This window comes from Lactuca saligna, chromosome 2, assembly GCF_052625555.1.
Source record: "Lactuca saligna cultivar CGN05327 chromosome 2, ASM5262555v1, whole genome shotgun sequence".
NCBI lineage: Eukaryota > Viridiplantae > Streptophyta > Magnoliopsida > Asterales > Asteraceae > Lactuca > Lactuca saligna.
In genome coordinates, this window is record NC_136418.1 from 33,007,029 (window position 1) to 33,079,117 (window position 72,089).

General features: G+C 38.7%; 1 protein-coding gene and 1 non-coding gene across 2 annotated transcripts; one reads left to right on the plus strand and one right to left on the minus strand.

Annotated features, from left to right (window-relative positions):
* The first annotated feature begins 14,760 nt into the window (after positions 1 to 14,760).
* On the plus strand, positions 14,761 to 14,868 carry LOC145033185 (small nucleolar RNA R71). The gene has a single exon (XR_013677422.1). It is a non-coding gene; the product is annotated as a small nucleolar RNA R71 (small nucleolar RNA).
* Positions 14,869 to 30,650: 15,782 nt separating this feature from the next.
* LOC145030844 (protein NUCLEAR FUSION DEFECTIVE 4-like) lies at positions 30,651 to 32,678 on the minus strand. Its single transcript, XM_078979276.1, has one exon. The coding sequence runs from the start codon at positions 32,591 to 32,593 to the stop codon at positions 30,764 to 30,766; it is 1,830 nt and encodes a 609-aa protein (XP_078835402.1). The 5' UTR covers positions 32,594 to 32,678; the 3' UTR covers positions 30,651 to 30,763.
* Positions 32,679 to 72,089: the final 39,411 nt, after the last annotated feature.

Genomic DNA, 72,089 nt, shown 5'->3' on the forward strand with positions numbered 1-72,089 from the left:
AGACAGCATTTAGGACGCGATATGGGCATTATGAGTTCGTGGTGATGCCTTTCGGGCTCACCAATGCCCCGGCAGTGTTCATGGACCTCATGAACAGGGTATGCAGGCCGATGCTGGATCGGTCTGTGATTGTATTTATCGACGACATCCTGGTGTATTCGCGATCTAGAGAGCAGCATGAGGGACATTTGAGGGAGGTCCTTGGGGTACTGAGGTCGGAGAAGCTATATGCAAAATTCTCCAAATGTGACTTCTGGTTGCGGGAGGTCCAATTTCTTGGACATGTTGTTAATCAGGCAGGGATATTGGTCGATCCGGCCAAGGTCGCGGCAGTGATGAGTTGGGAGGTACCGAAGTCACCTTCCGAGATCAGGAGTTTCATTGGGTTGGCGGGGTACTATCGGAGGTTTATTAGAGACTTCTCCAAGATCGTAGTACCGCTCACCAGACTAACCCGGAAGGGTGTTGCATTCTCATGGGGACCCGAGCAACAGACTTCTTTCGAGACACTTCGCCAGAGATTGTGCGAAGCCCCGGTATTAGCTCTCCCGGAAGGGATGGAAGATTTTGTCGTATATTGCGACGCATCGATTTCAGGACTGGGTGCAGTGTTGATGCAGAGAGGTCATGTGATAGCTTATGCATCGAGGCAGCTAAAGCCTCACGAGGCGAGATATCCCACGCATGACTTAGAGTTGGGGGCAGTAGTGTTCGCTCTCAAGATTTGGCATCACTATCTGTATGGGGTTCGATGTACGATATACACGGACCATAAGAGTTTGAAGTATTTGATGGATCAACCCAACCTAAATATGCGTCAGAGGAGATGGTTGGATGTGGTCAAGGATTATGACTGCGAAATCCTATACCACCCGGGAAAGGCTAATGTGGTAGCCGATGCATTGAGCCGCAGGGCGGAGAGCACTCCATTGTGAGATGTATGTCTGAGATTGACGGTGATGACTCCGGTATTAGATGCTATTAGTGGGGCACAGGCCGAGGCTGTGAGATCCGAGATGCAGAGGAAAGAACGGGTCGTTGGGTTAATTTCAGAGTTCGTTAAGGATGGACGAGGACTTCTGACGTTTCAGGGTCGGATTTGGGTACCGTTCGTGGGCGGTACGCGTGTTACTTTGATGGAGGAGGCTCACAGATCGAAATTCTCGATCCATCCCGGTGCTACGAAGATGTATTTGGACTTGAGGAAGGAATACTGGTGGCCCTGTATGAAGAGAGACGTCGCCTGGTTCGTTGAGAGGTGTTTGACCTGCCGTAGTGTTAAGGCCAAGCACCAGAGACCGCATGGTAAGTTGCAGCCTTTGGAGATTCCTGAGTGGAAGTGGGAACAGATTACTATGGATTTCATCACCAAATTGCCGAGAACTGCCAGAGGAGTCGATGCAATTTGGGTGATTGTGGATAGATTGACGAAGAGTGCACACTTTCTTGCTATCAGCAAGAGTTCATCGGCGGAGAAGTTGGCGGAGTTATATGTGAGGGAGGTGGTATCTCGGCATGGAGTGCCGATCTCGATTGTTTCGGACCGTGATGTACGCTTCACTTCCAGGTTCTGGAAGAAATTCCATGAGGAGCTGGGTACTAAACTACATTTTAGTACCGCATACCATCCCCAGACAGACGGTCAGAGCGAGCGGACGATTCAGACACTGGAGGACATGCTTCGAGCGTGTGTGTTAGACTTCGGGGGTAGCTGGGATGCGCATTTACCTTTGGCAGAGTTTTCCTACAACAACAGCCATCATTCGAGCATTGGTATGCCACCTTTTGAGTTGTTGTATGGTAGGAGGTGTCGGACCCCCATTTGCTGGGGAGAGGTGGGACAGAGAGTGATGGGCAGTACAGAGATCGTACTCCAGACGACAGAGCAGATTCAGCAGGTTAGACAGAGGTTATTGACCGCCCAGAGCCGACAGAAGAGTTATGCGGACAGACGACGGTCCGAGCTTGAATTTCAGGTTGGCGACTTCGTCCTCTTGAAGGTTTCTCCTTGGAAAGGAGTGATCCGGTTCAGGAAGAGGGGCAAGTTGGGGCCCCGGTTCATAGGTCCATTTCGTGTGATTGCAAGGGTAGGCCGGGTAGCTTATCGGTTGGAGTTGCCAGCAGAGTTGGGACAGATCCACAATACCTTTCACGTATCGCAGTTGAGGAAGTGTATAGCCGATGAATCGACAGTGGTTCCACTAGAGGATATTCAGGTGGATGCGAGCCTGAATTACGCCGAGAGACCAGTAGCTATCAGGGATCAGAAGATCAAGGTTCTGAGGAACAAGGAGGTACCTCTGGTGTTGGTTCAGTGGCAACACCGGAAAGGATCGGAGATGACTTGGGAGCCGGAGCGTGAGATGCGGGAGCAACATCCGGAGTTATTTGCAGAGTGAGACTTCGAGGGCGAAGTCTAGTCCTAGTGGGGGAGAGTTGTAACAGCCCGGAATTTCAAGTATTTTTATAATATTGTTTTTGGGGGTGTTTTAGGAGGGGACTCGGCGAGTTGGAGCCAAACTCGCCGAGTAGGACCATAGACTGGGTCGCGGGTTCGCGACTGGACTCGACGAGTCCATTATGGACTCGGCGAGTCTGCGCTGTTCAGCGGAAACCCTAGCCGTTTGGTTTTGGAACGTATATAATGCAATTATAGGCCGTCATTGTTCATCTTTTGTCGACTGAGAAGAACCCTAAACGGCTGTGGGCATCTAGAGCAAGATTGAAGGATATTAGGACCTTGAAGAAATTGTGGTGCAAGGAGGAGAAGAGTTTTGGCTAAAGGAACAGCAAGGGATTCAAGTTCTGAGGTTTGGGGACACAGAGAGTGCGTTATTCAGGTAATATTTCGGATCTTTTCTATTATGTTGATGTGTGCATGGATTTAGGGTTTATGGAACCCATTTGGTGATTAGATGGATTATTACCTTGTTACCCAAACGACTATAACCCTGTATTAGGACCTTTAGAGGTCCAGAAGGTCCCATGCTTGTGTATTTCGGGACAATACTTATCTCAGGAAGCAGTTTGATCGACTGCATGGCATGGACTCGCCGAGTCCGATGAACAGACTCGGCGAGTAGCTTGGAGATTGACTGGAACTCGTCGAGCTGTTCTTCAGACTCGGCGAGTGGAGTCGGGGTGGCCCCGCGATTCTTCCACGAGGATCTCGTCGAGCCAAGAGGGATACTCGACGAGTAGAAAGGGAACATCAGGGAAAGTTGGGGAGGACGTCTAGACTCGCCGAGTCGCCTTTGCACTCGCCGAGTCCGGTCAAGTTGACCGTTGACCGTTGACCGTTGACCAGAGTTGACCTACATGTAATTTCTTAGGGTCAGTTGTCTTGAAAGATAAAAGTATTAATAAGGGATATATGATATTATAGGGAGTCTGTAGCTCGGCGGATCGAGTGCGAGTGATTTCAGGAGTCGCTAGCTTTCATTACCCGCGAGGTGAGTCTTCTCACTATACTGCACCCGGAAGGGTTTGACTGTGTGACCGGAAGGTCGGATATGATTTGTGTTATACGTGCTATAAATGGTAAGGTATTTGCTATGCGTGCTATGTATGTTCATACGGGCCGGAAGGCAATATGTTATGTGACTGAAAGGTCGGATATGATATATGATATATGTGCTATATATGTTAAGATTAAAGTATTAATTGCTGTGTATGTTTATGGGCCGGAAGGCAATATGTTATGGGCCGGAAGGCAATATGTTATGGGTCGGAAGGCAATATGTTATGGGCCGGAAGGCATTATGTTATGGGCCGGAAGGCAATGTGTTATGGGCCGGAAGGCGATTATCTCAAGGCCTGGAAAGGCGTATATGCGTAAGTAGTATACTGGGGAACTCACTAAGCATTTATGCTTACAGTTGTCATGTATGTGTTTCAGGTACTAGCGAGGACCGTGGGAAGGCGCCGGCATGACGCGTACACACTGTTGATGTTTTGAGATCTTGGGGATTTTATGATTGTATTTTGATATGAAATTTGGAATAATTATATTTGGTTGAAATAATTCACTTTATTTTAAATGAAAATTTTGTTTGAAAATTTGCGTTGTTACACACAATATACCACGAAATCCTCTACGCCCTCGTGTAGGGCTAAGATTGGTGCCTCGCACAATCTACGCCTCAGAATCTCGAATGTTGTCTACTGATCGGGCCCCCATCGAAAGACCACGTCCTTCCTAGTCAACCGTGTCAGGGGCACGACTATCTTGGAGAAATCCTGAATGAATCTCCGATAATAGCCTGCTAATCCTAGGAAACTCCGAATCTCGGATGGACACTTCGGAACCTCCCATCTCATCACGACCTCCACCTTGGCCGGGTCTACTGAAATCCCGTACTGGTTGATGAGGCGCCCAAGAAACTGCACCTCGTGCAACCAAAACTCACATTTGGAGAACTTGGCGTACAAGCTCTCCCTCCTCAGAGTCTCAAAAACCTCTCTTAGATGCTCCTCGTGCCCCTCCCGCGTCTTGGAATAAACCATGATATCATCAATGAAAACTATCACATATCGATCCAGCATCTGTCTGCATACATGCTTCATGAGGTCCATGAACACGGCAGGAGCATTGGTGAGCCCGAACGGCATCACCACGAACTCATAATGGCCATAACGCGTCCGAAACGCGGTCTTCTGCACATCCTCCTCTCTGACCCTCATCTGATGATAACCTGAACCCAAATAGATCTTGGAGAACCAAGATGCTCCCTGTAGCTGATCAAAGAGGTCATCAATCCTCGGAAGCGGGTAATGGTTTTTCACCGTTACCTTATTTAGCTCCCGGTAATCTATACACATCTGATGCGACCCGCCCTTCTATTTCACAAACAGGATCGGGGCTCCCCAGGGTGAACTTCTCGGTCTAATGAATCCCTTGTCTAACAGCTCCTGTAGCTATGTAGACCACTCCTGCATCTCAAGAGGAGCCAACCGATACGGTGCCTTGGCTATCGGAGCCGCACCAGGGACTAAGTCGATCCTGAACTCTACCTGTCGCTCCGGAGGTATTCCAAGAAGCTCCTCCGGGAACACATCAGCGTAGTCTCGCACCACTGGAACCTAGTGTTGGGATTAAAACCCTAATTGTGATTTGATGAACAAGATACGAAAAATAAGAACAAACACAAATATGAAGATTAGGTCGAATGATCACTCGATTAATTTAAATATGAGGAATAAATTACACTTTCAACATAGACTAAAGAATCTAACACTACATAAGAAACCTCACGTGGCGGCTACATTTTGCCTCACTCTTAACCCTAATAATGAATAATACATGACTATTTATAAGGAAAAGACAAGTCTTGGGCTTTTAACCTACACTTCATCAAGGGGCCCATTGTCATCATCCATGGAGTGCTTTGAAACCCTACAATCTCCCCCTCAATGTATGGAATGGATGACAATGTTTTAACTTCCAAAAGAAGCATCTAGCAAATAAAAAGATCTTTTAACGAGGAATAGATGACTCAATCCACGAATCTTGATACTTTAATAGTCTTCAAACACAGGCTCTAGGATATATAAATCAAGCACTGGAGTAATGTCTTTAAACTTCATTTTCAAATGTAATCCCAAAAAAAAGATCTTCACAATAACCAAACCCGCCATAAAAACCCATTTCAGAACAAAGAAACCAAATCACTTCTTGTCTTTGAAGAACTCCCCCTCCAAGTCACAATGATCTTCAAATAAGCTAATGACATAAGCCACCAAAAATTATCATGTAACAACCCAAATTTTAAGATTCATAACGCCACTTGATCGAGAAAATACTAGAAGCCGGATATATAACAAGTCCTTAGTCGAGCTCGATGAAGAACTTCTACTGTAAAGGATACTTCTCTGTAAAAGCTTTAGCAGAGCTCGATGAAGAACTTCCACTGTAAAAGCTACCTTCATAATTCTACCACAAGCTTTATCAAAAATCTTCAAATTTGGAAAGTCACAAATGCAATTTCGAATAGCCATACCAAATTCTCCCCAGATTTATAATTGAAAACGTGATTATAAAGCCTTCAAATGGTCATGAGAATGATCTTGAATGGATAAAAAGTTAACGTGCTCCCCCGCGACAAAATGATATATACAATGAAGTATAAAATCCGAAAATGTCGTGAAATTTTGACATTATCACGAAAAACGACTTTCCGAACCGCCAAGACTTGATGGAATCTTTAATTTATCTATTCACGAAAAGATATGTGCGTTAAAAAATCCAAAACTGTTCACCAGCCCTTAAAATTGCAAACTTTTTCGAAAAAATGGGCTGAAAATGTCACTTGCTGAAATTCAGGGGCTAGAATGGTAATTCTGCATAAATATACCGCTTTATTTGTTACAAAATCTGGAAATGGTCCAAAACTGCCAAGGCATGAAAGGCATAGGGACCAAAAGAGTCAATTCGCTGAAGTTGCAGGGACCATTAATGTAACATAAGCTTTCTTCTCCACTTTGCCCCTGATTATAAGAACGCATCGATTGATTAAACGAGCAAACAGTGACTGGAATGGCGACTTCAAACGGATGTTCGCATATGAGACCACAAATCCAAATAATCAACACCCACGCATTACACTTTCGTTCCGAGAATGAAGATGCGAATCCGAGCATTTCGTAGTCGATTCCAAGCCGGATCACCACAAAGAAGAGGTGCCAAATTGTTATAGTCTCGGTGCGAAACCCATTCAATAGGTTCGCTTTTGGTCCTCCCCTCTTTCGTTCCAAGCTCAAGAATAATTCAACTGAAGCGAACCCAACCGAAGGTCAGTTCCTTTCGTTTCTATTTCCATTTCAAGCACCTTCAGGCGAATCACCCATTCGCTTTTGGTTCATCCTTCGTTCGCTCCAACCATTAACAAGCGAAACCAAGTTCATTGATACAAAAGCGAAACCGAGCATCACGATGAGAATAAGGAGCGAAACCTTACCAAGCCGAACCATAGGGTCGCTTTCGGTCCTCCCCTCTTTTGTTCCAAGTGCTTTTGTTTAAATGTTCACAGTCAGTTTTAACTTTTCGTTTTGACCCTTGTTCATCCTAGTTGAGATACGATTTCATTTGTTCGCAGGTAATGGCTTTCACAACAATTTTGACTTTTCTTGTTTGACAATTCAAATCGAGATATGGAAAATGTATCTATTTTGATTCCTTCATTTTGATTTTGTTCATAATCCATTCCTTCCAATCACAGATAGACACCCTTCGTTGAGATCGCCCGCATTCCAATTGCAAGCATTCAATTTCATTATCGTTGCGAATTCAAACAACATTTTCACCATTTCGATTTAGTCAAATCAGATTCCTTTATTGAATCAGATTGCTTTATTGAATCTAGAAAAACGTTGGCCATCGGAACCCAATACTTGATAAACACCAAATTGATTTTCACAAATATATTTAAAGATCAAACATCACTTCAATCGAATTTATCAACATCTTCATCTGTTCTTGATAGTACTTCATTGTTCTTTAAACTCAAAAACATCGGATGACAATTCTGGACCCCAAAATCACAATCTATCTTAACAATAACAAGAGATGATTCACGTTTAATAACATCCAGAAAAATCATTATCAATTAGAAAACAAAATCGATGTTAAGATAGGGTTGATTGAATCAGATCTAAAATCTCGAATGTGAACAATTCATTATCAGATAAATACATGAAACCAGAATTAAGAACAAATCAATTGGTCAATCGAACAAGATTCGTGAACATGTTATCAAGTAGAAGAATCGCTTGATTTGAATAAAAGGATTTTGAGATGTCTTGACTTGCGTGATTCGGAACTAACGATTTCAAAGAACAATAGATGGGCTTAAACATATGAACAGTACAACGACAATACTGGGCTCATGAATCAATATAGGATCGGCTAAAATGTGAATAAAAAATTGGGCTAGATGATTTGGTTTAGGGTACGAATTCAGATTAGATCCAAAGACAAATGAAAAATAACAAGAGAATTGGATCAAAATTATACCCAGATGAACTGTAGATGAACAGCATAAATCCCCATGAAGAGTAAGTTGAATAGAAATCTTGATTCCAAACAGCCAAAACACCAAAAATCTTCAATAACTTGTGCAGAAAATCATCAAATCAAGAACCGATACTTCAAAAATCAATAGATCTTCAAAGACCCGCTCTGATACCACTTGAGTAGCGAGAGTAATAGATTTGGTGAAGACAGGGTCTTCACAGTAGCAAAGGAAATAGATGGTTATGGAGCATTGCCTTGGGAAGGCAAGGAAATCGCGCAAGGAAAGAAGGGGTGAACCCCTATGGGTTCAGTTGCAGTACTCATAGAGTACAAGAAGGATTGTCGGTTGATTATTTTGGGTTTCCAGAATGTTCAGGGTCAGGGTTGACCCAAGATTATTATCCGCAAGGATTGACGTTAGTCTGAATGAGTGAGCGGAGGTAGGCAACTGGTGTTAGAATAATTGGTGGGGTATTGGAGGCAGACCGCAGGCGGTGGAACATAGCAAACTTTGAGGACAAAGTTTAGTTTAAGTGGGGGAGAGTTGTAATACCCAAAGTTTGGAAGGCCAAGAAAGGAAAGAAAACCTTAATTTTAAAGGTCGACTCGGTGAGTCCAAGGAGGAACTAGGCGAGTCTGAGTGGGATCTGGGTCGAGGAGTAAGTAACCGACTCGACGAGTCGGCCAAGGGGACTCGACAAGTCTGGTCTGTGCAAGGAAAACCCTAAATTCAGGACTTGGAGCCTATTTAAACGTCTCATTCTCTCCCCTAGGGTTCGTTTACTGCCTCTTTCACTTAGGACATCGAACCCTAAGCCCCATTGTTGCTCATTTAAGCTTCCAAGCCATTTTGGGGTGATTTGAAGGAAAAAAGAAGAAGGGGGATCATTGAAGCTTCAAGGATTGGCCTTAGAGCTAAAGATTGGGGAAACTTTCTGAGTTATTGAAGCTATTAAGTCGTTCCCTCCTTTAGATCTATTATGGTTGTGAGTTTTGGGGGTTTTCTAGACATGATTAGCTACCCCTTTTTAGTTAGAACCTAGATCTGAAGTTGCTACTTCGGATCTAAGCATATTATGGTCTTGAGCAACATAAAGTATCTTCCCTTGAGTTGATTATGGAGCCTCTTTGCCTTAAACCCTAGTTTATGGTGTATTTTTCTTAGATCTCCTTTTCTACATGTAAAGTTTGCAAATTTACATGAGGAATAGGCTTAGGAAGGTTAGATCTACAGTTTGGACTCCATGCATGAATCAAAAGTCCTCTGCATGTAAAGAGATCTGAATGGACTCGGCGAGTCCTTTGAGTGGACTCGGCGAGTAGCATGAAGAGTAGGAGCAACTCGATGAGTGCGATGAACAGCTCGTCGAGTCAGATGAAGATTGCCTTGTACTCGGCGAGTCTGTTCTTGGACTCAGCGAGTCAGGTTGCGAAACCCCAAACCCTTCGAGTTGAGACTCGAATCAGTGAGTCGAGTGGAGACTCGGTGAGTTGTATAGGTCAGGACTCAGAAATCGGTGGACTCGGTGAGTCATGGACTGACTCGGCGAGTCGAGACGCGAAAGGAAGGACTCTGAATATATGAACTCGGCGAGTCAGTAGGTTGAATCGGCGAGTAGGGTTGACTTGGGAGGTTGACCTTGATGAGGACTTTGACTTTGGATAGAGTTGACTTGGTTGTCTCTCGGGGGTCAGTTAGACTCAGTGTTACTTTGATATTGGTAGTTCGAGGAGCAAGGGGAGCAGGAGTTTAGAGAGTTGCCGGGCAGCAGCTAGTGAGATCATCAGCAAGTTCAGCCAGTGCAGGTGAGTTTCCCTTTGTGTGAATGGGTCTAAGGCCACAATGCGGCCTAGTAGTTATGAGTAGAAGGTCCGGGGGGTTAGCCCTAGGCACAGTATACTATTATGATATTCAGGACGAGGTCCATTAATAGTGGGCGGGTGCCCAAGGATTTGTTTATATGATAGATTATATTTGTTGTCTGTGTGATACATGTATGTGCCTGGTAGGGAGGTGAGTGTGGTCGAGGTCCCGTAGCTCACCAATAGCAGAGTGTGGATGGGGTTCCACATGTCATTAGTAGCAGAACAGGGGCGAGGCCCAAGTTAGGGAAGGAGTGAGAGTGGGCTGGGCCTGTATCTCACTACCAGTAGGAGTATGGACGGGGTTCCATGACTCATCAGTAGCAGGACAAGGGCGAGTCCTTAGGACAGGATCAGTCATATGAGTTTAGCTTATGTGTTGTGATATGTTTATGTGTTATTATTTGCTGGCGGGCGAGGCCCTGAGATATGTTTATGTCTTATTATTTGTTGGCGGGCGAGGCCCTGTGACAGGTGAGGCCTAAGTGAAACAGATCTGTATCCGAGCGGGGCTCGAAACGAGGCATGGCCTTGAGCGGCGGGGCTGTTGTAGCAGGTGAGGCCCGAGGCAGGGGGCGAGGCCCAAGATAGCGGGCGTGGCCCAGTATGTGCAGTATGTGTTTATGCATGGTATGTGGTAGGGTGGGGAACTCACTAAGCATCGTGCTTACAGTTTTCAGTTTTGGTTTCAGGTACTTCCGGTAGCAGAAGGAAGAGCTCGGGGTGATCGCATGGCACACATCATTGATTAGACAGTCTGGGAATGTTTTACTCTAATAACGAACATGTGTCTTGGAAAATAATACTCTGTTTATGTTTTGGATTGATGATTTTGCTTTAAGTAATGTTTTATTAAAAGAAATTTTTGGTCTTGAATTTTGGGTCGTTACACATGCATTCCTTGCACACATCGCCGATACGTGCCGAGAAGTGAAGGACATTCAGAACATCCCAAAAGTACACGAGTTTCCCAACACCTTTCCAGGAGAACTACCAAGATTACCACCACAACGTCAATTCGAGTTTAGAATCGACTTAGTTACAAGGGCTACCCCAGTAGCCAAATCACCTTATCGTCTAGCTCGAACTAAGATACTGGAACTTCCTAGACAGCTTAACGAACTCCTCAGAAGAGGATTCTTTATGCCAAGTTTCTCACTTGGAGGAGCACCAGACTTGTTTGTAAACAAGAAAGAGCATTCCAAACGCTAAAGTAAGCCTGGTGTACCGCACCGATATTATCCGTCTCAAAGGGGATAAAATATTTCGTGGTGAAAGGCCATGCATCCAACCAAGGGCTTGGTTGCATTCTTATACAAGAGGAAAGGCCACTGCCTATACCTTAAGACAGCTTAAGACGCAAGAAGTTAACTATACAATACATGATCATGAGTCAGGAGCAATGGTAATTGCTCTGAAGATCTGGAGACACTACTTGTAGGGTACAAGGTGTAATACTCTCACAGACCACAAAAACACTCAACGCACATTCGACAAAGAGAAGTTATCATACCAGTGAAGTCAAACGAAAAAAAAAGCAAAGTCGTATCCCGGTAGTGAAAGGTTCGTTGGTATGCCAAGCGAGGACCTGAGTTCACTTAAGAACACGAGGAGCAAAAAAAACTTCTATCTGTAGCATGATTATCAATTCTACTTAAACTCTAATTTCGGGATGAAATTCTTTCTAACGGGGGGATGATGTGACAACTCAATATTTAGAGAGAATGTAACATAAAACCAGTTAAATTTAGGTCAAAATATAACTTTCCTAAAATCTTATTTGGGTTAAATCAAGTAGTAGGAATCGTAACAAGGTTTTCATATATATAAAGAACACAAAAATCCGAGTTATAACGAAGAAGTTATAACCATTTTAAAATTCCTGACAAAACCGGCAACACCGATTAAACTAAAAACGCAAAGTTTCAATACAATAGTTTTTAGCCTTAAATATCTAAATGAAAGTTGTAGATAACATCAAACCGCGAGCGTACATAAAAAGAACGTCCAAATCTGACTTCGTATGAAGAAGTTATGATTTTTCCAAGATCCGGATAACAGCTAAAAACTCGAAATAGAGATCGAGAGTCTTTTGGCCAAAACAACCTAAATGAGAATAGAAGGTCTCAACAATAGTAGTGCAACGATGAAAAGTATGACGAAAACAGACATCGGATGAAGAAGTTATGGATTTTTAACGGAATTTTCGTGTCCCGGCCCGTTAAAAATAAATTCAAAATTTGCCGATGAATTCTAAACGAGAATTGTATAGAGTATTTTCAGCTACACGTTCATATAAAGAACGTCGAAAATGGAGCTCGTATGCGAAAGTTACGAAATTTTACAAGTTCGAAGCCCGAAATCTGAGGCTGTCAGGTTTTCCATGATGTGGCACAGTATGCCGCAACCCGGCAAGTGACTGAGGGCATCCAATCAATGGAAGAGGATAAGGTTGACTCCCCACGACGTGGCCAACCTTAGCCAGGACGTGGCACAACAGAAATACCCCTATAAATAAATTTTAAGGGCTCCGGGTTTCATTGCTGAGTTCCCTTCTTTCTCGCGCCGAAACTCTGGGTTTAAGCCCCCGAGACCCTCCCAAAGCCCCGGTTTTCACCTTCAAGTCCTGAAGGAAGGTTTTGTGTTCCCGAGATTCCCGAGATTCCCGAGTATCCTGAGATTTTCCTGCGTTTTCAACTCTTCCTATCGAAGTTCTGCTCGATTCTCCTCTCAACTACTTCAAATCAACCACTTCAATCAAATGAGTTCATACCCCTTTAATCTACACTTTCAAATGCTTTATAAATGCTTTTTATACACTTTTAAGGGGGATAATACAAGTAAACACACAGTTATCCCCATGTAAAACACATAGATCTTTGTTATACTTTTTGGTTATGAAATCAGTCACATGTAATTTACAACTAACATACAATTGGACTTACTACACTTTTAGCCGTTTCACCAAATAGAGTACTTTAAATAGATTTCTCAGACATTTTTACATGTTAAAACACTTTTAGAAAGTGTCTTTTAAACTGTATATTTCCTTTTTGAATCTGTTATAGTTGTGCTTCAAACAAAGGTTCCTTTATACTTAAACTGTTTTTGTCAAACAAATACTTCCAAACCGTTTTATAAATAGACATCAACTCGATCTTTTCTTAAGTATTAATCTTTTTCGGAGGTTTTATAAAACACCTTATATGCTTTTATATTGTCAATTGCAGGCATTTATAGCTATAGTTATATAAATAATGTTTAAAAGACTTAGGAAGGCTAACCCTCTTTATTTCCTTTTCCTCGTTGGGATGCAGTTTGGTAGGGTATTGGGTATCCGTCCGAAGGTCATTTAACTATCAGTTATATATCATGTATACATATAGAGACATAAAAGTTTTCCTCAGTCAGTTTAGTACCTTTGGGTAGCAAAGGCATAATTCGGGTTATACACGTACATGTTAGTAACTATTATAGGTATAGTTAGGAGATACCACTTACTATTCCAAGTATAGGGAAATCACACAAGAGTCAGTTCATTCATGAGTCTATACTAGTACATTACATGATACATGAGTACATTACATGATACATGAGTACATTTACATAGATACCCTTATATGAGTACGTTTACATGAATACCTTTACATAAATACTTTTACATAGATACTATATGATAAGATACTATTACATATTATTAGTGTAGATTTTATTAGATTAGATCTGTCTATCCTAGTACCAAAGGATACTATAAGGGGTTAACCACTCCTAATCCCTCTGTTAGCTACAGAGGTAAATGCACATCTACGAATGTCTACGGTTGATACTATTATAGGTATACTTAAGGCACTAACTATTCCTACACCCGATTGTTAGCAACAAAGGTAAATGCACATCTACGAATGTCTACGGTTGATCCATTTATGGTGAGTTTCCACGCCGTGTTTATTCTAGTACCAAAGGATAATACTTAAGTTATTAGCTCATTACCTTTATTTTGTGATACATTCACATAATGACGGGGTAGACTAATACCTATATAATTATATTGTTACCTTTATTTGGTGTTACGTTCACCTAACTGACGAGGTAGATCATACCGGAATATCTTAGTACCAAAGGATACAACATAAGTTATTATATTATTACTTTTATAGTTTTATAATAATAGTTAAACAGGGAAAAAAACATCACATTTACAGTGATGCGTACTTTCAAACCAATCAGGTATTGGTAGAAGACTACTTTCAAAACGGTCAGGTCTTGGTAGAAGACTACTTTTAATACTAGTAGGAAATATGGGATTTTCTAGGGTCTTCATACTTATACTAAATGTTTCATCAAACATTCACCAGTCTTTCATAACAACTTTTCCAAGCAATAACATTAAAATACTTATGAATTCACCAGCTTTATTGCTGACACTCGCTTTCAAAATACCTTGTATTCTCAGGTTACAAACAAGACAGGTACCGATGAAAGGTTTAAAGAAGACAGAGCAGTCAAGACTAGTCTTTTATTTTGAGTATTCATTATTTTGTTTTATACTATGAAAGAACACACTTGTAATTAAATTTATACTATTAATTCAAATGGATGATGTTGTTGCTTGTTTACTACTTTACATTGTTGTGATACATAAATACCGTCCTCTACCCTAGAACGTTTCCGCCATTCTCGGTTTTGGGGTGTGACAAGCACCCCCACTGCCTTTTGCTCCATCTTGTCTTGGGTTGTGGTACTCACGAGAGTGTCTTGTGAATTCTTCAACTAACTCTTTGACCTTCCTTGGATTTTTCTTTGTCAACGGCCCTTGAGAATCAAGGATTTGTGTTGTCATTACATTGACCCCATCATAGAAAATAGACACATCTTGTTGAACATTTAGATCATGTTGAGGGAAATTCCCTAACAACCCCCTTGTAACGCTCCCAAGCTTCGTATAAGGACTTCCCCAGTTATTGCTGAAAGTTGGCTATTGCCTTCTTGAGTTTAGCTATATTGGATGGTGGGAAAAACTAATCTAGAAATTGCTCACGTATTTATGTAACACCCTGTATATTTATTAAATAAATAAACAAATTAATGAATCAATAATAGCCCTAAAATGAATAATTATATATCAAAGGAAGGCATCGAGGGGCTAATTGTCATAAAATTAGAAGTTGAGGGATGAAGGGTAAATTATAGACTTAATATGAAAGGATTTTATGGTGTTAGGGGCTAAAGGGTAAGTTTTGGGTTTGATTTGAAAAGAATTTCAGAGGGCAGGGTTGAAAAGTTAAATTATGGGCTTTGTTTGAAAGAATATTATGGGGAGGGACTATAGTTGCTATTGTGGCAAACTTTCTTATGAAGCGGGTATTTAAGGTTCCCGTAACCCTAACCCTAGGGACCATATATGCAGCCACCATACCCCCTTCCTCATTGTCGGCAGCCACCTCCACCACCTCTTTCGCCGTTATTGGCATCGTTGGGTCCAACCGCCGACACACCACCTTGCTGTTGTCGTTGACGTCATTTCCGACGAGTAGAGAAGTTGAGAAGTACTGGAGCGTCCAGCACCGTTGCTGATACACCACCAAGAACCACCAAAAAACGCCGCAGATGCATTCCTTCCTTCGCTGACGAAGACTGCTCCTTGGTCGTTGGGGCCATGAGCAATTCGGGGGACGTGAGTTGTTGCTATTTCCGTTCACCAGTAGGAGTCGTGACGCCCTTTCCTTCCCTGTTCTTCTTCTGTTACAGAGTCGCAGGTCTACCACCACCACCTTTGCAACGCGTTGCTGCTCTAGTCACCGTTTTCCACCCAAGAGGAAGCCGAGTTCATGTCTCACGTGGGTTTAAGGGCGCTGTTGTTTCAGATTTGTGTGGTGTGGCTGTTTGACTGGGAACCACCAAAAACCACCACCACCACCGGAAGGTGGTGGCTACCATCGCAAAACCGTTGTAGATGTTGCCTCCCTATTCTTTCGAAGCCAACCACCGCTGTTAGGCATGGTGTTATTTGGCCGGAAAACCAAGAATGGCCACCACCACCACCGTGAGGTGGTGGCTGCCACCATGTGTCGCCGTGTATGTGTACTTTAGTGCGTGTGTGAGTGTGTGAATTTGGTATTTTTCATTGTAACTTTGTAAACGGTGATTAGAATAATGAAAAGAAACACTAACCACCACTGTGAGGTGGTAGCTACCGCCTCCTGCCACCACCAGCCGTTGTGTCGGGTGTCGGTGTGTTTTTCCTCGTTGTGATCGATTCGTTTGGGGTGCTTGAAACCCTATTAGGCCTTGTAAGCCCTAATGGGCCCAATAAAGTTTAATTGACCATGATTGACCCAGTAAAACCCTAATGGGCTTAATGATATTCTAGTGGGCCTAATAGGCCCAATAAAGCCCTAATTGACATAAAGCCCGACAAATTGATAAATAGGCTAGTATTTGGGTTGGAAAAACCATAATGCCAATAAAATCTTAATTTGGGGAATTAATCGGGACACACGGAAATTATTTAATAACTAGAGATATTAAATAACAACCATTGGCAAAAACTAATCTAAGCAATATTAGACTTAATGGATTAAGTCCTCAGTGGATTAAGTCCTTAATGGGTTAAGTAGGACACCTAACCCTAATCATTATTTAATGACAAACCCTAATTTCACTTGGGCCTTGAGTTGGGCCTTTTTATTAGGCTTTGATGATTGGGCTATTAAATGAGTCATCCAAGAGCAAGCAAATGGACTAGATTAATTAATGGTCCTTTGGGTAAGACCCATATGAGGGGTCGGGCCCAATTTGAAAAGTTAGGCCATAGTTGGGCATAGATGATTATGAGACATTGGGCCATTGAAATGCCAATTTTTTGGACTAGAATTAATGGTTGGGCCTTAGGGTAAGACCTTTTAAAGGTTGGGCCCAATTTGGAAAATTAAGCCATATGTTGGGCCTTGATTCCTAGTTTCACTTTGGGCTTATGGTTTGGGCCTTGGGCTTAAATAAAGCCAAGCAAGGGGTAATGTAGTAATTACCCAAAGTACGAACTTATGGTTATGTAGTGGAACCCAATTATTAATTAGCTCTTATTTTGGTGTTGACAGTTCGGGAATCTATCATCCAGCATATGGGGTTTAGTCAACGGTGTGAGGTGAGTTACCTTCCAGTAGGGGTCGGTCTAAGGCCACAATGTCAGCCCACCGACAGGAGTGACTGGTAGATAAGTGTATTTGTGATAATTATCTTGGTATGCTTATACGTGATATGATATATGATTTATGTGATATGCCATGATATGAGCTTGCCTGGTTCGGACCGGAAGGTCGATAGGGTTTGGACCAGAAGGTCAACAAAGTTGGGTCGGAAGGTCAACAGAGTACGACCGGAAGGTCTACAGAGTCAGGATCGGAAGGTCTTATGTGCTTACATGAGTTATGTGATATTATGCAATTTGTTTATGTGATATTATGCATTTTGTCTATGTGATATTATGCATTTGTCTACATGGTATTATGCATTTTTTTAATGTTATATATGTTCTTATCTATGTGATATCTGTATGCTATGAGCTTGTAGGGTTTGGACCGGAAGGTCATCAGAGTATGGACCGGAAGGTCATCAGAGTATGGACCGAAAGGTCATCAGAGTATTGGACCGAAAGGTCATCAAAGTATGACCGAAAGGTCTACCGAAGTTGTGGGACCGGAAGGTCCTACTGAGACACATTGACCGGAAGGTCTCATTAAGTTTTAGCCTCGAGTGGCTAATTATATGTGCGTGGTATTTTGGGGGAACTCACTAAGCATGCATGCTTATCGTGTTATGTGTTATGTGTTTCAGGTACTTTGTTACAAAGGAGAGGACTTGGCTTGGTTGCAGCACATCACACTATGTTTTCCGCACACAAGATCTTTGGGATTTCACTTTGATATGGTTTTATAATACTCTGTTTTGATTATTGACACTTTGGTTTTGAAATGAGATATTATTATGAAAGTTTTTATATTGATCGGTTTTACGCAATACTTAATTAAAAAAAAAAAAATTGGGCCTTGAATTTTGGGATATTACAACTTGAGCCCAAGTAGTGATTGTAACAATAGGAAGTGCTTTCAACTAGTCTTTTGCAGCTCCCTTCAAAGTGACTGGTAGCATCCTTAGTAAGATGGTGTCTCTGTTAACATTCGGGACATTGAAGTAGTCAACAATGTCGTTTTCACACCCCGCTAAAGCGGAAACGCAAGATATGACAGCGATAACGGTTTCATTGCAAAAGATAAAGATACATCACCATAGCAATATTCAAAAGTTTACAACCCATAGCTTAAAAGAAACAAGTACAAGTTTTTCCAAAATAACATTGTTCAAAATATAACTTCAACACGATGCAGCATGCTCTATGATGATGAATCTTTATATCCACTTACTAATTATTTCCTGAAAAAGCATGTAAAACGAGCATCAACTATGAAAATAGTTGGTGAGTTCACAAGTTTATAAAATCGAGCTTGAAATAAGGCTTTTCGTAAATACAAGTACATTGCTTTAATGAGAAACGAAGTTGATTGCTATAATTGATACAAGTTTATTGCTATAACGAGAAACGAGTTTGTATGTGTATGAGCAAACAATGAGTCTCAACCAAACCTATGATTGAAGCCCTATCAAGATCTATGCTTATCGTTCCATAGATGAATATAGTATCATGCACTCCAGCAATAGGGCGAGTGAGTTGTCAATTCCTAATAGCGCTATCCATAATGACCATTGGCTCAAAGAATTAATGGTTAGAGATAAGGGAAGGGCCTTAGTACGATAAGTTCTCATGTTCCGTGTTGCATAGACATACATAGAGAGACATAGCAATACAATAGCAATCATGTTTGATACAAATCAATTTAAATACAACATGCAAATAATAGTTTTTATGGACATGCTTTTCCACCCCAAAACATAAAAATTGAAAGTAGGGGAGTGCGTGAATACTCACAATGTTTCGAGTAGATACAAGTGGTGCCTCGAAATACACCAACGTCTTAATACCAGGATCCTACGACATCAAACACACACTAATGAGTTTCCATGTCGAAATCTAATGCTAATATACTAAAATCTACATATAGTGAAATGCCAATTTGTGTTCTAATATTGGATTTTATATTAATTGGTTACACTTTTTCTAAAATGATGAAATTCTACAAGTTATGCGATTAATACAACTTTGGGATATTAATTTTCCAGATTTAGTAATATAAATTTAAGGGTGTTTCAACACATTTAAATGTGTTTTAAATTCCTAAAAATGTAAAATATTATCAAATAGTTTCCAAAAATTGTCAAACCTTGTATTTTTTATTCTAAATACAATAGAGGTTTTCCAGAAAATTTTCCTTGAATTTTTGATATGGTTAACTATTTTCCAATTTTTTAAGCCTTTATAACAACATAAATTCACGAAAAATAGCATTCAAAGGATAAAAATTCTCAAACTTTTTATTTTACTGTTATTACACATTACTAAGTTGAGAAAAATATAAAAATGGATTTCCAAGCTGTTTAATTATATTTTATGATTTTTGAGCATTTATTCCAATAAAAATTGGAATAAATAGAAAACAGTTTCCAAAATTACTCAAACTTTTTATTTAACTGTTATTATACATCAATAGCCTTGGAAAAATATAAAAGATATTTTTCAGTGGGTATTTCTATTTTTCCTTGTTTTATCCCCTTAAATAATCATTAATTGAAGAATAAATAACAAACAGTTACAATAAATTACCAAAAAATTTTGTAACATCATTTACAGTGTAAGTAATCTGGGAAAATTACCAAAAGTGGTTTTCATATTGTATAATCCGGTTTTGAGTATTTAAGTGTATTTAAGTGTATTTAAGTGTATTTAACCTTAGAAAATAGGAGAAAAATAGTTTACAGTAGAGAAAATCATCAAACTTTTTATGTAACATCCTACTGTACAGCATGATGTTCTGGCAAAATTTCAAGAATTTTGGATAAACAGAACTATTTTTCCTATTTTTAGGCCATTATAATTACCAAAAATTGGGAAAAATAGGAAGGCATGATGAAAAATTCCGAGATTATTTTTCTGAGTCTACCACCACAGGTAAGATTTGCGAAAATTGTTAGATAAAATTTTCACACTCTCTAAAGTGGTTTTGTGATTTATTATACCCAAACAAAAATATAATCGAAAATCATATTAAACAGCAACAAAAATTGATGGAATTTAATGACGGGTCATTATTAACCATAGGGGTCATCCACAAATTTATTTCGGATTTATAGACCTCTGGAAGTATTTTATGTGATTTATTCCCTTGTTTTCTTGTAACAATTTTAATAAATCAAAGAAATGATATAAACTCTTGAAATTTTCCAGATCTTCATACTACCTTAATGGGAATCTGGAAAAATTTTGGTTTGAACAGAAAATAACTTTTAGATATTTTTATAGACAAAATCGTTTACATGCACTATTAACAATGTACTTTGATCATCAAGCTCATTAGCTTGGTGTTCATCACATGCATCACGGTTTGAGGACCATGCATGGACATATGTTTGTCATAGTGATGTTTTTAAAAGAAATACTTGAAAGCATAAGGTCTTGGAACCTTCAAAACTTGTAACAATCCGAACTTTAGTGTTTGACATAGGTTTTGGTCCTTGGATTCCACCATCATCATCAAACTCTAAATTCATGAACATGTTCATGAATGTTAATAAAGAATGGTGTAGAAGGAAGAGAAATACAAGAAAAACCTTTTAAAAACAAGATGAAAAGTAAGGAAAAGTGAAACATTTTCGTGTCTACCTTGAAGATTAGTCTTGGAGGATGAAGATTTGAGTGTGGAGGGGTGTTCTTGGCTGATGATTTTCGTGAGTTAGAGAGAGAGAAAGAGGGTTTGAGTGTTGGAAGGGTGGAGTGTGAGAGAGAGTGAAGAGAGAAATGGAAGAGAGGAGATTGTGTTTTAATGATTGAAGTGTGGGGAAGAGAGGAGGCATGGGGAGAGGGTGGCCAGATTTTTGAGTGCCATAAAGCCTCCTCTCTCCTAAATTCAAACTTTATAAAACTCCCTCCTTAATTTTTATAAAAACCTAATTTTTATAAAAGTGTTTATTAAAGCAATTCTTGATTTATTTAAAAATCTTGTTTTTAACTAATAAATTATGCTTAATGTTTGATAAATCAAATTTTTATTTCATTGGTTATAATCCATAATTTGCTTAATAAAAAATTTTGATATTAGGAATGTTGGGATTAAAACCCTAATTAAGATTTGATGAACAAGATGCGGAAAATAAGAACAAACACAAATATGAAGATTATGTCGAATGATCAATCGATTTATTGAATTGTGAGGGACAAATTACACTTAAGAAAATAAGAATCTAACTCTACAAGAAACCTCACAACGTGGCGGCTACATTTTGCCTCACTCTTAACCCTAATTGTGAATAATACATGACTATTTATAGGAAAAAGACAAGTCTTGGGCTTTTAACCTAGAATTCATCAAAGGGGCCCATTGCCATCATCCATGGAGTGCTTTGAAACCTACAATCTCCCCCTCAAAGTATGGAATGGATGACAATGCTTTAACTTCCAAAACAAGCATCTAGCAAATAAAAAGATCTGCAACGAGGAATATATGAAGCAATCCACGAATCTTGATTCTTTAATAGTCTTCAATCACGGGCTCTAGGATATATAAATCAAGCACTGAAGTAATGTCTTTAAACTTCATTTTCGAATGTAATCCCAAAGAATCTTCATGAAAACCAAACCCGCCATAAAAACCCATTTCATAACAAAGAAACTGAATCACTTCTTGTCTTTGAAGAGCTCCCCCTCCAAGTCACAATGATCTTCAAATAAGCTAATGATATAAGCCACCAAAAAATATCATGTAACAACCCAAACTTTAAAATTCGTAACGCCACTTGATCGAGAAAATACAAGAAGTCGGAGATATAACAAGTCCTTAGAAGAGCTCGATAAAGAACTTCCGATGTAAAGGATACTTATCTATAAAAGCTTTAGCAGAGCTCGATGAAGAACTTCCGCTGTAAAAGCTACCTTCATAATTCTACCACAAGCTTTATCAAAATCTTCAAATTTGGAAAGTCACAAATCCAATTTTGAATGGCCATACCGAATTCTCCCCCGATTTATAATCAAGAACATGATTATAAAGCCTTCAAATGGTCATGAGAATGATCTTGAATGGATAAAAATTTACTAAGCTCCCCCGCGACAAAATGATATACACAACGAAGTATAAAATCCGAAAAAGTCGTGAAAATTTTGACGTTATCACGAAAAATGACTTTCCGAACCGCCAAGACTTGACAGAATCATTATTTTGCTGTTCACGAAAAAATATTAGCGTTGAAAAATCCAAAATTGTTCACCGGCCCTCAATGTAGTAAACTTTTCTGAATATTGGGCCGAAACTGTCACTTTCCAGAAACTCAGGGGCTGGAATGGTAATACAACATCAATATACCCCTTTATATGTAACGAAATGTGGAAATAGTCCAAAACTGCCAATGCATGAAAAGTATAGGGACCAGATCATCATATTCTTGAAGTGGTAGGGACCAAGAATGAAACATTAAGTCATCTTCCCCATTTACATTCAGATGAATGAACACAACGATTGGAACATGATTTCAAGCCAAACCACAAATATGATTCCATTCAATTCCATCATTTCCAAGCATAAAAACGCGAATCTGAGTCACTTTTGTTTTAAGCACAAGCAACCGAACCTAGGTTCGCTCCAGGTTCATTGAACCGAAACCATGTTCGGTCCGAGCACAAGTTCGCTTTCGGTTCATCCTCCGTTCGCTCCAACCATTAACAAGCGAACCCAAGTTTGTTGTTCCAAGTTCGGTCCAAGATCATCAGCATTTACCCCAAGGCGAATCCACTAACAGGTTCGCTTATTATTCTCACTCTACATTCGCTTCAAGCCCTTTCGTTCCAAGTGCAACACATGAACCCAATCACACTTCCAATTGCGAGTCAACAACAACTCTGATTCTGAATCAAGCCATTTCACTTCACAATTCCGAATCAAGCTAGTTCTGAACAGATGGTCCAATTGATTTAAGTTCCGATCGCGAGACTCGCTTGACAATAAGGTTCCATATACAAAACCAATTCCGATCAGAAAACTGAGTTCCGATTCCTAACAGTCCACATAACACTACTGAATTATGTTCTAGTTCTGAACCCATCCAAAAGAAATACCGATACCGATTTCACAGATTCTAACTCGACATAAATTCCGAATATTGTTCAAGAATCGAACACATCCATATCGATTCCATCATCCAGATTTCAAATGGTTTTGATTTTGACTTTTTTTTTCTGGTTTGACTATCCAAATCAAGATACAATCTAGTTCAACCGATCGGCATTTATTCATCATAAAACTTCAAAGATTGCATTCAACAAAAACCCAATCGATTTTCCAAATATCGATTTATTTTACAATTCATCAGTAATTTTCAAAGATCAATACAGATTGTAAAATCAAAATGACTGTAAGAATAGGAATGAGAAAACCGATAAAAATGTTATCTTGGATTAGAACAACCCAAAAATCGATTCATGAGAAATAACAATGATACAAGCACCGATTGTTAATCTTTGATAGACCAGAAGATATTAAACGGATGAACTGAGTAATAGCAATCGATACATAAAGCAGATGATGCACACACGAACTCGAGTATAATATTAGGGACAAAGAAAAACTGGATGTGGATTATCACCAGATACTCGATTTAGGAACAGTGATGGACTGAACATTTGGGCCAAAGCAAAACTAAATACGATCGGATTCAAAGGCTTAAACAAAGGAATTAATTGATTTGGGATTAAGCAAATAATTTAATCCCAAACGAACATAAAAATCAATCAGATTTAAAAAAATATCAGATGAACAATAGATGAACAACATAAATCTCCATGCACAGTAACTTGAACAGAATTTTGATTCCATACCGCCAAAACACCAATAATCTTCGATATATGTGGAGAAAATCACCAAATCAAGAACCGACACTTCAAAAATCAATAGATCTTCAAAGACCCGCTCTGATACCACTTGTTGGGATTAAAACCCTAATTAAGATTTGATGAACAAGATGCGGAAAATAAGAACAAACACAAATATGAAGATTATGTCGAATGATCAATCGATTTATTGAATTGTGAGGGACAAATTACACTTAAGAAAATAAGAATCTAACTCTACAAGAAACCTCACAACGTGGCGGCTACATTTTGCCTCACTCTTAACCCTAATTGTGAATAATACATGACTATTTATAGGAAAAAGACAAGTCTTGGGCTTTTAACCTAGAATTCATCAAAGGGGCCCATTGCCATCATCCATGGAGTGCTTTGAAACCTACAATCTCCCCCTCAAAGTATGGAATGGATGACAATGCTTTAACTTCCAAAACAAGCATCTAGCAAATAAAAAGATCTGCAACGAGGAATATATGAAGCAATCCACGAATCTTGATTCTTTAATAGTCTTCAATCACGGGCTCTAGGATATATAAATCAAGCACTGAAGTAATGTCTTTAAACTTCATTTTCGAATGTAATCCCAAAGAATCTTCATGAAAACCAAACCCGCCATAAAAACCCATTTCATAACAAAGAAACTGAATCACTTCTTGTCTTTGAAGAGCTCCCCCTCCAAGTCACAATGATCTTCAAATAAGCTAATGATATAAGCCACCAAAAAATATCATGTAACAACCCAAACTTTTATAAAGTTTTTAAGCTTTAATGTTTATAAATTTGAATTTTTGGCTCTTTAGGGTTTTTGGGACATTGTTTGATATTCACCATCATATTGAAATGTAATGAGAATATTTTAATTTATTTTTAGGGTTTCATACCCTTTTTCAATTGTAACAAAGTTTGAAGTTTCATTCTAATTATGGTATTGGCATTTCCTATTGTAGTTAAGCAACTTACTAGAATCGTAAGAGTCAAGTCTATTAGTCATAGATCTTAGTTGGATCCTAGTTTATGCAAGATTTTTGACCTAATTTATACTACTAGGCGATGGCATGTTGTGCATGAATGGTTTTTATAAAGATGCATGAGTCCGAGAATGACCTGAATTGATAGTTGTCACAGTCGTTAACCTCATCTAGATGGGATATCCTTAAGTGCAGTCAGGATGTGTCCCTTCAGCTCGAATGTGGCAGTGGCAGGTATCGTTGGTTGTACTAAACCTGGACCAACATCATCTCGAATTCGCTTCTTATAAGCTCCCATTGACATTTCTTTAATGTTTGCCATCTCGTTTCTTGGCTTGTTCTTAGGGTCACTCGTATAAAGTCCAAACTCGATCTTGTAGTCGTACTCGGATTCGGTTAGGAAAGGTATTTGATCATTGTTTTCAACCATGCTCTTGTTTTTTGAAGATGAACTCGACTCTTCCGTTTTCTTCCCCGACTTCTTTGAGAATATTGACTTGAATTCTTGTAAAGATGTCTTCTTTGGTGTTTGATCGTCTTTCACGTTCTTATCCTTCTTTTTGTTAGGGGCCGACTCTGGATCTTCAAGTAGTGGCACCAAAGGTATGTTGGAACCTTTTGTCATGAACTCCTGCAAAACGAACAAAATAAAAACGTAAAATTGAACAAAAGGTAAATAAAAACTTCCTACTGATTGGTCACCACGATGTGGTAAAGGTTACCACCTCATGTTGTCGCAAAAAAGCAAACAGAAAAGAAAAACAAAAAAAAAACGAGAAACTACTGAACTCACGTCCTGAGCTTACGGCTCGTGCCGTGAGGTTAGTACTGTAAAAACTAAGCTGTAAATAGTAACTTTTTGTAGGTTTTACCCCACAAAAAGGATCGATTTATCTAGAGCAAATAAATAAACTATCAAATAAGCCGGTCCCTGGCAACGATGCAAAAAACTTGATGCGTACAAATAGCTACACCTAATTTGAATACTTGTAACCTAACTACCTTAACTATCTAATTGCACCTAGGTAGTGTACCTAGTCAAAATTATAGAATAGTCGGGTAAGCCGGGTGTCGATCTCAGTGAATGATATTGATTAGTTAACCTATCTACTATTAGATAAACCTAAATTATCAACAAAGTTGGGATTTTTATTTGATTTTACAAGACCAGATGAACTTAAGTCTCGAAATTCAATCAATTACTAAAAACACTCTTGTTTGGTTCGAATCCGCTTCTTCTTTATGGTTAGCTAATAATTATGGATTATCAAGTTGGTTATTATTGTATTAGTAATTTAAGTCTAAATTTACCAATATTAAACTAATTCATGTAAAACTATGTATGGTCACACACAATCGAACACATAATAAGTTGTAGATTATGAATTTGCTATGTAAAATTAGGCAAACATAATTATGGTCAAAATTTATGTTCTCTAGCACAAATAAATTTATTTACTTCAATTACTATCTAAGATTTTCATCAATCCTAGCTCTAGCAATTTAATGTTCACTAAATCACTAGATTTCAAGTTCATGTAATTTTAAAAATCACTAAGCTACACAGAACATGAATTCAAGCATGTAAAGAAACAAATATTAACATGCTAGGTAGTAACAAATGAAACACAAGCAAGTTACCAACTAAATAAATCCATTATCAATAAGCTAAATCATAAGTTAGAAACTTCATCTAGCTAAACAAGAGTAGCTAGATTCAGTTGCTTATAGCCACAGATAAACTACAATAAATCATAATAGAAGTCATACTGAATGTATCAAATAAATAAACTAATGATGTACTTTTCTCTCCTTAGGTGATAAAAATCTTTGTAGAACTTTTTCTCCTCTCAAAATCATCTCTGGGTTTGCCTTATATCAGCCAAAAAGTCCTCCCAATTGTAATGGCCAAGAGTATTTATAATTTCTAATTTTTCCAGCCTCACGTCATAAGAAATAACGTCGCACGTCATGAGCACGTATCTATCTGTGCTATATAAGGACTCTTCCATCCGGATGCATATATTCTAGATTACTTCACTCACGTCGTGAGCCTTCAACTCTCACGTCGTGAGTGCGAATTATTGTTGGATTCCTATCTTTCTTCTTTTAAGCCTTCATAGTTTCATGCTTTGTCCATTTTGGTCCCTTTCTTCGAAAATGCTTCACTTTGGCTGCAAACAAAAATTTATCGCTATAAGTACCATAATTCTATGCGAATAACCAAAATATTAATAAAAATATAAATAAATATTGCCTAAAAATATGTATAAATATAGCAATATCATTTATGTTATGATTGTTGACATGATATGTATACCAGACTTCGGTCTGATGTTGGGCGGGGCTCGATGCACGGGCTAAGCCCAAGTTATGCCTAACCACGGTTTGATGTCGGGCAGGACCCGATGCTGGGTGGGGCCCGATGCAGTGGGTTGGGCCCAATATTTGATTATGTGTATAGTATGTGGTAGCTTGGAGGGACTCACAAAGCTTCGTGCTGACGGTTTACAGTTTTGTTTTCAGGTACTTCCACTAGTAAAGGGAAGGGCTCAGGATGATTGCAGCGCACACGCCATAGTTCAGCCTGGGGCGTTTTAGACTCTGATATTTTTTCATATTATTTGATACAACATTTGATGTGATGTTTGGAGACACATGGTTTATGATTTTATTTATACCAATTTATAAATTATGGTTTTATTAATGTTTTAAAAACGAAAATTTTGGACCGTATTTTTGGAGTGTTTCACTATGGGACCAAAAGATGCCACATTCTACCCTAAACCTAGATCTAAGCTTGTAATTATCAAGGTTCAAACTTTATGCCTTCATTAGGATGGAAATGGTGCAAAAGCTCTGGATCTACAAAGTCCTTCTTCTTTTTTGCTTCCTACCAAACTTCATTTTCATTCAAAACCACCAAAGGACACTACAAACACTCAAGGCAAACTCAAAATGAACATAAGGAGGTTAGGGTAGCAGATTTGCACTAAAAGGGCAGTGGCGACTGAGAGGGAAAAGGACTTGAGGGACTTAAGGTCTTTAAATAGGGTCCAAACCCTAAAAGTTAAGGTTTTCCCCTTGCTTGATTATGTCCAACATACACATATTTCCACCTATCGTACATTGGGGATCCCCCAATGATGCACGTACAAGGAGTACGATGTGTGTACCTAGTGTACGCCTAGCATACTTGCAACCCTCCAACACCTTTTAGTTGAATTAAACATAGAATGAAATAATAACATATACCTAGCGACTCTGGTGCTACATACACGAATCGTCCCTATGGTTTGGGGTAATCTTCACGCTTGGTCCCTAATTTTTTTTGTTAACTCGGACAGTCTGTAAGACGTCATTTTGTTGCACGTTTGGTGCCTACCGGGCCTAAAAAGATTGTATTGCGCTTAATGTTATAGTTTTTTTTAATTTTTTTTATTATTTTAATTATTTATAAATAAAGTAAAAAGATTTTATCGGTCCCACCATTACTTTCACCCTTCCCATGTCTCTTAATCATCATCATTGACCATCTGCTACCCATGTTACACATTCCTTTCTCCTTCCTCCCCTATCTTCGCTAGGAAAGCTCATAACCACCTCATATTCTCTCACCGACAAGCATAATGACCACTCCTCTGTTAACACCATTGCCTTCTTGAACCTTGATCGAGAAAGAAGGGGTGATACCGAACACTGTACGTCTCTGCCGTCGGAGACCGCTGAATAGCGCACCACACCACTGCTTAATCGTTACATCGGAGGTCGTATTAGCGATCTAGCACTGTTGCTTGGACCATCATCGACCTCTGGACCAGTGTTGGTGGTGTTAGGGTTCCACCACCATAAAATCGACGAGCGCACAATCAAATAGTACAAATCGACGCCACCTGCATTTGCTGCTCCAGCCATAAATGTCACCACCCATGCCAGTGCCTCTTTTCAGATCCAATTTCTTTTGTCGGACATTCAATTTGTAGGTTCTCATTTTACCGAGTTTGGCTGAAATCCTTTTCAGTCTTTGAAAATTTCAACGACTCTTCATTGGATATGCAATCATCTTTAGACCACTGTATCTACACGACCTACGTGGATTTGATTTTAGTAGGATTGTTTTAGGTTTCATTTTAGTTTTAATTTTGTTTGATCTTAAGGAAGAAACTTGGAGAACCAACAATTCATATTAGGCGCCTAAATATTTCAGAAGGGTGCATGATGGTGGTCACAACTGGGATTTTAGTTATGGATTTGAGCTTGAAATGCATGTTTGATTTTGAATTTAGGTTTGGGTTTGAGTTGTTGGTTCGATTTTGGTTTCAAATCTGAGTAGCATATTCGATTTTGGCCGAAGAACTGAAATTGTGTTTCGAGATGATCACTAGATGTGATGTCGGCACTAAAAGAGGAACCAGAAAAGGATTTAAGGTGGAGCAGGTTCTTTTTCAAAAAATATATTAATAGTTTACTTTATTTAATAATAATTAAAATAATAAAGAAAGAACTAAAAAATAAAAGTATACCATTAAGGGCAATACGTCTGCTATGGACCAAACACGCAACAAAATTACATATTAGACACAGTCCGAATTAAGAAAAAGAATTAGAGACCAAACACACAGAATACCCGAAACCACAAGGACCATTTGTGTAAGTGAATCTTGTTTTTCTTTGTATAATGATTTAAAAGCATAAATTGGTGTATACCAGGAAAAAATGTTATATATAGGTCAGTTTCCTTTTATAAAGAGGGAAAGTACATGATTTAAAAGGATTTTATCCTTCCTACAAAAATGTTATACCCAATGGTATTTATTTCGTTGAGAGAAAGATAGACAATGGGTGTGTTTGACAAAAGTAGTTGTTAGCTGGTAACGTGTAGCGGGTAGCAGGAAGTTGTAGCTTTTATTTATTATATGAATGTTTGACAAAAATAGCTGAAAGTTTTTGAAATATATAAAATTAATAAAAGAACAATTGATTGAAAATAAATAAATATATAAATATATTTTAAGGGTAATTATAAAGATTAATTTCAAAAACTCAGTAGCGTTTTGCTAAATACTACATGAAGCAGCCTTTAGAATTAGAGCGTTTTGTTTAAACTAAATGTTTAACGCTCATATTGTCAAACAAAACTTTTTGTTTAAACTGAAACGTTTTGTCAAAAGTTAAAAACTAAAAACTCTCAAATGCTTCCAAAAACTCTGTATCAAACACGTCATATGTTATCTAGCATTAACTATGTATCACTTGTGGGTTTTAATAAAATTATGTCTCGGGTACAAACAAACAAAAAACAAATAATAATAATGATAATAGAATAAAGATAGATTATTGTCGAAATCAAACTTTCTTTGTCTCATTTACTATCGATAATAATACAACAAACATTTGGCATATCAATTATTGATCTTTTGTTTTCCAGCATTAACTATGTTGTCCAATTCATTCCAAACCTCAAAATCGATGGATTTCTCTTCTCACAAATTGGTATATCTATTGGTTAGGTTTTGTTTGTTCCTTCCGTATACGGTATAAACTAACTTGATTTAGATTTATTAAAGAAACCATAATACTGATGAAATTAAATTATTTCTAATGAATGAATGTTTATGAAAACTTGGTTATTAATTATTTTGCAAAAAAAAAAAAAAAAAAAAAAAAAAAATAATTCTCCTTAGGACATAATATTCCACAATACTTGGCTTTAATAGAAATGATACAAGCATAAAAATATCACTTCGTAAATAGATTCCTACTGTATTGGAATTCAACGTGGTTTATATATTACAATACATTGCGTCTCATTCTTAATCTTTTCCTCTTACAGTATAACAACACGCTATATATATCTCAACTTACGTCTTCTTCCGTTCTCTTTCTTTCCAGTGGAGGTGGTTGTGATGGCATCGGTGGTTCTACGGTGGTTACCGGTGACACCACCATCTCAGTATGAGCGGTTGCCGCCTCTCTTGCCTCCCGAAACTTCTTGTAGATATCACTTCGGTAGAATTTTCTTGTTCTTATCACTAAAATAAACGAAATAAAAGCTGCAAAAACTGTCGCACCAGTTATAACAAGGAAAGACAATTTATAACAGTCAACTCCTGTACACGTTAGATCTTTCCCATGTTCTCGTTCTAATCCCTTCGCTTTCATTTGTCTTTCTGCCTCTTTGTCATAAAGTGCACCGGCGACCACCACATTAAGGATGTAAGCTCCGACGGGGCTTGCGCCACCACCCAAATTGTACAAAGTAGAGTAGTATTTCAACCCGAATATTTCAGATATGATTGCGAAAATCAATGGCCATTGAGCTCCAAAACAAAAACCCATTATGATCGATGAAACGTAGAGCCCATTTGGTACTCCCATGGCAATTATGACATGTCCCACACAAGAAACACAAAGGACGATTGTGAGCATTAATGGGCGTGGAAATTTATACCTTGCTAAAAGGATTTCCGAAAGAAAACCGGATGTGACCCGACCCAGATAATTCCAAATACTCACGAGAGACACGAAGGTGGTGATACTCGTACTTGGGTACCCGAGAGACCGCCCGATTTGACCCAGGTTGTCAATCGCCGTCAAAGTGCCGCCAACGCCGAAGGTGGTGGTGGTGAATAGTATCAACATGTCGATACTAAAAACCGCTTGTAAGATAGTGAAATCATCTCCTCTTTCCGGTGGAGCAAAAACGGTTTTCCAGCAAGAAACTTCTTTCTCCGGCGGTGGTGGCGGTGGCGTGACAAGGTCATTCCTTGTGGTTGGATTCTCGGTTATTACCTTCACCGGAAAATGATGATGAACCACCTCCTGATTCTTTTTCCAAAGCTTGAATTCTTCCTTGAACACGATACCAATAGGGGCAAAGAGTAGAACCACAACAACGGAAGCTGTGGCAGCATACTCTGCCTCCGAAAAGTGTAGCTTGTTATGAGTTATGATTATAATCATAAGAAACCCTGCTAACCCTAATGAAATATATAAAAAATTATAGAAAGTTTTTAGCTCATTTGACTGTTGAACAACCTTCAAGATTCTAACAATTCGAAGAAAAACTATGGAGACAGCTGCTGGAAGCCATCCGATGAACAAGATAAGTGATCTTGGATCATGCCCATAAAAGCCATTATATAGTTGAGTGATAATCGCGCCACTTAACCCTACAAAACCCTTCAAAAGTCCCAAAACCACCCCACGACTTTCTGGGAAGTTTTGTACACAAGTGACTAAAGCTCCTGTATTAGCAAATGTTTGTGAGTTTGCACCTATGCAAATGAACAAACACATTTGCCAAACCGGTGGTTTTGCGATCTTTCCGGTGACTGCCAGCCAAATCATGAAGTACCCACAGAAGTTCATGCCGGCGCCAAGGAGGAGCACCACCCACGGTGGTGAGATTTCGTTAATTAACCCGGAGATGATTCCAACATTGCCACCCAAGTCTTTGAAAGTGCTAAGGAGATTAAGGGTGCTTTGATCATACCCAAGGGAGGATTTGATGTCGCCGGAGTATATAGCAAATATGTAAGTAGCTCCGGCGACTGACATGATGAGAAGGCAGGCGAACACCATGAACCACCGCCCTGTGACGACATGGAGACCGAAGCTAGCAATATTGGTCATCCCTCCACCACCACCGGAGGAACCAGAACGAGAAGGCTGAGCCACCACCATGCGTTCGATATTTTGGTTTTCGTGGATAGAAAATATGTGGGAGTTGAGATGTGCATACGAGAGAGTGATGAATATGGTGTTGTGTCACATCCATTTATAACACTATTCATGTTGTAGACAAATTGTTTTGTTGACTTTGAAGTGGACCTACTTCTGTATTTGGATTGGGAAGTGAAGAGGAATCAAAGATAAATTCAAAGTATATCGCAATCATCGACGATTGATGTGTCCAATTATCATGGAATGTCAAGAACCTTTTCGTAAAAATTAGTAAAACTAATGTACCGGCTTTTATTTATTTATTTATTTATTTTGCATCTTTCGTAAAATTTATAAAAGCATATAAAAAATAGAAAAAACTTCGGAATAATTAATTTATGAATAAATTCTTTCGAAAAAAGATTAGGTTAATCTCATAAAACATTTTACATAGTGGGTTTTTTCGAATTAAAATTTTATTTTATATTTTTGGTTGACAAAAACTTTGTATTTTTTTTTTTTTTTCGATACGATTATTTTAGGAATTTTTTTTAATAAATATTTATAAAATGTTAGGGTATTATTTTAAAAGAAAAAAACATGTTTTTCGGAAAACAATAAAAAGCTTGAAGGTTTTTTTAAATAAAAAAAAAAAAAAAAAAAGTGGAAGGCCTTGCCTGAGTGCGACTGACCAATTTGGTAGAAGTTTTGTCTGTTAAATTGAAGGTGTTAAATTCTAACCCTGGCGTTTAACAATTTCGCGATGCTAACTTATAACAGCTAATCCAACCATTTAAAAAAAAAGTTTATTTTCATTTTTCCAAAAAATGAAAATAAAAAAAAAACAACTTTTAAAGAAAAATATCACCATATAAGATTACTTATGAAATTAAGCCTATCAATCATTATTGCTACGATATGCTTTCATATTGATTTTAATGAAAAAATATTGGAGAAATTGAGTAAACTAATAACCATAATAAATTAGATTTATAAAGAAAATAATAAATTTTTTCAATTTCTTAAAAATAATAGTTTTCTCCATAATGTGTCATTTCAGAGTATATATATTCATTCCAAAGTTGGCGGTGGTTAGTAGTAATTTTGTTCGGAATCTGACATTCGTACTTTCCAAACTGGGAAGTATATTTCCATAACTAGTATATAATATAGGGGTGTTTAAGACTTTTAATATTAGAGTATTTGATTTACTATTCTTTCTTTCCTATTTCATAAAGCTTTTAGATACTTAAAAAAATAAGTTCGTAGGAATTTTTAAAGTACTAGTTTCTAGTGAAGGGAAATGGTAGTTAATCGAGGAATCTATGTAGTGATGGATTTTATAAGTTATAATTAAAACATGTGGAGAAAAAACTTAACCCATAAGTTCGCATGTGTGACATCCTAAATTTCCACAGCTAGAAAAGACCGATTTGTTTATGATTTGTTTTAAAATCAGAGTAATCATTTAAATGAAACTGTTGCGGAATTTGTTTTTAAAACAAAATATGATAAGAATTTATCAAAACATTTCTTAAAGAAATGTATTTTTATTATATAACAAAATCTCAGGATGTCATATACAGACCAAAATCATAAACTGGAAAAAATAGATCTTACAACAATTATTTATAACTAGTGGTCTATAAACTTAGTAGATCAGACTTGGGAGCCTGGTGAGCATATAGGGTTTTCAACCCATATCATATATATATATATATATATATATATATATATATATGTATATATATGTATATATATATATATATATATATATATATATATATATATATATATATATTATAATTTAGAAACTCATATAATTTTACCATATATAAGCAACTCTTACCCCACCCAGTCGATCCCCACAACGACACAATCTATGCTCTCATATCTCAAATTTGCATCCTTACCTAATCCATACTCATGGACCCAAAACTAACCTCTCTACCTAATCCATACTCCCAAATTAATAATAAATAACTATGTCTTAGTCTATAGCTACCAAAGTTTTTCTCGTTATCGACAATATCGTTTTCGAGACTCTTCCCGCAATACATGTCAATGGGTTTTTAGAGTACACCGGTGAATATTAAGTTCACAACACCTACAAGTTGCGAGCCTGCTACTGTCTCACTTGACTATTTAGATTTATCTGTGGTTGTCATCCCTACTCTGCTGAATGACGGAGCCATCGCTTGAGTAAAGGTTTCACTCATATTTCACCTGTCACCCTTATCTCATGATCTATATCACCTTTTGTCTCATTATCCAACTCATCTTTTATCACACACCAACTATCTCATCGACCCATATTCTACCCAACATATTTGTAGATATAAAATACATATATAGTTTAACTCATTTAAAACCTGTATAAAACATTCATCCAACTCATCTTTTATCACACACGAACTATCTGATCTACCTATGTTCTACCCAACATATTTGTAGATATGAAATACATATACAGTTTAACTCATTAAAAACCTATATAAAACATTCATCCAACTCCCATCTCAAGTAAATAAACAACGTATAAACACATAGCACGTATTTCATAACAAATACTTCATACCTATGCGGTAGAAGAAAGTAACTACACACTCACATGTTAAGATGATTGTCATACAGCACTACGACTCTTCAAGTAGAGTTCTTCTATGAAACCGAGATATCTTCACACACCAGGCTTCTCGTGGGCAGAGCTTCGGCTTGAAACTCATTTCTCATTGGGATCTTCGGGGCTTCGGGTGTCAGGATGATATAGGGGCTTTGGCGGTATAACTTGCACGTAAAATGAGGTAATATGGGTGAGAGGAAAGAAATTGACCAAAAAAACTCGGCTGCCCTTGCTTTGTATTTATAGGAGGCTGAAATGCTATGCTTACGTCATAAGCCACTAATGCTCACATTGTGAGTTCGATGTCATTGCGTTTGTCATCAGGCCACTTGCTCTGGAAGATGTCCATCACCTACTCACACCGTGAACACTATACTCACGTCGTGAGCTCTAACACAGGCCTCGAAGTTTGTGTTCCTAACTTCAGAAATTCGTATCTCTCGCATACGAGCTCCGTTCTCGACGTTCTTTATATGCACGCGTAGGTGAGATTATGTTATACAACTCTTGTTTAGACTCCGTCGGCTAATTTTTAATTTAACAATTATTATTTTATTTTTAGTAGGCCGGGGCAGGAAAAATCCATTAGGATTTCACAACTTCTTTATCTAACATCCGTTTCCATCTGTCATTTTACCGTTGCATTACTATCGACGAGATCATCGATTTTTGTTTAGATTGTTTTGGTTAGAAATCACTCGATCTCATAATCGAACTTTGGGCTGCATACCGCTAAGTCGAAACTTTGAAAAATCATAACTTTCTCATACGAAGTCAGATTTAGACGTTCTTTTTATGCACTCTCTCGTTTTAACATATTCTATGACTTTCGTTTAGATCACTAAGACTATATATCGCTCTATCATAAATTCACTATTTATGTCCTACAACGTCGTGTCGAATTCGTCGTGAAACTTCAACATGTCATAACTTCTTCGTTATAATCCGGATTTCAGTGTTCTTTATATGTACGAAACTTTGTGACATATTCTACAACTTGGTTAAGATTATTTATTCTAAACACTCTTCTATCAAAAATTCATTTTTAGACGCTTATCGTCTGTTAATTGACTAGCCCTGATCTACAAGTGTTACAGTTATCTCCCCCTTAGGATAATTACATCCCGGAATCATGAACGAAACAAGGCAGTATAATGACTCCATACGTTATCTCTTCATCCTATATAATAATCGTAATTTCTATGTTTCTTCGAATGCGTATCTAACTCCTGATCTTCTTGACTGCAAGCGGTGCTTGATCTTGCACCCATTCTCTATGTCTTGTTACACTTTCAGTCATGACCTTCATGTCACAAACTCGCTCTTTATCAGAGACTCCTTCTTCTTAGCAAACGTAAGATAAGTTTATCTGATTTCCACGATAGAACGATGGGTCACGTTCTAATGAACTCTCATCATATGTTGTAACGCTCAGACTCAGGTCTCTTAGAGTCAAATTACGGAATGGAATATGCTTTCGTTCATGTTCTAATGTGATATAATCACATTTTAATATGTAGCATTTCTAGCTACCAACTTCTTTAACTAGCGCAATACTTTTATTGACCGCTTCGATTATCTTTCACTTCAATCTGATGGCTTAAGTTAGATGCTACATCGAACTTGGTTCCATAAACCACGTAACATACTCATCTTAGTCGGACTCAATTTGATATGACCACTAGGGTCGAAACAACAATCATCTTCTTAATCATTACCGAAACGATGGTAAAGACATACTTGAATAAAACGAAATCAATTACTAGCTTCTTGGTAACCTTGTGACTTTCCCTGATCCAAGCGTGAGTCATGTGCTTCCGGTAGTATAGGCCTCTACTACTATTCACACATACTCATACTCGTCCCAAGTATTGTCTCACAATCCCCAACTTCTTATCTCCTAAAATTACAAAAAAAATTTAACACATAAGAATGTGTCCAAATAATCATAAATTTTTTCCTAGGCTCTACTAGTACTTCTTTCATGCGTATCTTCAGTCATCAATCATGCTTCAACTCGATTGGTGATGGAAATGCTAGACGATGGGGCAACTTCAAGAATTACGAAAACCATTCCATCATCCTGCCAATCGAAGATGTACTTCAGACGTACCGTACTCCTTTAAACATAATGTTATTTTATCAGACATATTCTAAAGGCAAGATACCACTTACAATATCTTCCGATAGGTTTCATTCAATACATTATATAACCAAACCATGATTTATATTATTTCTTGAAACGATTACACAGAGGCTCAAGTTTACCATATACTATGCCTCTAATTGGCTATACCACATGCTACTATTCACATTGCTACTTCATAACTTGATCTTCGAGCATCAAGTCTTTACTTTTAAATCCTAGCGTTGTTATTTTCTTCGTCGAGGATATTCTGAAATTCCATTGGCGTTGGTGGTGTGCTCGGACTTGCTACTTCATTTTTCTTCTGGCAGTCCCTAGAAATATGTCCTCCTTCCCTACATCCGTATCACACCCTATTGGTGTCACACCCCCAAACCAAGGATGGCGGAAACGTCCGGGTGTGGAGGACTTCATGTAGAGTATCACAACAATGAGTATAATAGTGCTCAAAGTAAATACAACCATCACAAATATAATTGAAAAAAAGTTACATCAAAGCACATGTTTACATGATTCACATCAATTACATTATGATACAAAATGAACTGTTTGACGATTTATCGTCCCATCCTCAAAACGTTGTTGATTTCCTGTTTTCACTGAATTCCTGAGAATACAAGTAGTTTTGAAAAAGTGTCAACACAAAGGTTGGTGAGTTCATAAGAGATTTCGTTAGAAAAGTAAACCCTTTTCCTTATAAAAGCGTTAGAATATGTATCCAGAAAATCCGATATTTTCTTTAAAATCTGTGTAATGTAGTCTTATGACCGAAGACCAAAATGTATAAGTAACCTCTCTTAATAATAGAAAATGATATGTGTTTAAATGGACATGAACGCGTTTGAATTAAATGAAATTTCCGTATTTTCTTATGTTTATTAATACTTTATGTATATGTAGTCCTAAATCCGAGGACCGAGAAATAACAAGTATTGGCCATACTTAAAGATATAAATGTGGTTTCAAATGATGTGTAGGCGTAATTTACCAAAACCGAAAGTGTACAGTGATATCTGTAATCATTGAGATAAAAAGTGATTTTAAATCGACATAAAACCCATTTAGGTTTTATAAATAAAATCCCGTAAACTTTATGGATTGTTATATCCCTATGTGAGTCGCTATAATCATACTATGACTATGTGAACCTGCCACGACGTTTCTCAGGCGTCGTGAAACTGAAATGACATTTGTCACCCGTAGACCTGCAGGTCCCACTGTAGCTAGCAGCAAGGTGTGGGGTGTCAAACCCAATATAGATCTATATACAAGTATCACATTCTCCCTCTAGGAGATTCTGATTATAACTACCAGGAATTATGTGACAACCCGAAATTTCCATTCTGTACAAACAATATTACTTCAATAGAAGTTATAGCAGTCAAAGTTGATTTTCGGACTTTTCGCGTAAGTTTGAGTAAATCAGGGTTTTCACTTCAGGAAATACCAGCAGAGTGGGTGCACTAGGGTTTTGTGCAACACTGTTATTCCGTCACTCTAGGACATTAGAGTTCATTCCAGAAATAAAAATATTTTCTGCCAAAATATTTCAGGACTATAAATAGTTTTCTGAACCAAATTTATTCATTATTCACATTTCCAACTAGAGAAAAGCCATTTTCTCTCTGACGGATCTTCGGGTTTTTATACCAAAACGTGAGTAACTCTTTATAGTAATGTTAGAAAGCTTTATATGTGTTTATAACATGATTTAGAAGGCTAAATCATGAGATCTAGGAGTTTACACCCCAAGGTGTTCTTGGGCGGTAAACTCCCGAAACGAAGCCAAAACCAACCCTTGCGTTATGATAAAGCCTTAGACTCATATGTATACATGTTAGGGACAAGAAAACAACCAAAAATCCACCCAAGTTTGGGAGTTTACGGCCCTAGATTATCATAGGCCGTAAACTCCAAATTCAAACCCTAAATGGTGATTTAAGGACTATAAGACTTAAAGGCTTTTATCTAGGCTAATTCCCCAAGTAGAATAAGGTCTTAAACACATCAAATGACACAAATCAAAGTGAGTTTACGGCCCAAGAGAAGCTTAGGCCGTAAACTCCATAAGAACGGACAAAAGTGTGGTTTCAAGACACCTAAAGCCCTAGACCCTTTCATGGAATTGTTTCCTACAAAAATGAGGAACCTATATACATAAAAATCACTCATCAAAGTGAGTTTACGGCCAAGAGAATGTTCTTGGGCCGTAAACTCAAAAGGATGGCACCAAAGTGTGCCTAGGGTTCTCATTAGCTTTAAACAATTGTCTAGAACATATCCCACAAGTGCAAGAGGCTTGAAAGCAACTAGAACCCACATTTCTTAGAGTTTACGGCCGTAAACTCTAAGGGTAATAGCCTTGAGGCCGTAAACTCCTAATTGGAGTACTTCTAGACCTTAAACCCTTCCAAGGACTTAACCACTAAGTTAGAACAATTCTAGAAAGCATTTGGGACTTCAAAACACACCAAACACACATGTTTGGGAGTTTACGGCCGTAAACTCAAGAGTTTACAACCGTAAACTCCATGTGTGATTTTTTATAGAGAGTAAACTCAATTATAGGGTCCTTTGGAAACCCTAAAACACAAATACCCTGTCCCACAATAACTTAGATGCAATCCTTATGGCTTAAAATACTTATATAAAGTGTTTATTATGCCTAGGATGTCTTAAACATTATCAATTAGTCATTTGAGTCTAATTGAGTACATATATGTGTGATTATATGTTCATTAGGATCGTAGTGTGTGCACAAGTCCTCGCTTGACACCTAGCAATCCGATACCGTTCAGTTCATTCCAATCACCAACTACAGGTGAGTTCATACCCCTAATCAATGTTTTAAATGATTTTAAATGCTTTAAAGGGGGGGAATACAAGTAGAAACAAACATGTTATTAAATCATTATTATGTATTTTATAACAGTGTTTGTCATTTAACAGATTTCACATACTACAAAATGTGATGCATGAAATGGTTTTAAATCTTAAAAACGCATTGTTATCAAATGTTTTACCTTTGAAATGTATATCAAAAATGACATCATGTCATCATTAATTTTCGTTTGAAAACCCATAAGATGTCTTATAAAACCATTTTACATTATTAAACTAAACAATGCATGTACACTTATGTTCTTATATATGTATTGATGTTATAGTTTACAGTTTTCATTTAGTTTCTCACACCCTTGAGTAGTAAGAGTGTATAAACCTACTTGAACAACCAATTGCCTTCCAGCAAACTATCATATGGATAATTTGGAGATATCATTACCTGATACATGAGTACCTTTACAGTTGATTACATGATACATGAGTACGTTTACATATACTTACATGATACATGAATACCATAAATGAATACTGTTACTTAGATACATTATCCTGTACTCACTTACGTGGATATTTGTACCTAAAGTTATTAGGAAGATTTATTCGTACCTTCTGTGTAAATTTTCCTGCCTATCCCAGTTCAATGGGATGTCTATACGGGACTAACCATTCCGGAACCCAGCTATTAGCAACACTGGGTGATGAACATCTACGGATGTCTAAGGTTGTTTCTGATATTAGAGGTCAGTTACGGAACTAACCATTCCTCCATCCCCTGTTGCAACAGAGGATGAGATGAAACTCTTCGGACGATCATTAGGTTAACGTTTTTATGGGATTAACCCCCCCCTCCACCCTGCTGCTGCTACAGAGGGTGAGTGGACAATCTTCGGATGTTCATCCGGTATACCTATCACTTCGGCGATGTCGTGATAATCCTGGTCACTCAGGGTTAACACTTACATGATTATATTTTTCCTATTTACTTTATTTTGTGATACTTTCACATAAACGAAGAGTTAGACTAAGTACTCTAGTACTAGTCAATAGAAAGGAAAAACTATCATATTACTTACAAAACATTCGGGTCTTGGTAGAAGACTACCTAGTCATTACAAAACATTCGAGTCTTGGTAGAAGGCTACATAGTCATAACAAAACATTCGAGTCTTGGTAGAAGACTACCTAGTCATTACAAAACATTCGAGTCTTGGTAGAAGGCTACATAGTCATAACAAAACATTATCATTTCCCTGTTTACCTTATTTTGTGATTCTTTCACATAAACGATGAGTTAGACTAAGTACTTTAGTACTAAACAATAGAAAGGAAAACTATCATTTTACTTACAAAACATTCGGGTCTTGGTAGAAGACTACACTTCATATGTACAGAACATTCAGGTCTTGGTAGAAGACTGCATTTCATACTTATAGAAAATAAGGGTTTTTCTAGGGTTTTCATACGTACATCAACATCTTCATTTAACGATTTACATGGCCTTTATAACAGATTTTCACAAACAAGGCAATGACACTTATATACTTATGAATTCACCAGCTTTAAAGCTGATACTCGCTTTCAAAATAACTTGTATTCTCAGGTCATCAGTAGACAGGTACGGAGGCCAGGTTTTTGAGAAAACGGAGCAGACAAGTCTCGTCTTTTATTTTGATTGTATATTTTGGTGTCTTACTACAATGAAAGAACACACATGTATCAAAACTTTACTTATAATGCAATGGATGATGTTGTTGCTTGTTTACTTATATTACATTGTTGTGATATTGTACATGACGTCCTCCGCCCCAGAACGTTTCCGCCGTTCCTGGTTTTGGGGTGTTACAGATTGGTATCAGAGCATTGTTTATAGTGAATATAGTATATCAACCCATAAAAGATATACTAACTATAAATACATAAGGGATTAAAAATACTCTGACTAAGAGTTTACACTTTAAATAATAAAATATTTAAGTAAGTATACGTGTTGCATTCATACTAAAATCAGTGTCACTAGGACAGTACAAAAGAATTACGATTGTTGGACAACACAAGTGGGCTTAGAGACATATGGTCAAAACTAGGAAGATATAGCCTGATCACCTATATTATCCGAGAGTTGACTAGTATGTGCCTAAGTATAAGTGTGTGGTTGCAACAATGCAAAAATCTTACCAACCCTACAACAATGAGAACAATAGAACATCACATTAAAATTAAAATACTATATGAGTATTTGTTGTTACTATAAGTACTTTATACTTGAGAACTAAAACGGGATCTTCATTTCTAAGTTGATAGTTGCTAAGTGGATACACTAAGGCTACATGTAATTAGGATGTTATAGACTTAGAATCAGTGATAATTTTGCCTTACCCCTATTCTGTGTGAATGTGGAAATAAGGTCACTTATTCGAAGGTCTATCCTGTTTAGATTACACATAGCTGGTATGCACTTCAGAAATAGCAATGTAACTAATGAAGGTTTTCTAAATAATTATCTAGATAGTTCATCTAATAATTATCCTCATACCCTAAATTCTCGCATATAAAACATAACTGGACTCCATCCCCTCAGCAACCAGTATCTTCCGAATGAAGTCATAGCTGGTTGGTTTGGAGAATAACCAGAGAATGATCATCCTTTTCCCCTTGAATGATCACCATGACGAATACTTTTCGTGTGATGCTAACTCCGAGCCAGAGGTTGAAAACCTACCCCGAGCAGCTCCTTTTTCAAATTCCTAGCCCTCGTCCGACTTTTTCGTGGCCCGACCCTGAGTGAGTGGAATGTTTGGAAACATGGCCAAGGACAAGCTCAGTCTATTCCATTTATTGGCGACCGAAGCTTTTATGACTTGAGCAATGGGGGCTCAACAGATAGAGTCTTGCCAATCTTGGTCCGTAGAGTGGCCCGAAATGAGATTCAAGGCAGGACAGCCCTACATCAGATTACAGAAGTAGTCGCCTATGCTAGAATGCATACCCTCCACCCCATTCATCTAGAAGATGCTCACGGGAAATCAAAAAGAAACCATGAAACCCTGCTGCAAGCACTGGCCGAATCACGAGACGAAGTCATGGAACTTCGAGTACGCCTTAGGGTGTACGAAAGACACTTACTTGTTATGGAACATCAACTGGTTGAACTGAGAGTTCACCAGGAGGATGACCATCATCAGTAGTAGACGCTTTACTTTAATTCCCTTATAAAAAGGAATCGTGTTTTTCTGTCTATGCCTGATGTGGCATTTTCTATGAAATTATCTTGTTCCGTAAGTACTTTGGCTAGGTCTTTATGCTATCAGGAACTATCTTCTCCGGATATGATGTGAGACCTTTACAAGGTCATTTTCCAGAATCCTTACATCGTGAATATCAAAGATATTGACAACCGGCTAACTTTTGTGTCATTCTTCATTTAAGTACTCTTATTCATTAGAGTATATCTGAATCATGCTTTAGTCAAGTCATTGGACTATACTGATTTATCTCCGGAGACATTTCCAAGTCTCTTTCAGTGGTTGGATCTTGTTATTCACCAACCCACGATACCTCAACTCGAACAACAAACGTATTGAGACCATTCTACGAACTTATTTCCGCCCGTTACTAGGACTGCATCATAGGGATGTAGGTCAAACTTTCATAAACACACTTCTACTCAGTACTAGGAATACATTGTAGAGATGTAGGTCAAACCTTCGCGATCATACTTCCCTTTCCGTGTTAGGACTGCCTCATAGGGATGTAGGTCAAACTTTCGAGAACATAGTCGTACTCTTTACATGAACAATCTAAGTACATTAGGGTCAACCAAAATCGCTCACAAGTTCATTTTCTTTCCATGAAACAGAATCATGTCGCCAAATAAAGACGATCAGCCCATCAACCAACCACCAACTCTTCAGATTGATGCAGCTACCTTTCAAGCTGCAGTCACAGCTGCCGTGTCAGCCATCCTGACCCACCTGAACACTAAAAACGCGGGTGTTAGCGGGATTGCTAACAATCATCCCAATCCAAGTAACAAACGGAAGTCTTGGAATAAACCTAAGGACAAGTCGCTTCGAAGGGCGAACAGGAAACAACCACCAGTGACAACCTTCACAGCCACGACATCAGCACCTCCAACTACCATCCCTTCGTACATCCCAATTGTCCCTAAACCAGCCAAGCTTTATGCTGGAAATCTCCCAAAATGCATCCAATGCACTTTTCACCACCATGGACCTTGTGGGGAGATGCAGTGCTCACACTGCAACAGAAAGGGTCACACCCAACGTTACTGCAAGAGCCTAACAAGACTGAACAACCAAGTACCCAGCACCAAAGTAAACCAAACTTGCTACGGTTGTGGCAAAGTAGGTCACTACAAGAGGAACTGCCAGAGGCAGCAATTGTTAGCACAGACGAAAGTCTACTACCAACCACCACCGCAGGAGAGTCTACTCCGGACCCACGTTAAGGTGATTTAGGCGTTACGTTGTAACAGACGTATGAACCATCCCAAAACTAGTGCAACCAGAGTCTTATCTTTTGCGGGATTCCGTCCGTTTAAGGATGCTCGTGCTGTGTATACTTGCCTTTTGTAGTATACCTTGTTTCGCAGCAATAGTCTTGTAATAAATCCTAAGTATAGTAACTTGTTAATGGTTGCGCTGTTGTGTTTTGTCTGTAACGCCTTATGTTCAAATCTAATGTCTTTAGTTCCCATATGTTTCCGACATTATCATATGACTCGATTCAATTCGATCCTCGCAATACCACCTTCATAAGTACGTTTCCTTAGCAGTAAACGTCATTTTAGCGAAACCGCCACATCAGAACATCGAAGTACTCATGCCAGGAGTATCTCTTAGTTACTTTCGTTCCGAAGAAATCCTTGAAGTACCACTTGTACAGTACGTCAAGTTTAATACAAGGATTCATGCAATTGATCTATCACTAAGGAGGGTATACATAAGAGTGATATATAATCAAGCTTCTACAGGTTTAGAATTGATGATTCCACTTTAAATTCTTTTTCCCCGATGGGATATGAGCTTATAGAAGAATCAATTATTCGACTACCTTTTCAACCTTAATTATATAAGACTCGTATACACGAAATGGTGAGTGTGAACCAAGTATGAATTCTAATATGAACTTCAGGATGGAGAATTGCTTAAGCTTACGAGTAATTGCATCGTCATGCGAACAAACTTAGAACCCAGTACGACTCCCGTAAACAGATCACCCTATAGTTTAAACACCCACGGAGATACAAGAACAGTCCGGACAACTTAGTGAACTACACATAAATAGAATTAGAAGACTAGGTTTCTCACCCTAGAGAACCTCGATCATATTCTTTCAGAGATCGACGGATCGCATTGTATGTACCTCGGTTATCGAGGACTACGTCGAGATTTTTCATTTGAAATCGTTATCTCTGCCACGCGTAGACAAAATGGTTGAGCAAACGCAAAGAAAGAAACTACTTCCAGGAATGAATATGGGATCCGAATATCACCAGTTCGAGTGTTAGGGAAGGAAGTCCTAAAGACTACCCTCCGAACTCAATCCGGACACTTCGAGCCCGTAGTGATACCCCTCAGATAGGACCAATACGCCCATAGTATTCATGAGCTAAATGAGTGGAGTACGCCTTTCTTACAGGGATCAGTTCGTCATTTCTCCATATAATGACTACTTATCTACCCTCGTAGTAAGAAAGAACCCATAGAAACGTTACCCTCGGAGACACTCTTCACAAAGTTCTCTGAACAAGAGTTTCTGAATTTAGAGACAAATTTCCTGAGACACACTATTAGTGTTGTGGAAATTCTTGAGCACTCTGTCAAATTATCCAAAACCGTTGGAAATTGTCGGCACCGTAGACACCGATGGGAAATTCGCCAGATTCTAGGTCTTACAGACCTACTATCATAGTCTATTCGGAACTCCCCGCAAACTTCAGGAACCCTTTCGACTTTGACCCAGCAAGGGATGGCCCTTGACTGGGAAGTAAGCGAGGGAAAGAACCTTTGGAATTCCAAGTGAGAGACTAAATTCTTTAGGAAAACTCACCCTGGGAACAGCTTATATACGCTTCGTAAAGCGTGGAAAGCTAAATCCAATATAGTTAGGACCTCCGAGATTCTTACCAGAATCAGTCCTGCATCTCACAAACTAGACCTACTCCGCGAACTCAGTAACGTACATTTTCCCCTTCGCGTCTCGACCTTGAAACAGTATCTTTCCGTTAGGACTTTCGTAAGCCCTCTCGACGAGATCGGGATTTGCAAGATACTTGCCTTCGTATTTGAACCGTAGTGACCCTCGAACGAGTGGTCAAGCGGACAAAGCAACTCCATCGCCCATTAGTGAAGGTTCGTTGGAATACCAACCGAGAACCCAATTTCACTTAGGAGCGCGAGAACCAATCGATTAGGAAGTACACATAACAACTCGAACATTCGTACCTATTTCCTTGCCTAAATTCTAATTTCAGGACGAAATTCCTTCTAACGGGGGGATGATGTGACAACCCGAAATTTCCATTCTGTACAAACAATATCACTTCAATAGAAGTTATAGCAGTCAAAGTTGATTTTCGGACTTTTCGCGTAAGTTTGAGTAAATAAGGGTTTTCACTTCAGGAAATACCAGGAGAGTGGGTGCACTAGGGTTTTGTGCAACACTGTTATTCCGTCACTGTAGGACATTAGAGTTCATTCCAGGAATAAAAATATTTTCTGCCAAAATATTTCAGGACTATAAATAGTTTTCTGAACCAAATTTATTCATTATTCACATTTCCAACTAGAGAAAAGCCATTTTCTCTCTGACGGATCTTCGGGTTTTTATACCAAAACGTGAGTAACTCTTTATAGTAATGTTAGAAAGCTTTGTATGTGTTTATAACATGATTTAGAAGGCTAAATCATGAGATCTAGGAGTTTACACCCCAAGGTGTTCTTGGGCGGTAAACTCCCGAAACGAAGCGAAAACCGACCCTTGCGTTATGATAAAGCCTTAGAATCATATGTATACATGTTAGGGACAAGAAAACAACCAAAAATCCACCCAAGTTTGGGAGTTTACGGCCCTAGATTATCATAGGCCGTAAACTCCAAATTCAAACCCTAAATGGTGATTTAAGGACTATAAGACTTAAAGGCTTTTATCTAGGCTAATTCCCCAAGTAGAATAAGGTCTTAAACACATCAAATGACACAAATCAAAGTGATTTTACGGCCCAAGAGAAGCTTAGGCCGTAAACTCCATAAGAACGGACAAAAGTGTGGTTTCAAGACACCTAAAGCCCTAGACCCTTTCATGGAATTGTTTCCTACAAAAATGAGGAGCCTATATACATAAAAATCACTCATCAAAGTGAGTTTACGGCCAAGAGAATGTTCTTGGGCCGTAAACTCAAAAGGATGGCACCAAAGTGTGCCTAGGGTTCTCATTAGCTTTAAACAATTGTCTAGAACATATCCCACAAGTGCAAGAGGCTTGAAAGCAGCTAGAACCCACATTTCTTAGAGTTTACGGCCGTAAACTCTAAGGGTAATAGCCTTGAGGCCGTAAACTCCTAATTGGAGTATTTCTAGACCTTAAACCCTTCCAAGGACTTAACCACTAAGTTAGAACAATTCTAGAAAGCATTTGGGACTTCAAAACACACCAAACACACATGTTTGGGAGTTTACGGCCGTAAACTCAAGAGTTTACAACCGTAAACTCCATGTGTGATTGTTTATAGAGAGTAAACTCAATTATAGGGTCCTTTGGAAACCCTAAAACACAAATACCCTGTCCCACAATAGCTTAGATGCAATCCCTATGGCTTAAAATACTTATATAAAGTGTTTATTATGCCTAGGATGTCTTAAACATTATCAATTAGTCATTTGAGTCTAATTGAGTACATATATGTGTGATTATATGTTCATTAGGATCGTAGTGTGTGCACAAGTCCTCGCTTGACACCTAGCAATCCGATACCGTTCAGTTCATTCCAATCACCAACTACAGGTGAGTTCATACCCCTAATCAATGTTTTAAATGATTTTAAATGCTTTAAAGGGGGGGAATACAAGTAGAAACAAACATGTTATTAAATCATTATTATGTATTTTATAACAGTGTTTGTCATTTAACAGATTTCACATACTACAAAATGTGATGCATGAAATGGTTTTAAATCTTAAAAACGCATTGTTATCAAATGTTTTACCTTTGAAATGTATATCAAAAATGACATCATGTCATCATTAATTTTCGTTTCAAAACCCATAAGATGTCTTATAAAACCATTTTACATTATTAAACTAAACTATGCATGTACACTTATGTTCTTATATATGTATTGATGTTATAGTTTACAGTTTTCATTTAGTTTCTCACACCCTTGAGTAGTAAGAGTGTATAAACCTACTTGAACAACCAATTGCCTTCCAGCAAACTATCATATGGATAATTTGGAGATATCAAACATAATTCCTATTACAAGGAACCACACAAGAGTTAGTTCATTCATGAGTCTATACTAGTACATTACCTGATACATGAGTACCTTTACAGTTGATTACATGATACATGAGTACGTTTACATATACTTACATGATACATGAATACCATAAATGAATACTGTTACTTAGATACATTATCCTGTACTCACTTACGTGGATATTTGTACCTAAAGTTATTAGGAAGATTTATTCGTACCTTCTGTGTAAATTTTCCTGCCTATCCCAGTTCAATGGGATGTCTATACGGGACTAACCATTCCGGAACCCAGCTATTAGCAACACTGGGTGATGAACATCTACGGATGTCTAAGGTTGTTTCTGATATTAGAGGTCAGTTACGGAACTAACCATTCCTCCATCCCCTGTTGCAACAAAGGATGAGATGAAACTCTTCGGATGATCATTAGGTTAACGTTTTTATGGGATTAACCCCCCTTCCACCCTGCTGCTGCTATAGAGGGTGAGTGGACAATCTTTGGATGTTCATCCGGTATACCTATCGCTTCGGCGATGTCGTGATAATCCTGGTCACTCAGGGTTAACACTTACATGATTATATTTTTCCTATTTACTTTATTTTGTGATACTTTCACATAAACGAAGAGTTAGACTAAGTACTCTAGTACTAGTCAATAGAAAGGAAAAACTATCATATTACTTACAAAACATTCGGGTCTTGGTAGAAGACTACCTAGTCATTACAAAACATTCGGGTCTTGGTAGAAGGCTACATAGTCATAAAAAAACATTCGGGTCTTGGTAGAAGACTATCTAGTCATTACAAAACATTCGGGTCTTGGTAGGAGGCTACATAGTCATAACAAAACATTATCATTTCCCTGTTTACCTTATTTTGTGATTCTTTCACATAAACGATGAGTTAGACTAAGTACTTTAGTACTAAACAATAGAAAGGAAAACTATCATTTTACTTACAAAACATTCGTGTCTTGGTAGAAGACTACACTTCATATGTACAGAACATTCAGGTCTTGGTAGAAGACTGCATTTCATACTTATAGAAAATAAGGGTTTTTCTAGGGTTTTCATACGTACATCAACATCTTCATTTAACGATTTACATGGCCTTTATAACAGATTTTCACAAACAAGGCAATGACACTTATATACTTATGAATTCACCAGCTTTAAAGCTGATACTCGCTTTCAAAATAACTTGTATTCTCAGGTCATCAGTAGACAGGTACGGAGGCCAGGTTTTTGAGAAGACGAAGCAGACAAGTCTCGTCTTTTATTTTGATTGTATATTTTGGTGTCTTACTACAATGAAAGAACACACATGTATCAAAACTTTACTTATAATGCAATGGATGATGTTGTTGCTTGTTTACTTATATTACACTGTTGTGATACTGTACATGACGTCCTCTGCCCCAGAACGTTTCCGCCGTTCCTGGTTTTGGGGTGTGACAAATTATATCCCGCACTCGGACGTACGGGAAGAGAATGTCTCACAATTTAGGTTAACAAGTTTACGTGAAATGTGTGTGAATGTAAATTTTTTCTGTATGAACGTACCCTTTTTGTACAAGTGTGTTGTGTGATGTATCATAAACTATACCTATTATAGTTTATCTAAAACGTTTCTAATATGTAAGAACTCTTTTATGGAAATGCATTAATGTTATGAATCCATTAAACTATACTTTTTATAGTTTATTATACGTGTTCTAAAATGAATGTATAATATTTATTATGAATGACTTAGTTTCAGTTCATGATGATAAACTAACAAATAAACACATTCAATAATTAGAACTTATGATTATACACTTTGCTCAACATAAAGTGTTATGATATTTATATGTTGTTAACTAACTTTAACCTTTCTACACTGTTTTGGAAAAATCATAGAAAAATCATACGAAGTCGAAAACTAGATCCGTAAATTCTGAGAGTTCCCAAAATGTGTCTAGTTTAGTCATAATTTTTTTCATGATTTTTGTAAGCCTTTAACTTGTCTTAAAATGCTCATATTCACAGACTAGTCCGGATTTGTGTTTGAAAAGACAGGCTGTTTTGTAAAAATCATCATAAATTGTAGAAAAATCGTGTGGAGATGGAGATGTGCAAGTAGTCATTTTAAATCTAAGAAGTGGAACTACTTGAACCTATAACAGTTTTGAAAAATAAAATGCTTAAGTTGTCCAAAACAGTCCGTGAATGGAGTGGAACTTTTCTAATGAAGGCTGTTAGAAAATTTTACTTATGTTCTTGGTGTTTTAACTTGTATTCCCCCCTTAAAAACTTGAGAAAACATTAAAATGTAGGGCTATGAACTCACCTTGAGTGATTTCAGTAGATAAGTGTTGAAGAAGAGAAGTGTTCAACCCAAGAACACTTGAAGAATCACTTGAAGATTCGAAGCTCTAACACAAATGTGATGGAGTTTGTGTAAGATATCCATGATTTGAGTGGAAATAAGTGAGATAATCATAAGGAGAATGGATTATGCTTACCAAATGTGGAAGAACACTTGATAATCAGCCTTGGAGACTTGAAATGGAGAGAAGAAGTTTGAGAGAAAAGTGGTGCTTGATTCTTGGTGAAATGAGAGCAAATGAGAGAAGTGAGGAGAGATGATGAATATTCAACTCTCAAAAACGTGGGAATGGGTGGTAATTGAGTGTAAGGGACATTGATGTGACCTAGTTAAGGTGGGGAGGTGTGGTTGGTCATAGAGTGGGTTTGGGAGTGATTGCTTGTGTCATAAGGTAAAGCAAAGTCAACACTCCACCTCTTTGTACTTTACCCATTTGCTTTTATTATTTAAGTAAAGATTTCTATGAAAATATGATTAAACTGTGAATATTTAGGGTTTATTATGTTAAAATATGATTTTGGGTGAAAATCCCGCGTTAAAATAATTAAAAATGGGCCTTAAACGCAAAACTACGCGAAAACCGAGAAGAAAAGCATTCCCAGCGAGACCTCTAGGTCCTAGGCCGAGGTTTGGTCCCTAGGTCGAGGTTCGGTCCTTGTTGATGCTGAGCCGGAAACGAAGGGAGGCGAGGAAGCGAAGGGTGGCGAGGAAGCGAAATAGCCCGAATGAACAGTACCTTCGGGTTTGGTTCCAGGAGCCTTCGGGTTCGGGTGTATGTGCTAGGTTCGGGCCTGCAAGGACCTTTCGGGTTCGGTTCTTCCTGGGCGAGGTTCTGCCCTGCGAGGACCTTCGGGTTCGGGTCTCCTAGATTCGGTCCTCTTGGTTTTGGTTCTTAGCAGGTTCGGTCCCTATAGGGACCTTCGGTTCTAAGAGGTTTCGCCTCTTATAAGAGGGTTTCGGGTCCTTAAGCCTATTTTACTCCTTTTTACCCCGTTTTAAGCCATATTTGACCCGGTTAAGGGTCGGAATGACAAATGACTTCAAATAGTTACGGAAACTTTTGAGAGAGATTTGGGAGAGATTTCATATACTTGGAGAGATTTCTCACACAAAGAGATATTTGGGAGATATTTCACATACTTGGAGAGATTTGACATTCTTCGAGAGATTTGGGAGAGATTTGACATTCTTAGAGAGATTTGGGAGAGATTCTTGATAAGAAGAGATAGAGTGAAAACGATTGAGAGAGGTTTCATGTGTGGCATTTGCGAGTGTCCGGCTTCGCAATGCATGGTTCGTAAACCCTGTTAAGCCTTGTTTAAGGATCTTACACACTCCCGATGAGTATGCAACATTGTTTTATCAGTTTGGCTCACCACGTACCACAGTTTTAGGTTAAGGAGATCTAGATGTTCGCACTTTTTGATTTACGATCTCTCATTATAATAGAGAGTTGTGTAGAAATTTCATAATGTAAAATTCTAGTACCTACGGGCAAATTGAGTCAAACGGTTTGACTTGTTGACTTTAATTGACTTTGACTTGACCGAAAATTGATGGTTGTCACAATTGGGAATCGTAAACTCATTGGCGTAATGCCCAATCTCTCTACACTTGAAGCAAGTCACCTTCCTTCCAGAGTGCTTGTTTTTGCATTTCCCGCACCATTTTTCTTTACCACCTCTTTTGCCAGACTTTAAGAACATGTTGCTCTTGTTGGACCTTGAATACCCCTAAAATTTCCTCTTCTTTCCAACTTCAACCTTATTGGTGGTCCTGTCGTTGATTATTTCTTGAATAGACTTAGCAACCCAGATAGTTGCCCCAAGAGCAGGTTCCTGACGTAGTGGCACAGTAAGTTCATCCTTAGTTTGTTGAAGTCGAAATTTTGTCTCTTCCATCTATTGATCCAACATTGTCCGTACCATTGCTTGTACTCCTTCATCGTCATTGGCTCAGGTGCAACCGTTATTTCTGATGCACTCTCAATCACGTGTGGCTCAGGCTACGGGTTATCGTTTCCTAATCCACTTTGTGTGCTTGCCATTTTGATCTATACACCAAATTAGGTGAATTTAGATCCTCATTCACGATAGATATTCAAATCATCCATATTATTCCAAAATGTTTACATGCTAGTTGTAATATCGTAGCCGTACACTTAGAATCCTACACACATAAGGTTTCCAGATCTGGTCGGAAATAGACCATAGATCCGAACATTTAATAGCATATATGGTAACATATAACATTTCGCACATAAAAGCATTTTAGGCATATTTCCTAAAATAAACTAGTGCTCGTGTCTAAAATATGGTAGACACTAATCTCACAATCATCACTTAGCATTCTAAGTTTAAGTATAGAAATCCTAAAAATTCCTAGTTCGCTTAAACTAATGTTACGATACCAACTGTGACCACCCCAATTTTCACGGTCAGAAAAGACCGATTTTTTATGCTTTGTTTTAAAATCAGAGTAAACATTTAAAGGAAACAGTTGCGGAATTTGTTCCCAAAACAAAATATGATAACAATTTATCAACGCATTTCTTAAAGAAATGTATTTTTATTATATAACAAAATCTCAGGATGTCATGTTCTGATACAGACCAAAAGCATAAACAGGACAAAATAGGCATTACAACAGTTAGTTATAACTACTGGTTTATAATCCAAAATCTCTTGTCTTGTCAACCATCTTATGCTCTTGTGCCACTACCTGTAATTTAAAGAAAACTGAGTGGGTCAGGCTTCGGAGCCTGGTGAGAATATAGGGTTTCAACCCACAATATTATATATATATATATATATATATATATATATATATATATATATATATATATATATATATATATATATACATACATACATACACACACACACACACACACACACACATATATATATATATATATATATATATTATAATTCATAAAGTCACAAAATTTCACCATACTCCACCCCGTCGATCCCCATAACGACACGATCTATGCTCCCATATCTAAAATTTACCTCCTTACCTAATCCATACTCATGGACCCAAAACTAACCTCTCTACCTAATCCATACTCCAAGATTAATAACAAATAACTATGTCTTAATCCATAGCTACCAAAGTTTTTCTAGTTTATCGACAGTATCGTGTTCGAGACTTCTCTTGCAATACATGTCAATGGGTTTTTAGGTGAACATTAAGTTCACAACAGCTACAAGTTGCGAGCCTACTAGTGTTCCACTGGACTGTCTAGAATAGTTCGTTGTTGTCATCCCTACTTTACTGAATGATGGGGCCATCGCTTGGGTAAAGGTTACACTTATTTTTCACATGTCACCCTTATCTCATGATCTATATCACCTTTTTTCTCATCATCCAACTCATTTTTTATCACACACTAACTATCTCATCTACCCATGTTCTACCCAACATATTAGTAGATAAAAAATACATATACAGTTTAACTCATTTTAAACCTATATAAAACATTCATCCAACTCATATTTTATCACACCCCAACTATCTTATCTACCTATGTTCTATCCAACCAATTTGTAGATATAAAACACATATACAGTTTAACTCATTTAAAACCTATATAAAACATTCATCCAACTCCCATCTTGTAACACCGTGAAATTTCAAAACAATCTTTCATTTTAAATTAATAAAAATACTCCAATCACAATTCTAAAAAACGTGTATCAATTATTTTTACATAACATAAGTGCAAATCAAAATCCCCAAAATCTCAAAACATCTCCACCATAAGTGTGTATTGATCATCCCGACGCCTTCCCGTGATCATCACTGGTACTTGAAACACATAACACACAAACAATAAGCAATAATGCTTAGTGAGTTCCCCAAAATTCCACGTACAACACATACGCCATTCCAGGCCATCGCTCTATGGGATCTTCCGATCCAAGTGTCTCAGGGGATTTCCATACCATAACTCTGTTGACCTTCCGGTCCATATCATCATACTCATATCATAACATATTACATATACAACATACATCACATTTTCATCATACACATAAGACCTTCCGGTCACACACAATCACCCCATCGGGTAAGGCATAGTGAGAAGACTTACCTCGAAGATGTCGGATGATCACTCACGCTCAATCTTCCGACCTAGCTTCCTCCTATAGTATAAATACATCTCAAATTAATACCTCCCCGACTTAGTTTGACTAGTGCCCTAAAGTCAACACAAGTCAAATCTGGTCACCATTAGTAAATGGCCACCTTTTGACCTAACTCGTCGAGTCAGGCACTGACTCGGCGAGTTCAGTTGTCAGCTCAAGTCCCCTAAATCCCAACTGACTCACCGAGTCGTTCCCCCAACTCGGTGAATCACCAACTGTGTGAGTCACAGGACAACCCGGTCCGACTCGTCGAGTGTACTCATGGACTCGGCGAGTTCATTCCATGCTCGAACTCAAATGGCCTTCTGAGGTCAGATTTGTTCCTCTAATCCATAGATCTGACCTTCCCAAGCTCAATAAACACGTAAAGGTTCAAACTTGATACTCATGCATCTTCCAAATAACTCTACTTGAACCATTTGCCCCAAATACAACATCCTAAGCCCATTTCTTCCATGACTCATCATAAAGCAAGATAGTTAAAGCTCTCTGGACCACTATGGGTCCAGATCCGAAGTCGAAGCATGATAAGGGACCATATATCCAACAATCATCCCAATAAAGGGTATAGAAAACCCTAGATCCATGGATTCTACAACAAAACAGAAAAGGATCGATATGCTACCTCAAGGATGATGTTCTTTGCTCGAGATCCACAGATATGCAACCTTCTTGGCCTCCTGTAAGTTGGAACCACCTTCTTCTTACAAAACCAACCCACAAAGATCAAATAATGGCTTCTTTCCTCTCACAAACGCTCAAGCTCTATTAGGGTTTCTCTCAAGGGTCTGGTAGCCACAAATGGTGGCTATAAGGGTCCTTAAATGGGTTTCAAACCTGATAAATTAGGGTTTCTTTTGCCAAATCTGACTCCGCGAGTGCATTCCCCTGACTCATCAAGTCTAATCATTTTCCACGTCACCCATTCGCGACCTGAATCGACGAGTCTAAGCACTAACTCGTCAAGTCACCTTAACACGATTGAAATTATAATATTAATTAATGTGCCTGGGAAACCGGGCGTTACAATTCTCTCCTACTAGAATCAGACATCGCCCCCGAGGTCTTGCTCTGCTAACAATTCTGGATACTACTTCCGCATCTCTAACTCTGGCTCCCAAGTCAACTCGGACCCCTTCCAATGTTGCCACTGGAGCTGAACTAGCGACACCTCCTTGTTCCTCAGAACCTTGATCCTCCTATCTCGAATCGCGATCGGGGTCTCAACATAGTTCAGGCTCACGTCCACCTGAATGTTCTCTAATGGAACCACTGCTGACTTATTGGCAATACAATTCCTCAACTGAGACACGTGGAAGGTATCATGAATTTGACTCAGCTCGACAAGTAGCTCCAAACGATACGCTATTCTGCCCACCGTAGCTATCACCCTAAATGGACAGATATATCGAAGCCCCAACTTGCCTCTCTTTCTGAATCGAATCACACCTTTCCAAGGTGATACCTTCAGGAGAACAAAATCACCAACCTGAGACTCGAGCTCTGAGCGAAGCCTATCCGCGTAGCTTTTCTGGCGACTCTGAGCCGTCAACAAATTCTTCCTAACCTGCTGAATCTGCTCAGCCGTCTGGAGTACTATCTCTGTACTACCCATCACACGCTGCCCTACCTCTCCCCAACAAATGGGAGTCCGACACCTCCTTCCATACAACAGCTCGAAGGGAGGCATACTGATGCTCGAATGGTAGCTGTTGTTATAGGAAAACTCAGCCAAAGGTAGATACATGTCCCAACTTCCTCCAAAGTCTAACACACATTCCCGAAGCATGTCATCGAGTGTCTGGATAGTCCGCTCACTCTGACCGTCGGTCTGAGGGTGATAAGCAGTGCTGAAATGTAATGTCGTACCCAACTCCTCATGAAACTTCTTCCAGAACCTGGAAGTAAAACGTACATCTCGATCTGATACAATTGAGATCAGCACCCCATGCCGAGACACCACCTCCCTCACATATATTTCTGCTAACTTCTCTACGGAAGAGCTCTCACTGATAGCAACGAAGTGAGCACTTTTCGTCAATCGATCCACAATCACCCAACTTGCATCGACACCCCTTGGGGTTCTTGGTAGTTTGGTGATGAAATCCATAGAAATCTGTACCCACTTCCATTGGGGAACCTCAAGTGGCTGCAACTTGCCATGTGGACACTAGTGCTCGGCCTTAACTTGACGACAATTCAAGCACCTCTCTACAATCCACACAACATCTCTCTTCTTACAAGGCCACCAATAGTCTCTCTTCAGATCCGAATATATTTTAGTGGCCCCGGGATGGATTGATAATCTTGATCTATTCGCCTCCCCCATCAAAAAACTACGTGCCTTGCCTATAAACGGGATCCAAATCTGACCATGAAAAGTCATAAGCCCTCGACTATCAGTCACAAACTTAGATACCTGCCCAAACACTCGCTCCCTCTTGCGATTCTCCGGTCTTACAGCCTCTGCCTAGGCCTCACGAATGGTATCTAACACCGAAGTCATCACGGTCATTCTCTTACACATACCTTGTATCAGGGCACTCTCTGCCCTATGACTCAGGGAATCAGCTACCACATTTGCCTTGCCCGAGTGGTATAGGATATTACAATCGTAATCCTTCACCACATCCAACCATCTCCTCTACCGCATATTCAGGTTGGGATGATCCATCAAATACTTCAAACTCTTGTGGTCCATGTAAATGGTACACCGAACTTCGTACAAATAGTGGCGCCTGATCTTGAGAGCGAGCACTACCACTCCCAACTCCAGATCGTGAGTGGGATATCTCGCCTCATGAGGCTTGAGCTGCCTCGATGCATATGCTATCACATGCCCCCTCTGCATAAGCACTGCAACCAACCCTGATATCGATGCATCGCAGTATACTACAAAATCCTCAACTCCCTCTAGAAGGGATAACACCTGGGCTTCACACAACTTCTGGCAAAGAGTCTCAAACGAGGTCTGCTGCTCCGGACCCCATGAAAAAGCAACACCCTTCCGGGTCAACGTAGTGAGTGGCACTGCAATCTTGGAGAAATCCAGAATGGATCTCTGATAATAACCGGCCAACCCCAAAAACTCCTGATCTCCATGGCGGACTTCGGCACTTACCAACTCATCAACGCCTCAATCTTGGCCGGGTCGACCAATATCCCATTTTGATTAACAAGATGCCCCAAGAATTGGACCTCTCATAAACAAAAATCACACTTGGGAGAATTTAGCATAAAGCCTCTCCGACCTCAAAACCCCGAGGATCTCCCTGAAATGCTCCTCATGTTGTTCTCTGGATCTAGAATACACTAGAATATCATCAATAAACACGATCACCGATTGATCCAACATCGGCCGACATACTTTGTTCATGAGATCCATGAACGCTGCTGGTGCATTGGTGAGCCCAAAGGCATCACCACAAACTCATAGTGCCCATATCGTGTCCTGAACGCTGTCTTCTGGATAGCCTCATCACGCACCCTCATCTGGTGATATCCAGACCTCAAGTCTATCTTGGTAAACCAAGATGCTCCCTGAAGTTGATCGAACAAATCATCAATCCTCGACAACAGATAACGGTTCTTGACCGTTAACTTGTTTAGCTCTCGATAGTCGATGCACATCCAGTGCGAACCATCCTTTTTCTTGCCAAAAAGGATCGGCACTCCCCAATGCGAGTTGCTCGGTTGAATAAACCCTTTCCCCAACAGCTCCAAAAGCTGTGAGGATAACTCCTGCATCTCTGGCAGTGCAAGACGATAAGGTGCCTTAGCGATAGGCGCTGCCCTCAGAACCAAATCAATGCGAAACTCCATCTGCCTCTCGGGAGGCACACCTGGCAACTCCTCGGGAAATACATCCGGGAACTCACACACTATCAGAACATCGTCAACTAAACTTGGCCTTCCCGTGGCCTCCCGGGTATCCATCACATAAGCTACGAACCCCTTACAACCCTGCTGCAAACTCTACCGCGCTCTGGTAACCAAACAGAATGCCGACCCACTTCGATTTCCCTCGCCATAGATTGTCAACACTCCCCCACTAGGATCTCGAATCGTCACCAATTGCTACTCGCAGTCTATCGCAGCCCCAAATCGGCTCAACCAATCCATGCCCACGATGACACATACGTCTCCCATCGCAATCGGGACCAGAACTATCGGAAACCCAATGCCGAAAATCTCAAGCACACACTTTCGAATCACGTCCATGGCATACACTGCTCGCTCATTAGCTATAGAAACTCATAGAGGTCGACTCATCGCCTCTCGCTGGATACTGATGTGTCTACTGAACGCTAATGAAACAAATAACTGACTCGCACCCAAGTCAAACAACTCCAAAGCAGGTATAGAATTCACAAGGAAAGTACCTATGCATATCATAATATAAACACAAGATCTCATCATAAACAAATAATAACAGAATATATACCAGCCACGACGTCGGGTGCTGAGTGGTCCTCCTCCGCTGTCAACTGGAAGGCTCTCCCATGAGCCTTCGGTGCCTCGGCCTTCACTCGTCGACCCTCAGTAGTGCGCACGACGGCAGGGGCATATCCCTGCTGTGCTCCCTGTGCTATCCCCAGCAGCTGTGGACACTCCGCCTTCCGATGGCTCGTCTGGTTGCGATGAAAGCAAACCATGAATCCATTGGGGCAGTCCTTGGCTATATGCCCCTCCTTGCCACATTTGTAGCAAGCACCAGATCGACAAACTCCATCGTGTCCCTTGCTGCACTTTCTGCAAGTGCGGCCCTTCTGGCCTCCATATCTCGAATCGGCGGGCTTTGCCCGCTTGGCTGCCGGCTAAGACTGTGCTGACCGCCTATCCAACCCCTGAGACTCGGCCTCCTACCTAGCCTGACTCTCCAACTCAATCTCCCTCTTTTGGGAATTTGCCTGAACCTCAACAAATGTCCGGTAAGTCGAGTTCGATATGAACTCCTAAATGTCCCTCCTCAGAATGCTCAAGTACCAGCTCATGCGAGCTTGCTCAGACGACACGTGCTTAGGGCAGAACATCGCCCTCTCATGAAACTTCCTGGTGATCACAGTAACTGAATCAGTACCCTACTTGAGGGTCAAGAAAACATGGGCCAACCGTTCACTTTCCACCAGGGGAATGTACTCGTCTCTAAACATAGTAGTGAACCTCTGCCAGGTCACCGCTGAGATCTCCGCAAAAGTAAGATGTGCCGTCACAAATTTCCACCAATCCTTCGCTCCCAAGCGAAGCTGGTTTAGTGCAAACCAAAACCTCAGATGCTCTGGACACGAACAGGTGTAGAAGCATCCCTCGATATCAGATATCCATCTCATCGCAGCAATCGGATCCTGCATCCCATCAAACTTTGGTGGCTTCGTGTTGTTGAACTCCCGATACAGCAACGAGTCACCCGATTACGGCCTGGCAGCAGCGACAGCTGCGGTGGCCGTGACAACAACAACGTCAGTAAGAGCGGCATGCCGCTCAACAAAGGTCTCAGTCATCATGGTGTTGATAGACTCGAACATCTCCGGTATCTCAGCTTGGATGGCCGCAGCCACCTTATCATGAATCATCTGGCGGAGCTCCTCATCACTCACACCCCCTCGCTAGTCCCTAGTCTGTGGCGTATCCCAACCATGATGTCTCTGAAATACAACAAAAAAATATCAGGGACTCGCTCAAGCATACTCGCACTCAATAACTCAACCCTACTTGTTTCCTAGTATCCTAAGGATTTCTACTTGGACCGCACACTGATCAAGTGTTTCCAGTAGTACGGTCCCTATACTACCTTCCATATCACATCAGTATTCATTGCAAGCCACCCTCCAAGGATCCCAAGTCACAAGTACTCTATCTTTTGCCACACATAAGCTACCCTTCGGTAGATCCTTATAGCACCTCACTGCTATCTATTCACTCACAATCATCTCATAGCAGCAGAATTCTCCCTAGGCTATGCCATCACAAATCAGGCCACTCTAGTCCTAATATGAATACTGAGCCTACTCTAGCATGCATAACACATTACAACATATTTCTTAACATATAATGTAAGGGTAATTTGGGAAATCACCATTTGGGCACTGGCTGATCGTACACACTACTTTCTTTTGTTTCCTCAATTCCTTTTTATTCTTTTAGGAATAATTTTTCATTTATGAAAACTTCCTCAAATCCTCAGTTTGAGTTCAAATACACCCGAATATCAATCTGAATCCCTCAAACCAAGGCTCTGATACCAACTTGTAACACTGTGAAATTTCAAAACAATTTTTCATTTTAAATTAATAAAAATACTCCAATCACAATTCTAAAAAATGTGTATCAATTATTTTTACATAACATAAGTGCAAATCAAAATCCCCAAAATCTCAAAACATCTCCACCATAAGTGTGTATTGATTATCCCGACGCCTTCCCGCGATCATCACTGGTACTTGAAACACATAACACACAAACAATAAGCAATAATGCTTAGTGAGTTCCCCAAAATTCCACGTACAACACATACGCCATTCCAGGCCATCGCTCTATGGGATCTTCCGATCCAAGTGTCTAAGGGGATTTCCATACCATAACTCTATTGACCTTCCGGTCCATATCATCATACTCATATCATAACATATTACATATACAACATACATCACATTTTCATCATACACATAAGACCTTCTGGTCACACACAATCACCCCATCGGGTAAGGCATAGTGAGAAGACTTACCTCGAAGATGTCGAATGATCACTTACGCTCAATCTTCCGACCTAGCTTCCTCCTATAGTATAAATACATCTCAAATTAATACCTCCCCGACGTAGTTTGACTAATGCCCTAAAGTCAACACAAGTCAAATCTGGTCACCATTAGTAAATGGCCACCTTTTGACCCAACTCGTCGAGTCAGGCACTGACTCGGCGAGTTCAATTGTGAACTCATGTCCCCTAAATCCCAACTGACTCACCGAGTCGTTCCCCCAACTCGGTGAATCACCAACTGTGTGAGTCACAGGATAACCCGGCCCGACTCGTCGAGTCTACTGATGGACTCGGCGAGTTCATTCCATGCTCGAACTCAAATGGCCTTCTAAGGTAAGATTTGTTCCTCTAATCCATAGATCTGACCTTCCCAAGCTCAATAAACACGTAAAGGTTCAAACTTGATACTCATGCATCTTCCAACTAACTCTACTTGAAGCATTTGCCCCAAATACAACATCCTAAGCCCATTTCTTCCATGACTCATCATTAAGCAAGATGGTTAAAGCTCTCTGGACCACTATGGGTCCAGATCCGAAGTCTAAACATGATAAGGGACCATATATCCAACAATCATCCTAATAAAGGGTATAGAAAACCCTAGATCCATGGATTCTTCAACAAAACAGAAAAAGGATTGATATGCTACCTCAAGGATGATGTTCTTTGCTCGAGATCCACAAATATGCAACCTTCTTGGCCTCCTCTAAGTTGGGACCACCTTCTTCTTGAAAAACCAACCCACAAAGATCAAATAATGGCTTCTTTGATCTCACAAACGCTCAAGCACTATTAGGGTCTCTCTCAAGGGTCTGGTAGCCGCAAATGGTGGCTATAAGGGTCCTTAAATAGGTCCCAAACCCGAGAAATTAGGTTTCTTTCGCAAGCTCTTACTCGGAAAGTGCATTCCCCTGACTCGTCGAGTCTAATCATTTTCCACGTCACCCATTCGCGACCCGATTCGACGAGTCTGAGCACCAACTCGTCGAGTCACTTCAACACAATTCAAATTATAATATTAATTAATGTACCTGGGAAACCGGGCGTTACACATCTCAAGTAAACAAACAACGTATAAACACATAGCACCTATTTCATAGAAAATACTTCATATCTATGCGATAGAAGAAAGTAACTACACACTCACATGTTAAGACGATTCTCGGACAACACTACAGCTCTTCAAGTAAAAGTTCTTCTATAAAACCGGGATATGTTCAAACACCGGGCTTCTCGTAGGCAGAGCTTCAGCTTGAAACTCTTTTCTTCTCGGGATCTTTGGGGCTTCGGGACTTGCTTCGAGTGTCGGGATGATACCGGGGCTTTGGGGGTATAACTTGCACATAAAACGAGGTAATAAGGGTGAGAGGAAAGAAATTGAGCAACAAAACTCGGTTGGCCTCACTTTCTATTTATAGAAGGCTAAAATGCTATGCTCACGTCGTGAGCCACTAATCCTCACGTCGTGAGCTCAATGTCATTGCGTTCTCCATTAGGCCACTTGCTCTAGAAGACGTCCATCACATGCTCAAGTCGTGAACACTGTGCTCACATCATGAGCTCTGACACAAGCCTTGAAGTTTGCGTTCTGAACTTTAGATATTTATATCTCGCGCATACAAGTTCCGTTTTCGAAGTTCTTTATATGCACGCATAGGTAAGATTATGCTCTACAACTCTCATGTAGACTCCATCGGCTAATTTCAACTTATACTTTTATTATATTATTTTTAATATACCAACACAGTAAAACTCCGTTAGGAATTCACAACTCCTTTATCTGACATCCGTTTTCATCTGTCTTTTTACCGTTGCATTACTATCGACGAGATCTTCAATTCTCGTTTAAATTGTTTTGGCTAGAAATCACTCGATCTCATATTCAAACTTTGGGTTGCATATTGCTAAGTTGAAACTGCGAAAAATCATAACTTCCTCATACGAAGTCAGATTTAGACGTTCTTTTTATGCACGCTCTCGGTTTAATGTATTCTAGGACTTTTGTTTAAATCACTAGGACTAAGTATTGCTATATCGTATATTCACTATTTATGTCCTACAGCGTCGTGTCGAATCCGTTGCGAAAGTTTGACAAGTCATAACTTGTTCGTTATAACTCGGATTTCAGTTTTCTTTATATGTATGGAAACCTTGTGACATATACTACAACTTGGTTAAGATTATTTATTCTAAACACTCTTTTAACAAAATATCAGTTTTGGATGCTTATCGTCTCTTACTTAACTAGCCTTGATCCACAGGCATTACAACATGTAACCTATTTGGATCTAAGTTTTCTTTATTGATGACAATAACATATGAACATCAAGAACCCTATGGGAACTCTATAATAATCGAAATTTATAGAGCGTTAGGGTCTACATACGTCTTGATTATTGTAGGAAATAATCTCACCCATATCCTTCTTGAAATACTTGGAAAGCAATCACCAGAAATCTAATGCTTTAAATGGCTCACACCCAAAATCCTAGAATCCCTACAATGAAGAGTAGAGAGAGGAAAGATGAACAAATTTCGTTCTTATGCTTCTTAGAAAGGTCATGAATGAAAATTCATGGCCTTGAGTTCTATTTATAGTTTAGGTAACTTGCAAGCAAAGTGGAATAAGAATCGATTAAATAATAAATTTAATCATAATTCAAATTCTTTCCTTTTATGCAGCTAGGAGGATACCAGAAACCCTAGAGGGTCCTCCAATACCGTCCATGCCAAACTCAATATAATGGTTAACAATGAAATTGCCTAAAAACTAGATGTTACATTATGAAAATAATTTGAAACATGTTGTGATGAAAGAGTAAGATTTTCTTAGCATAGCTTAATATGAGTAAATATGTAATCTTGTTTTGTCTTTTGAAGTTTAAATGTAAATATATAACAATGAATTAAGTAATCTAAGAACATTTTAAGGTGTATTTAAAGAAAAGAACCAAAATAAATTGTTTTTTTTTATAAAAATAACCACTTGATCCAGAATATTTAACCACCTGCTCCAGAATATATATTCTGGACCAAGAAAAAATATTTTTTTTCTGAATGAAATAAAGAAAAAAAAAATTATAAAGAGATATATTTAATTACAATCAATATTAGGAGTCTATTTTGTCAAACTCAGTTTGTAATGGGCCTTTTCGAAGTTTTTTTTTTATTTATTTATTTTTTTTAATTTTTATTTATTAATTTTTTATCTAAAACCTATAATAAAAGTGATTATCGACGAATTAAATAGGATGAAATGTGGTTTATGAATGGAAGTACATTGTGCATTATATTATTAGTTTCAAGATTCCGGAAACTAGAAGAAAAGTATCGGATTTCAACAAAAAAATCCGGAATTTCAAGAACAAGTGAAAATTTGATAAATAATTCCAAAATTTCGAGAAAAAAAAGTTGTTTTTCACTTAAATCTAGCAAAAAATTAAACAAACATGGTAATATGAATTATATACCATATTAGTTTATAAAGTTAGATATTTTATTGAAAACTAGTGACATTAAAACATTTCAAATGTAGCACTTGCAATCCCAAATAAAAAAAAAAGTGAAAAAAAGTTAAGAATGATGAGATTTCTGGAGAAAGTGATTATTTTTCAAAAACCGAAAAAAGATGGTTATTTTTTTTGAAACACTCATTTATAATTGTTAAAAAACTTAAGTTCCCTATAGAAAAACATGACGGTTTAAGAAGAAATTTTAGAGGATAAAATTAAACATTAGGGTTAAGGATGAAAACTGAAGATTTAAGATTATGTAGGTATGGAAGAAGAAGTTTGCCATATGACCATGGCCAAAAGTTTTATTCACGAAACAAGAGAGTTAAGGATGAAAATTGGAACACTGAGATTGTGTGGGTATAATAGAAGTTTAGTGATACGACCATGGCCAAAAGTTTCATTCACGGTTACACCAAACTCGAAGGAAACAAACTTTGTTCGTTCATTCGATCTCCACTAGGAAAATCTTTAAATGAATTGAAGTGAAACATAAAGAAATTATAGAAATATACATTGAATTACAACCAATGTTAGGAGCAAAATTATTAAATAGCTTGTCTTTTAAACTTAAAATTCATCATTGTTATCGAATTAGAATTTATTAATCTGTGGTATAGTATATTTAATTGAGTCTATTTGGTCAAAATCACAAGCTTAAGAATGTGTTAGTTTGTAATAGGCCTTTTCAATTTTTTTTTTGAATCTAAAACCCATGATATAAGTGGTTATAGAAGAATTAAATATGATGAAATGTGGTTTACGAATGGAAAAGACTTTTCATGATATTGTTCGTTGTAAGATTCAGGAAACTAGAAGAAATGTATGAACTTTCTAAAAAAAGTAAATTATAAACATCGTTATTGATTGTCGGTAGCAAAAAAGGATCGATATTTAAAAAATCTAAATATATTTTGGCATTAATATGGTTTTAGTTTTATAGTGCTGAATATTAAGATGCAACCTCAATAAATACAAGCACGGTGATGTATACATTTATTATTTATACGGAGAACACTTACAAGGATGGTGATATATACATTTATACCAAGAACAAAAGATTATTTAATATGGTTTAATTGATTTGTCTGATCAACCTATATCCACATACAAAATAGAGAGATTATTTTATTGATAATCAAATGGTATATAAGATCTATGTGTTTGTTGCACTTCATAATATCTGCTCACAAGCTGATCACATAATCTCTCAATCCCTCTTATGTCGTAGAGTTACAATAAATGATATGTATTTATAGTAGCATTGACCAAAATTTAAAATAGGCCTTTAACAATCCAGCATAAAGTTAAACTTACTCCAAGAGTGTATGGAAATTTCCAAACCTCAAAATTAGGCATTGTTTCACTATACAAGTTCCTAGGAATAGCAAAATAGGGACCATGTTTCAGTTATTCTAGCTGAGACAATACTTCTGCTTGGACTTCGCTTTTTCAAAATATTTCCAATCTTCTTGCAAAGTCCAGACACAACACTCTAGAACTAAGCTTAAACAATGCTCATTGGAAGTCTTCACCCTTTGAAATTAGTCTTCACATCTTAGCAATCTACAAATTAGAAGATAATCGACAACGTATGTATTCATCCAAGTTGTAACTCGAATCCTATCTAGCTTGTGTCCTTCGCTTATTTTTTCAAAGGCTAGTGGATTCCATATATAGACCCGGCTTCTCCATTGTTACTGCCTTTGTGAACATATTTGCATGATTCCTCACACCATGGATTTTCTTGAACCTGAGTGTACATTTATATATCAATTCTCTAATAAACTCATACCTCATCTTGATGTGATTCGTCCAGCTATGAAATACCAAATTCTTCGCCAAGCAAACCATGCTCTAATTATTATAATGTAGAACAAAATCTTCTTGATTTAACCCCAACTCTGGTAGGTATTTTTTGAACCAAATAAGTTCTTTTTTGGCTTGTGCCAAAGTAATATATTATACTTAAGTGGTTGAAATAGCAACACTCTTCTATAATCTTGATATCAAGTGATGGATGTTCCTCTAATTGTGAATACATAACCCATAATACTTTTACTCGAATCCACACACATCCCATATCAACATCGGCAAAATCTTTAAAGATAATCTTTTACTTTTGGAAACATAAGGCAATATTTGAAGTTCTCTTCAAGCACCAAAGTAAGCACTTGACTCCTTCCTAATGACATTTTCCCAAATTTGGGATAAGTTAATGAACAAATAAGGGACCTTAGACATTTCTACTTTGTCATATTCGGTCATCATGGATTGACTCATGGAGTGTTTCAAGTGACTCTTAATAGGTGTACTTCTAACCTTAGTATCTTCCATATGTAACTTCTCTAATACTTTCCAAATATATGTATGTTGGGAAAGTTCTAGTGTGCCCTAGGATTCACCTTTAACTATTTACAAACTAATATCTACTTCATAACCCCTGAAAGTCCTTTATCATGAACTCTCTCGACAACTACTTCCTCAACTTATTCATCTCCTCCATGTAGAACCCATAATCAACATGTCATTAATAAAAAAAGATGATGATGTAATAGGAATTAAACTTCTTCAAGTGTCGATAATGATCACTCTTACATCTCATGTACACATTGCTCTTCAAGAAGCCAATAAACTTCAATTACCACTTTCGTGGAGTTTGCTTCAATCAATACGAACTTTTTTTTCACTTTCAACATAAGGTTTTCCTTCCTAAAAATTTGAAATCCATCTAGTTGTGACATGTAGAAAACCTCATTAGGGTTTCTATCCAAGAATGTTTTCTATATATCAAGTTGCTATAGATGGAAATCTTCCCCATCAACAATACCAGGGATTGTCTTGATTATGGTCATCTTCACAATTAAGGGGAAATTTCATTTTAATCGACCTCCTCTTCTGTTGGAATCTTATCACCATAAATACGGCCATTGTCTCTTGTTTCCATCAATATCGTCTTTAATGATGAATACTCACTTGTTATGTAATGCATTCTTCTTTTTTGGTAACTTGATAAGAGATATGGTCTCGCTCTTGTCAAGCGAGCTAAAAAATCATTTACATGCTATCTGTTGGGTATTATGTGTTGTGTCATGGGACAGTCTTTTGTATATATGGTTTGGGTCTGTTCAACTGTGATTATAGATTATGGTTACGTAGTATTATATATAGTGCATGAATGTATGCCTTGGAAGATACAATAGTCATTTATTATCTTTGGTGATTTGTAACCCTAAACATCTCTACAGTCGAAGTTCTTAATCGAGCTCTTCTGAGGTGTTCAAGTTAATCATTCAACATCTGTTTAACCATTCTTGTGTTCATTAATTCTTTATCTTTATTTTTCTGCTTGAATATAACGCTCATTAAGGAGTTTATATTTCAACAATTGGTATCAGAGCAGGAGACTGTGTTACTCATACGCATTCCTTCTGTGTGAAGAATTCATTAGGGTTTTCGCTTCTGTCAAATATATAAAGGCCGTCTTCGAACTTTCGACGGTAACTCTAGTGTTTGATAAAACCCTAATCTCAAGTTTACAAGTTTGATTCTAGCAGATCCAGAGCACAAGATCTTCATGTCACACGAAGACTCTCAAAGCAATCCCATCAACATCTTGAATAGCATTGGATCATCCATAAGAGTTCCCATTCGTTACACTCAAGACTATGAAGTGTGAGCACATCACTTTGAATATTATGTGGTTGGATATGAAGAAAATGGTTATCTCATATGGGAGTCTATTACAATCGGTCCGTTTGTTCATGCTGGAACAAGTAGGACAGTGAAGAGTCAAAAGGAGTATAATCAACTTTTAGTGGAGGTAGAGAAGATTCCACAAGATGAAAAATATAAGCAGCAGTGCACTCTTAAAGCCTTGAGGATGATCATATTTGCCATATAAGCCAATACCTTCCGCCTGGTTAGTTCATGCACTACCGCGAAAGAAATATGGGACAGGCTGAAAGAATTGTATTTGACTGATGAAGATCAAGAACACTCAATACAAACTTTGTTACTCTCTGAGTCATGTGCTTTTGCTCAAAAACCTTAGGTGACTCTTCTTCAGACGTTTGATCGCTACAATCATCTTCTCAGCAAGATGATGAAGCACGGTATTGAAAGAAAGGAGATTGAGTAGAAAGTCACGTTTATGAATGGCCTGAGACCTGAGTGGATGGCAGTGGTCTCAACTATAAATGTAACATCCTTGAAATTCAGAAGTAAGGTTGAAAGGCTAATAGTGTAAGTAAGAGGGTTAACTCGGCGAGTCGATGGATAGACTCGGCGAGTTGAGTCGCGTGTCAGGTCGCGTGTTAAGTGACCAACTCGGCGAGTCGCATGGGTGGAATCGGCGAGTTGGTGCTATATGGAGAAAACCCTAATCCTGGGGGTTGAGCCCTATATAAAGAACATAATACCCTCTCCCCAGCCTCTTTACTCTCCCTTGATGTCCAGAAACCCTAGCTTTCGGTTGTGAGAGAGTTGGAGATCATATAGAGCCTTGGAGGAGGCAATCTTGGGGGGGGGGGGGGGAGTGAAGAACAAGAAGGTTGGAGCAAGGGACATTACAGAGATTTAGCTTATTCTTCAGTTGGAGTTTTCATTTGAGGTAATAATCTGCTGTTTGAGCTTTTGTGCATCTAGATCTATTAGTTGTGGGGTTTTGTGGTATGAATGAGGTCCATCTCAAGTTTGGTGTAAGATCTGAGGTTGTTACCTCAAATCTAGGTTGTTGATGATCCAGAAAGCCATAAAGTCTATGCTCAAGAGTCGTTAGTGAAGTTCTTTTGTCCCAAACCCTAGCCCTAGAGTATATTATGCTTAAATCTCTTTGGATTCACGTAAAGATTGCAACTTTACGTGAGAAATAGCTTGTGGAAGAGTAGATCTATGGATAGGAGCCCATGCATGGCTTGGAAAGACTCTGTATGGGTTAAGAGCTAGTGGTACTTGGCGAGTCGCATGGGTGTAATCGGGGAGTTCATGAAGATAGGATGAAACTCGACGAGTTGGAAGAACAACTTGGCAAGTTGGTTGACGATAACCTTGGACCCGACGAGTCTATTCTTGGACTCGGCGAGTCTGGTCTTGAGGTCCTAGCCTTTTTCGGTTAAGCTGAGAATCGGTTAGTCAAGGGATGACTCAGTGAATTCAGATGGGATTTTTCAGAGTTAAGGGACTCGGCGAGTCAACGGGCTGACTCGGCGAGTAGGGTCAGTCAGGAAGTTTGACTTTGACTGAAGACTTTGACTTTGACCAAGAGTTGACCAGTTGACTTCCAAGGGTATTTTGGTAATTATTGGTATTTATTGGGTTCAGTCTTTTGGTATTATCATGGGTGGAGTTCATGTTGGAGGGTGGAGCAGCGTGATCTTATCTTTTCAGTCAGCAGTTGCAAGGTGAGTTGTCCCCACTATATCAACAGGGTCTAAGGCACTAAGGCCGGCCCTTTATCGGATTGTAATCCGGGTATCGTGTTATGTTGTTGCATTGCTATGTTTGCATCCTGGTATTTAGGATGGTATATGTTAGAGACCTGGTTAAGGTCGGTATCCTGGTATATAGGATGATGCTATGCTAGTGACCGGTTAGGTCGGTATTCTGTTTAGAGTATGTTATTTTATGTGATCTGCTGTATCGGTGTGATTGTATGTTTATGTGCACATGGTTGTTTGACTGGGGTTGGGTTAAGGCGGGCCCTGCTTTGTGCTATAGGCCAACATACCCAAGGCAGACCGGTTATCCCGAAGGCCCAACGAGCGGTCCGGATAGGCTGTAGGCCCTACGAGGGCGGACCAGACGTGCCGAGGCTTGGAGAGTGGACAGGCCGACTGAAATCCCGATGCGGGTGGACCAGTTATTCTGTAGACTTAGAGAGTGGACCAGGTAGGTTGAAGGACCGATGCGGGCCGACCATCCGCACTGCAGACTCGAGGGATATGGCTAGACTCGGAGGGTGGACCAAGTGGACGGAAGGCCCAGTGCAGTGGACCAGTCACACAGTAGACCTGAAGTGCATGGCTGTTCTGTTCGGTTATGATATGTTATGCGTGGTATATGTGGTTGGTATTTTGGGGGTATCTCACTAAGCTATCGAGCTTACAGTTTTGGTTTAATGTTTTTCAGGTACTTTAGGAAACCGTGGCAAGGCGAAGACGTGATCGTACCGCTCCTCATGTTTATGTTTAACGATATGGTTCTAGGAAGACTCTGATAATAATTGTATTGAAAACCTTTTTGTAATAATTTAACGAAACTGGGTTGTTTTTGAAAAGTTTAAATTGGTTTGAAATTTTAGAGTGTTACAGGTTGGTATCAAAGCCTTTATTTCAGTGAATTGGAGGAACATTTGTGTGAATCCAGTCTCAAATCAAGGAGAGTTTTCAAAAGAGAATTTAAAATGGTTTTCAAAATGAGTAAAGAGGACGCGGAGCTATGATCAGCCGGAGGCAGTAAGTAGCCCCAAAATACCATGCAAGTTATTTGTTTATGTGATATGATAGAACAGCATGCTAGTACTAGGCTAGGGATCTTCAGGAATTGCATGACAGTATTGCCTGATAGCCTAGGGTTTCTTTCTATATGAGATTTCCAGTGTTCCTCTAGAAGTGA

What these genes read in the sequence shown, in the direction of transcription:
- LOC145030844 (XM_078979276.1), bottom strand. Translation starts at nt 32,593, where the DNA reads ATGGTGGTGGCTCAGCCTTCTCGTTCTGGTTCCTCCGGTGGTGGTGGA.